Source organism: Excalfactoria chinensis, chromosome 1 (assembly GCF_039878825.1).
Source record: "Excalfactoria chinensis isolate bCotChi1 chromosome 1, bCotChi1.hap2, whole genome shotgun sequence".
NCBI lineage: Eukaryota > Metazoa > Chordata > Aves > Galliformes > Phasianidae > Excalfactoria > Excalfactoria chinensis.
Window position 1 is genome coordinate 154,884,256 of NC_092825.1, and position 72,089 is coordinate 154,956,344.

Below are 72,089 nucleotides of genomic sequence, written 5' to 3' on the forward strand. Positions count from 1 at the left end.
TTGCTGATACTTGAGTCTAATTTAAACTTGAAATATTGGGTGTAAGATGAAGCTGTCATACCAAATTTTTTCACTCACTAGCAAATATGGAAATGGGAAGACTCTGAAAGGGAGATTATCTTTCCAACTCAATTGACCAAATACAGGTGGGCTACTTAAATTCTCAGAGGTTTGTCAGAAACAACTAAATCATTTCCAAGTGCTTACATAGAGAATACCCTTATAAAACAACTTAGTTGCTTACTCTAGGGTTGCTTTACAAGTAGCTTGAAATTTAAGCTGATGTTAAATACATTAGAATGATTAGGCCTTACTTTATCTTTTTTATCCATAAATTGTGTTTTACTTTTACTTTAAGTAAAGCGTAGTCCAAAGTTATTTCTGCAGAAGTCAAAATTGAGTTTCTATTCATATTATTACTGAATAGACATCAGTATCTATTCAGTAAAAATGATTATGTAGCCAACCACAAATATTGTTGGTGCTGAATTTTCAGTCTTCCTTTTACAGTGTTAAGAGTCATAGAGAATGAAGTGTCATATTCTTCTTATAGCTGAATTCACACTGTGCTCGTTATGTAAGTCGTCTGCTCGCACATCAGAAATAGAGCTATCCTGAAAATGTAGGTGAATAATAGATTTGATAAAATATGTTGTTTTCGTGTGATAGAAAGTATGTAAATTTGATTTTCATCTATCTGACATTTCATATAAAAAAAAAAACAGGAAGGAAATTTTCCAAATGGCACAACATTTCATTTCAACATTTTCAAAAGGAATCTTGTCTGCATTTTTTATTTTAAAATGACTTTTTCATATCAAAATTGACCTCATTTAAAAATAAAGGGATTCAACCGTACATGGAACATGTGCTTTTAGTTGACTACACATTTTAGTTAGTTATGTCAGTGTGGAACAAAGTGTATCATTTTTGGGTCCCTGCATCTCCTCTACCTCCATCCCCAGCCCCTCCACTATACAGGAGGAAAGACACTCCGGTGTGATGTTAGTTGAGCTAGATGTTTTTCCCCATTGTTTTTTGGCTCAACCCTCAAACTGTAAATTCTGTAGATTATTCTTTTCTCATCAGGAACAAATCATTGAGTTTGATTCATTTCATCCAGCTTACTTAAGTCACTCTGAATGCAAGAGTGAATATCAGGCACTTACAAGATATGCAAGTTGCAAGGTGTCTACACATGAAATGGGCTTGCAAGAAGCCAACTGAATACAGCCAATGGAGCCTAGAGAGGTAAAGAGGACAACCTGGAGATAACACACACATCTGAACAGCTGAGGAAATCTTGAGTTTCACTGACCACAATGACTGAGGACCATACATTCAGGGATTCTCTTGCTCAGCTGGGGCTGTTTGAAACACTCTAGAAGAGATGCATAATGGTACAAGGGTTAGAGAAAACTTCACTGGACCAAGTAGAGGCAAAGGAGAATATCCTAAAGTAGGTCACATGGTCCTAAAAATATTCTGATGGGCAACAGAATCAACCTCTAGGCTTTTATTCTAATCTACTTACCTGGGCACAATAATCAGTGGTGTTATCCAGCCTGCTTATTATTTCTTATTTTCCTTAAGGAGTAAATGGATTTACAGTCATACACTCTCCAAATCTAGTGCCCATAGCTTAGACTTAATACATTCTCTAGACTGATAAAGTTGCACTAAAAAAAATTATGTTCCATCTAATTAACGTGGATTTACAGTACACTAGCAAATGTGAGTTCTGAATATTCACATCAAACTCAACACACTGTGAGAACCATGAATAAAACACAACCAGTCACATCAAGTACTTCATGAGCTTTTTTCCCTAACATTTCCCTAAAAAAAGAAAAGTGAGTTTGGTTCTGGAATTAAATTGCTCATGCCAAATTAATTGCTGTGTTAAAACAAAACTATCCATTACAGCACTTAGTTTCACTCCTGGAAGCCTAGGCGGTACACTGACTGGCACCTGGGAGGCTGATATTGCCATGTTTAGGCTGCCCAATGTAGTGTCTGAATGAGGAGGTCGATTTCCCCAGGATCTCTGAATAAATCACAGGGAAAGAACAGAAGGAACCAACTCCTTCCAACCCTTCAGATGTTTTGAATTATTAATAAATTTGTTCACTCACTCTTATGGAGAAATTAGGACCACGTGAGATGCCCTCAATTATCGTGGCTTTCAGATAGGGAACCCTCACCCATCTGTAACTGCTGTAGGACAAGGTCCTACTCTTACACATCTCAGACATCTCTGGACCTAATCAACATTACAGTCTAAGTGACATCCTCCTTCAGCACAAATTTCCCAGATCTTTAATTACCCATGCACACTGAAAAGGAACTCTGTTTTGAATCTAAGCATTTATTGCCCACTCAACACTCTATTGCCATCCAGGATTAGGCAGACAGGTGACGTTCAGGATACTAAGTCTCTTGGAAAAGCTCATTTTTTTTTCTTGTCCAGCAGAAATTCCATGGGAAGAAAATGTCCCTCTTACTGAAAAGGCTTTTCGATGGAAGCAGAAAAAGGTGATGTACTGATTTAACGGTTATATTTGAGATTCACTTCACTGTGCTGGGTCTTGTTCCCCCCACAGTTGCCTCCCCCTTGTCTGGACTGAACAATCCCCCTGATGTGACTGCGGAGGTCCTTGAGATGTGCACCATATTTGGGACAAAATAATGCTATTATCATACAAATGATGCTGAAGAGCTGCCTCTGTTGTGCAGGCTACACTACAAAATGAATGAAAAAAAAGATTAGATTCTGTGAGATCCTTCCTTGCAGGAACAATGTATTGTAAAGCAGATTTGCTTCATTTCCTTCAAAATCCCTCAGATAATGCAGGACAACGCTTTTCAATGGTTCCCACTATATGCACTGCGTGTCTAAGTAAATGGGAACATGGTACACTTCAGAAATCATTGTAAAGAATTACTGTTTATCTGGATAAGGAAGGGTAGGCTTGAGACCTGATTATGCCTACTGATCCAAATGCATTGAAAACTCTGTTCTCATTTTCACATTCCTCAAGTAGCAAAACTTGACATCTGTGCAAAAACTGTCCCGCCGAACAAAAAATATGGCTGCTGGTGCAACTGAAAGGGCCGGAGTTTGTTGCTAATGAAACTTTCCCCACATTTTTTATCTGTCTTTCAGAAGAGTTTGAGGTTATTGTTTTTTTAAAGTTCCCACAGGAAATCTTGGTGGTTTTATCTGCACTTTGAAGGTCATGTAAAAGGTTGGGGCGTGTTTGAATGCCCGAAGAAATTATTCAGAATGCAGATTTGTAAACGAGAGCGATTATTTACTCAGAACAATTGAGCCTGGGCATAAAAGCCAGGAAGCACATATGCAGCAAGAGGGCTAGATGCCAGCTCTATGTGCTCGCTGCCTATCAGCGTGTCTGGGCAGCTGTATCTCTCGGCCAGTGACACTGAGGGCTGATGATTTTCAGTAACACCCAGGGTTGTTTGCATCCTGAGGTCTGTGTGATTCTCATAGTCCATGTAAATATGGCAGCAGGGATATGTGCACCTGAACCTCTGCTCCTGCCTGAAATGTGTGGTACTAGTTCTGATTGCTCTTATATCTCTTTAACACTAGAGCTGCCACAGCCACAGTTATCTTATATGACTTGATGGTATCCTGGCAACAACCTTTGTTAAAGGACAGCAACACTGAATTTTCCTAAACAGCCTTTCCATCCCATACAACCTCACATGCATGCACAGAACGTACCTGCTAACTCTCTGGAATTATTGTATCTGTTTCATGTAGAGAAATGCTGAAGTAAATTATTTGGTCATTTGTGTAGTGAAATCTGTTGTCAACTATAGTAGTATGCAGTAGCCTGCAAATCATGCTGATATTATTATGCACAGAGTACAGGTATTGAAATAATAGAGCATTCAGCTCTGCCTCCAAGAGATACCCCACTGCACAGAGTAGTGTCATATAATTGTTTAGAATGGAGGGGTACATTTTCAGAGTGCTTTGCACAGCAGTTTATTCTCCTGACTCTGATTAAAGTTAATGGGAGTCGTGCAGCTGAAACCCCATGGATTGCACATGGTTTGATGACACAATACAACCGCAAACGAAGGCAGGATTGTGAAGAGTCAGGTACAAAGTGGCAATTTTTGCTCCATTTAACCATCATCTCTTTTCCAGCTCTCAGCACATTAACCACTTTTCTGCTGATCATGCCTGCAATGTCTAAAATCAAGCAGCATTCTTTGGAGCAACCTGTTTCCACAGTCAGTGCAGTTACTAGTGCATATAGTAATGCTTATCTTGTATTTTATTCCCTCAAATAGGAGGTTTAACAATGTGCACTAGTGCAGGAAGGGTTTCATTTTGTTGTAGACTACTCACAACAAGAAGCATGAAGTATCAGGTTGGATATTAGGAAACATTTCTTCTCAGAAAGAATTGTAATGCATTGGAACAGGTTGCCCAGAGAGGTCATGGAGCCTCCATTCCTGGAGGTGAACCATGTAGGTGTGGCACTGAGGGACATGGTTACTGGGCACAGGGGAGATGGGCTGACACTTGGACTACATGATCCTAGTGCTCCAACCTTAATGATTCTACAATTATAAGCACAATTGGCTTGGAGGGGAATGTTTGATTTAGGGGTATACAACACTTCTTGCCAAAAGTACTTCACAAACTTATTTTACAGGCTGTAAATGCACACTAGTTATTTAAAGGAAAAAAAGTGTTAAAAGCTTACTTAATAAAGTATTTAAGTGCCAGAGAACTTTGGTTGAGCATTATTTCTCTTGAAGACCAAGTCCAGAAACCCTGCAGTCTGCCCACATCCTAGTTATTTGTTCAGTCCCAAATGTTTTGAAAGTCAAACCATTCAAGAGCTTCTTTTTGATTTGTAACATCCCTATATTTACACTTTCGGGTTTTTTGGTGTTATTATCACTTTTCAGACTATCTTGGACACACAGTTTAGGACATCCTGCCCAATACCCAACCATAGGCTGTCAGTGGAAAAAAATTCTACCTCATATTTTCCAGATTCATTTCACATATCACATGGTTTCCCAGGCTATGAAAAGGTATGTCCATAACATGCTTCTGAGTCAGAAATTCCAGTGCTGGAAGCTGAAGCTGAGCACTAAAAGACCTATAATACTAAATATCAAAGGATATGGAACCAAGATGGACTTCTGACCAGCTACACAGTGCTTTCTTCCTCCCTTGCTCTGCTCTGAACCTCTCTATGAGTATTTCTTCACTACATAGGTATGAAAGAGATGAAGAAGGTCTAACCAATGCAGACCAGTGTCAGTTTGTGCCATTTGAGTTCAGCTCAATTTCCTTTCCAATCTAGTTAAAGCTAGGTTGTTTTTGGAGGGTGGCAAAAATGCATTTCTGTAATCTGCTTATGAATACACATTTCCATCCCCAGGAGGTGAATATGTGCACTTAAAAAGCCATTGATTTACAAATCTAACTATATTAAAATGCTCATAGGAAAGCTGCTTTGCAACAGAAAGAAATTCTCTGCTCATACTTCTCCATGTGGAAAAAGGAAGAGGTAACAATGGATAAAACTAAAAAGCAACAGAAGATCCCTTTTTTTATCACCAGGTTCTTTTGCTGTGAACATTGTCCCACATTCTGGACACTGGGCTAGAAGATCAGAACAAACAAAAAAATAATTGCCATCCTTCCAGAGCTTGATTCAGTGCCTGCAGAGGCACCTCTGAATCTCCCTGGGCCTCTTCTCTTACTGGAATTACAAAGGAAAAAGCAGAAATTAGTATGAGCTAAGGGAAAGAGAAAATACTTCCTATCTCCCACAGAGAACAGACACACAGTTAAAGCCCTGAGGCCCTTGATAAGAAGACATGAAAGAATCACTTCCAAAACATAATCCAGTTCCCAAAGATTTGCACTAAGAAATCCCTGCAGGAGCTGACGGTGCCAGAAGCACTACCAATTCCCATTCCAGTTCCTATTCTGTGTGATAGGGCACAGTGCGAAGCTACACAGAATGCACCCCAAAGTTTCTAAGGGAGTCATGTTGCTTGAAGGGAAAAGACCCCAGTAGATTTCTCAAGGAAGGGGGAGATGTAAAAGGAAACTTTGTAGATAAAAAGATCTTTCACAACTTCCAGCTAACTTTCTCTTCTTCCCCATTTATAAAGGCAAGGGATCTATCATGAATATGAGGAAAGCTATTTCATTTTCCCCTTCTATACAGTGAGACTTCAATGCTAAATTACTGTTAGTGAAAGACTCCGAGGTCCACAGATAAAAGGCGCTATATATGAAGAGCTAATCATTATTATTTCCATTTAAAAGAGACAAAAAAATCTCTCCCCCCTTAAAAACTAACCTAAAAGGGAAGCGCAGGAAATGTTAAAACAAGGTGCATTTGATCTCTCCAAACTTTCCTGAGTTCCAAAGAGTCAGCGTCTTTAACATCACTGTTTCTTGGGGGTATTTTTCATCACAATAAAACGATTCAGCAGAGAATGTTTCCATTCAAAACATTTCAAATTGCTTTCCTGTCAAATGTATAAAATGTCCTGCATTATGCATTAGAAGGATTTGTACCTCAGCTTTGCTAACATAAACAGTATTTCCAGCACAGGCAACTAATAGAATAGGTTAATGCTTTGGGGTCTGTTCATAATACAGATGGTAATGATTTGTGCTGCTTGTGTATGTGCTTCCCACATAAACATGAAGATCTGAGTTCTATTATGTCAATCTTTCTAATGCTGATCTTCCCTCACACAGGCAATTACGCCACCTCTGTCTTTCCAGAGTTTTCTTTGGCCCTTCCTGGTTACATATCAGGGGATAAATCTTTGAGTCATACGGATGCATGTAGAATCAGCCAGGAACCCTGCAGGTTATCAAGGCTATGGCCCACTGGGTAGAGCCACGAAAGGTATTCTCATCTCTGTTTGCAAAGTGGCCAGCACAGAGGAAAGTCTCAGGAAGTAAACAGTCACATTAACATAGCCTGCTGTCCAAGTTCTCATTTTAGCAGCATGCTAAAAGTGCTATCCAGTTTTTTACCTTCAAAAAGCTATCTATTCTGCCAAATGAAAGTGAGCAGAGAGATCTCTGCCTTTGGTCAAGAGGCACTGGTATCTTCACATCTTCTCTACTTAGGGCCATTACTGAAGTGCCATTATAAGGAGCTGTGCCACAAGGCACAGACACAGCCTTGATTTCTCATGGAATACAGGAAGACCTGAGCTTCTAAAAGGAAGATGAAGAACAACTGTTGTGCTGAGACAGCCAGAAAGAAATGCCAAAGGCTGAAAACTCCTAGTCAGTTGTGGCCACAGCCAAATCCTGTACAAATCCACATAGCCCCCCACTCTGACAGCAGTACCAGTAAGGAATAACACAGGAGCTAGATGCAAGGCTTGGCTGCAAATTCTCCACCTCTCCCCCAAAAACTGTATAACTATACAGGCTGGGATGCAATATCTCTGGGGCCTAAAAGAGAATGGCCAGCTACTTCTCTCCTTTTTGTTTCTCCATTTCTTGATTCCTTAGAGCTCAAAGATCTTTTAGGTATATATTTTTTTTCCACCTAAGCCATTCTATTATTTTGTTATTCTGTGATCTAGAAATAAGAAGACATTGTCCACATGTGAAAAGCATTTTCTTATAAGTAAATGGTTCTTAAGCAGAGAAGAGTTAAGTGTGCCTTTGAATCCATTGCAGACAGACCAAAAAAGCATTTCCAAGGTCCAGGTTAATAAAGTCATGTATAAAGATTGTCACTGCATCTTTGTCCTGCTCCAACACACAGGATGCTGAGGCAGCTGAGCCTACGGTATGAAGATGCAGTCATGCATATCTTTAAAATCTGCTTGATTTGCAGCAGATAAGATTTATGAAAGATTTCCTAGTTTTGAGGGTAGTTAAGTGCTCAAATAGGCCACCTAGGGAGACTGTCACATCTCCAGCATCCAAGGTCTTAAAGAACAGATTACACAGCTGTCAGGGGCAGCTCAGACGAATGTGATGCTGCCTTCAAACAGAACGGTGGACAAAGATATCTCCAGGGATCTCTGTCTAGGATTCTTCCACTCTTCTGCACAGCTCCAGCCAAATGTTTTGTACTTGGATTCTTGTCAAAGAGACACCTCCTGCCATCAGTGGATCCAATAGCCACATAGTAGCATTGTCCTTCTCCTTCCTTCCCTAGCATAGTGTATCTACTGAAGTCAGAGATGTCTGTGGGATATGACTGGGTCCTGCTGTTCCCTGGGAATCACATGCAGCAGTCAGAAGATAAAGAAGTCTGGGAACTGCTGTGCTGCTGACCACTTTCCAACCTCACTGTTGAGGAAGAGCGATGATTTAAAGCCAGCTTTGCCCTCACCCGTGGCACAATGCCAAGTACAGTCCAACTGGCCTGTAGAATGTAGGCCAGTGGCAGGAGCCATTCCCTGAAGACTCACAAGAACAGTTGTCCATACAGCTTTGCTTCCCTGTATGTGGTTAACAGCTTGCAAACTGGCAGCAACCCAGCAAACAGAGGGGGAAGGCAGGATTCCTGCTAGACATACACATTTGGCCTCACACGTGCTCACTTCTACCAAATGTAATGTTGTGATTCTTTAGTTCTGATCTCCTCAAGCCCTGCTTGACTACAAACCAGCACTTTGTCCTACAAGAAGCAGAAGTTCTGGTCCCTCAGCATCACAAGTTGCTTGGGAGTACTAAAAAGATCATGGCTGCAGGCTCAGAGCACTTGTGCTGTTGGTCTTCAGCTCTCAGGGAGCAACTATCATGCAGATTCAAAAATGTAAAGACGGAAAGAGAGTAATCTAATATTTACCGGAGAAAAAGTGATCCTATCCCACAATATACAAATTTAGGGAAGCTTTGTAGCCATATTATCTGCAGATAGCTACTGAAAAACTGTTTCCAGCAGAATGTTTACACAATTGTCAGCAAGCATATTGTTTGCCTACTTTCCAAAGCCAATTTATATGCAGCACACGTAGCAGCATGCATGAAAATTCAGACAAAAACACAGATGCATGCAACAATCCCTGGCCAGATATTGCTGCTGTTTATTGCTTGTTGCTCAGAAGTGCCTAGGAGAGAGAAGTAAGGTAGCAGCCCATTGTGTTTGGCACTGTACCACCTCATGTTAAAATACAGGTATTTTCCTCAAGGAACATACAATCTCTACTTAAGACAAGATATGAATATAACAGAAAGTGAGGGAGTGACATACGGGAATGAATAATCAAAGAGTTTGTATGTGCCAAATTTACACTCCCATGTGCCAGCTAATTGAATACATGATGCAAATAAATACTAGTCTCCTACTGAAGGCAACAAGTTAGCTATAATTAGCTGGCAGTTTATCAGGAGCTTCACAGAAGTCGACCTTGGTGAGAGATTTAGGGGAGCTCAGGCAAGGTGCTAGGTAGATCTGTTTGGAAAGGGCACTATAGAGGAAAGAGTCAATGTGGGAGAAAGGGAAGAATGTGTGGCTAGAGAGCAGATGAATGAAGGAGACTGTCAACATACAGGCAGCAAAGCAGGAAGCACTTAGGTAACAAGGTGACTAGGAGGAAAAGATGTGAAAATTCTAGAATAAAGGAAAAGGAGTTTGCATTTAACCTGCTTGAAAGTAGGGAAAAGTGAGGGACAAGGACTGCAAAAGGTAAAGAGAATGAATTTATCGTTACCTTTGAACAGACTGGAGGGGAATGAGGTCAGTGTCAGGAAAGCCTAGGTGAAAAGGATCAGAGCAAAATTTCTGTCACTACAGTCAAAAGCCACATCTACAAAATGGTATAGAGTCACCAGAGTAGTAACATGCCAAAGAAGGAAGGAGGGGAGGAAACACCTCCCAGACAAAGCAGGAGTAACACTATCTACAAGAGAAGTGGCAATGGGCATAAATGGTGGAGCCTGCCCAGGGTTATGCGTAAAGGCCAGTTCAAGATCGTGCTTCAATTTTAGCAGTATCGAACCACATTCACCCAGGGCCCAAAAGTACAAGTCAAAGGGAAGCACTGAAAAGATGTATTACTCCCTCTTCTTGAAGTGCTCTGAATGGTTTTCAGAAGGCAGTGCTCTCCCTCTGTGTGTTCGCTTGTTGCGCAGACCGCAGCTTTGTCCCCTGACTTAGGGGCTGAGTCAGGTGGCATGAAAACCAGTAATCAACAGAATTACACCGGAGTCCCTGTGCTATAGTTCACCGTGACACCATACAGACAGATGTCCTCTCTTCCAGGCTCTCTGGTAGGTAATATTTACGTTCAATATTGTTTATATTCCCCAAAACCTCCACAGGGAGATGCCAAATCAATAGGCCAAGAGCTGGAATACAGTCATTCCGTGCCTTTATTTTTCTGTTTTTAAAATGACAGTGGTATTTTTACAATTCTGTAAAGCCTTTTAAAATGTCGAGAGGAGCTCTGCTGCCTGCCAGGGCCATGAGGCTACTGATGGGTCTGGCTGTCCCTGCCCAGACCTAGGGCTGCCCATGCCCTGCCCAGGACCATCTCCCATGTCAGCACCACAGCCATATATCCTTGCTCCAGTGAAGCTGTAGCAGGGTCAGGCTCCAGCTCCCACAGCCTTACCAAGCCTGGCCATAGCCCTGTCCAAGCAAGCCCACACACAGACCCTTGCCCTGAGCAGCTATAGGGAGGTACCTTACTGCTGGCTGGGGCTGTGGGATGGGTTCTGACCAGTAGGCTCTGCCCTAATGTCCCTATGAGGAGTCCCCATAGTGCCCAGCCCCAGGGAGGTCCTGCCACATCTTGGCACCAACTGCCTGAGAAGAACTGGGACAGGACAAAATCCCAGCCTGAGGTTTACTTCCTCATCCTGAGCCAGCCCCTCCATGCTATACACTTAAAGGTTTTCTAAATGCAGAGATGTTTCTCTTTTCCCCCTAGTCCTGAGCTACCAGCAACTCGTCTGATCACGTCTTGTCTCATCTTCTCTGCAGTGATGTTGTGTTGTACACAGGAGACAGCTGTCACCGTCCTGCCACCTCTGGGCCACATCACCCAAACTCCAGCTGGAGCCCAGTGCCAGGTCACACTGGGTCTTGGTCACACCACAACAGAGCATGACAGGCATCTATCACATCCCCACTCCGTTATCACCATGGAAGCATCTGGTCCAGACATGCTTGCTCTTTCCAAAGCGGAAAATGCCAGACCACAAGAGCCAACCCACGAAGGATTGCATGAATGGCAGTTCATTACCAGAATCAGTCACATTCATGCTAACTCACTCCATATAAGCAGTGAGCTGAGGAACCTCAAGGTTTGTGCCTCCAGTGTTTCCCTGTCCTGTGTTAAATGCTGCTCAACTTCCATGACACACAGAGATATAGAGGGATTTTTTTATTTTATTTATTTATTTATTTATTTATTTATTTATTGTATTTTCTCACTTCTTTATAGCCAAACGCCTTACTGGAGCTTCTATGGATTATTCACACAGCAGCCTTTCCAGTGCTGACTGTTCAGATTACTGCATCAACGCCTCCATGGCTTTCAAATTCATTTCACAGGTTTGCAAGAAACAGATGCTGATACCTGATAAGTAGCAGCACCTGGCTTGAAAGCTTGTCATCAGTTCATCAGCTTCCAACATCTCCAGTAGCATCTCAGCTTGCTGAAGAAATGCTACCCTATCCATCTAACATATTTCAGTGTGGGGAAATAAAATTCCTCTCATGAACTTGTTGACATACCGATTCACACCTTGGTGTTGTTGCTGGAGCTATGTAAGCACGCTAAGCCCAAGTGTGTGCAGTGATACTCATTTGGTGAGCCTGGCTTCCTGTTGCATCCTCTAAGTTGTCTACTTGTCACAAGGAGTTTCACATGACTACAACACAGCTGAGATTCTTTGAAATATTTTTAATTAAAACAAAACTAGTTATTTGCATATGTATTGCTTTTGATTATCAGAAGACACAAACGTTTGCAAAGGTAGCGGAAGTAAATGAATGACATGAACTGCTTTCTTCATCATAGACTTTTGAGTTTCGGTATTTCAGCTTGTTTTCTGACATGATGAAGGTAAGACATTGATACAGTACACACATTCAAAAACCATTACACACCAGCCATTTAAAAAACTAACACATATCCAACTAGTTTGACCAGACTTCTGTTCTCCACAAGACCAGCTTGCCTTGCTGTAAGACAGAATTACACAGGGAATGAATTGGACCCTACAGTAACCAGGCTCTCAGAAATCCAATTGCAGAATGGCAAAACTGCTGAATAGAGGCACATTAAATAACACTCCTGTCATTCCATGGCAATGCATGATATATATATAATTGGGCTGTGGCCAATAAAGTCAACGGGAGGATTTGAAACAGCTTACAAGGGCATAAAGGAAAGGAAAAGTGTGTTTCTTGCACTGCCAGGAAAATGGAGCTACAGTAACCACAAAACATGGCTAGACTGCAGTAAGACCATCCCTAAGGCCAGGCTTCTGTACAAGGAGTTGCTAAGGGCGACAGATGGGAAATAGAGGACAGCAAAAGCAGTGCTGCAGTTTTGGCCCCACAGTCACTCCAGGAAGCCTACTTGGTGCTATGTCAGCCTGGGAGGAGGCTGAGGTGCTGGGAGGCAGCCACAGGCATGGCAGCTGCCTCACTGCATCAGCTCTGGCAAGGACAGTGAGCTCTGCATTGTCTCAGTCCCTGTGCCTAGTTTTCCTTACCCACAGTATGTCTTTGAACAGCAAAATGCATTTCTAGTCCCAATCCTGAAGTCTTGAGCCCAGCTTCTTCTGCATCCACCTGAGAAATGGGTGGCTGTCTTCAGATCAAGTCCTGTTTCCTACTCTATTTTAAAGCTTGTATTAATTTGCTGAGGCCTCACTACACTCTGACAAAGTTCAGTGGAAATTCTTTCTTGGTTCCTGAGTGCCATGTCTGTGTTACGTGTCAGTGGTTAATTAGCTTCTCAGTCAGCAAATACCCTATGCCCACTAATTTCCGCAAGCAAAATGTACTAAATCTACACTCTAAATCTGCCCTCAGAGGCAAGACAATTGTTAAGCACCAAGCACCAAAAAAACACCAATCAAAACCTGAAGAACCCAGTACTGCCAAGCACGATGCCATTAATACAGCAGATCAGGGTGGTCAGTTCTTTAAACAAGAGTAATGGAAGCAATATATGTAACACCCAGAAACACAGTACCTCAGACTAGACAAACCCTGCAGTGTTGATAGCATTGTCTAAAGGCATATCAGATCTCTTATTTCTGCTGCTGCCACTTCCACAGAATGCTTGTGTCAGTGAGATACTAAAGCTGGAAGGTCACATCGTATCTTAGGAGGTAACCATCATTGTAAACATATAGTCTCTGATCTGTTGGGTTATAAGCAAGACTCTGGATTGTGTCTAACTTTTTATCCATGATGACACTAACACGACCTTCTTCGCCAGTACTTGTGTCGTACATGTAGAAGATTTCCTCTTTCCTAGTGCTCAGTGTCCTTGTGGCATACAGAATGCCACATAACATGAAAGCATTGGAAACAGATGGCTTGTACTGTCTTGTCTGCCAAGTATTTAGCACATCAAGTGAGGTCTCATTGAGTTTGCTAATCACAATGTTGCCCATGCTATTTTCTGTTGAATAGATTACCCACAACCCACTTTCATCCACAGCAAAATCTACATCTTCCCATGATACACCTGCATATGAGAAACGGTTATTAACAGCAGCAGAGGGAAGGGCCTTACGCACAACCACATTGTTTGTATTTATGTCATACTTGGCTATATCTGATGAAGCATAAACATGATAGTAGAAAAAATTATTGTAAAGAGCAGCACCACTTCCTTCCCCATACCTTAGTCTTCTTTCATACTGTGGTTTAAACAGAAGTAAATCATCAAAGGAACCATAAATTCTAAAATATTCAAAATATCTCCCAGAGGTTTCCAGTGGTGCAACCCAATAGATTTCTTTCTCAGGGTTGGAGGGAGAATAATCTCTACCCCAGGAGCCATATTTATAGGAAAATCCTTTCCAGTTCAGCTTTACAACATAGGGCTGGCTAACATTCAGCAGTCCACGGTGAATGCAGCTACCTGCAATGGAAGAGAAAAAACAGGTTTTCCATCATTAAGAGGGAGGTTTTGCATAACATAGTCTCTACAGCATGCTTACTGAGGATTATCTCTGTGGCAAAGCACAGTTAAAAATACATGATTTCACATGTAAAAGAGCTCCATTTGGACCAAGGAGTGTTTCAAGCTGACTTAGAAAGTTGATTGAAAATAATAATAATTATTATTTTTTTTTAAATGGAGTATACATAATTACAGCGAATATTGTGAGGAGGAAAAATAAATACATAAAAGACAGGGTACATTCATCCTCAACCAGGATTGATTTGCAGAAATTAAGTGCTTACTGCACCATTCCAGACAAGGGACAGATTTGATGTGTGGTGCACTTGGAAATCCCCCGGTAAATACAATTTCAGAAGCATTTTAGGCTATTTTCTACCTCAGTAAATGGAGACTGTGTGAAATGGGAAAGAGAAGCATCTGATTTCTGTGTATTTTATTGAGGAGGGGTAGGAAGGTGAAGTAGCAATAGTAATTACAGGGCACCATTTCAGATTAGCATTCTACTGTCAGAATCACAGTTATGAAACAGTGCATCACAGTCACATGGTGCCTTTCACCTCAGGCCCTCAAACAAATCCGTATACAGTATCAATTACAGCCTACGAAATAGAGATAGACATCAACCTGAGTTTTCAGATGAAGCAACTCTAAAGAGAGTCTAACTTCAAGATAAGATTCTATGATTCTATGTACCAGAACAGTTTTATTTCCCATACGTCAACAATGAAGCCATCCCCAGGAACATGGAAATATATTTTTTTTCATTTTGCTATCCAAAATATTCTACTTTCTTTGCACCTAAGGAACACGCGTGCTTTTGGGATGAATAGAATTTATTCCACATTTACTAGGAGCAAACCATAAACTGGAATATTCTGTTTTCCTTATAAACACTCAGCATCATCAGCCACTGGTGAAAAAATTTCTCCACTCAGAAATGTTTATGCACCTTTGCTAAGTCCAAAGCTGCTACTGGCAAAGCCTGCAGACTTTTTTCAAGTATAAATATTAGCATTCTATACAGCTGCAACAAAAGGGTCCCACACTTTTCTTTATAAAGGTATTCCACCTGTGGGAGTGGAAGTAGAAATGTCAAGTGACAAACGTGAAGCTCTCTGGCTTAATGGTACTCAGAGACATTCAAGAAATATTTAGATGTTGTACCAAGGGGCACGATTTAGAGGGGAAATATCAGCAGGAGGTGGACAGTTGGACTTAATGATCTTGAAGGACTTTTCCAACCATAGTAATTCTCTGCTTCTATGATTCTATGAGGTTTCCCAATTCAGTGAGGTGCTCACTCCTGAAAGATGGAATATCTACCACTAGAACAGACTTGAGCTTTGTGTTTCAGTTAACCAACAATTAATGGCACAACTGTTTGTTCCATCACAGGAACTTCATGTACCACCAACTGCGGTGTCAATAATTGAAATCAAACTTATCTTTTGTTTTTTAAGAATTTCTCTGGGTACCAGGCCATGATTGCTTACCACCTGAATGAAAAGAGCTGCTGGTTATGAACTCAGTCTTATGAGGGAATATCTAGCACACAATAACCTATGTCTCAGAGGAAGAAAAAAAAGACAGAGAAGTAACAGAGCAAAATGTATCCTTTGTCATCAAAGCTGACCATTCCTGACAAGGGGTGGAGTACAATTATGAAAATAAATTGAAAATTTCCAGGAAGGCCTACATGGTATCTTGTACTCAAAGACATTCTAGTCTTACTCCACAAATAGAAATGTGGAGAGATTCCAGCCTAAGATACAGTCCTTCAGAAAATACCTGGAAACAAGATATTTTGTCAGAAGTGAACCATTGCAAATGCCAAAAGATCTTTTTGAGAGGTAGGAGAAGGCACCCTTCCTCTGGAACAAGGAAATCTGTGGTCTGATTGTCAAGGCAAGTGCATAACAGTTGTACCAGTGTGAAAAGTCTGTTTGGGCAGTGAAGCTCTCCATGTCTCCTCCTTTCTCAAAATGTAGTATTCACCTCTTTGCAGCTCATAACACCTTCACCCCTCACAGTCATGTGCTCACTTGTACTCACGACTTGGGTGGACATGTGATTCATGTTCAACATTCTCTCAGTCTGCCAGGAAGGTGGGAAGCAGCTTTATATTAAAAATAAATCACTGTGTAGAGATAATGCCCCACGCCACATTGGCATCTCCCTTGGGGTCAGCACTGAACCCTGGAGTAAGTCTGCATGACTGAGCGCCCAGCCTATGGCAGAGAGGGTGACACATGTTGCAAACAAAGTCATGTCATATCCCAGACCATTTTAAGTCCTGAGATTCTCTCAGCTGAAACATGTGATGGTCTTGGTTGAACACTCCTTCCCTCTTTCCAGTCACTTGAGATTTCTACTCTACAGGCTGAGAGAGCAGGGCTTGTTCAGCCTGGAGAAGGCTGTGGGGTGACCTTCCAGTACCTAAGGGAAGCCTATAAGCAGGAGGGGAGTCAACTGTTTGAAAGGGTAGATAATAGCAGGACAAGAGGAAATGGTTTTAAGTTGAAGGAGGAAAGATTTAGGTTGGGTGCCAGTAGGAAGTTTGTTACTGTGAGAATTGTGAGGTGCTGGAACAGTCTGCCCAGAGAGGCTGTGGATGCCCTGTTCCTGGGGGTGTTCAAGGCCAGGTTGGATGGGACCCTGGGCAGCCTGGTCTGGTATTAAATGTGGAGGTTGGTGGGCCTGCCTGCAGCGGGGAGTTGGAACTTCATGATCCTTGAGGTCCCTCCCAGCCCAAGCCATTCTATGATTCTATGATTCCATGCAATGAAGAATAACAGCAAACCAACATTCCTGGCTCTGAGAAGATGAGTATTTAAACATGCACTTAAGTGCTTTACAAAGGATGAGCCCCTGGAGCAGAAAGCTCTTTTCCAAATATAGAACACCAGGAAAGCACTGCTGTGTGGCCAGCCAGGCTGCATCTCTGGAAATGGCACATAGAATGGCTAGCAACACTGCCTCAGCACTTGGCACAAACACTCATGTTTGGAGGTGCTTACACCTCAGCTCATACAACGGGAGAAAGCTAAGCAGAGAGTGCAAAATGGCTTGCAGCCTGCCAGCTCCACGAATCAATTTGAACTGTTTTTCTTACACGTCTATTATGTATTGTTACCTCTGGCATGAGGGCTTCTTTAAGCTAGTGACATATTGAATATATTACCGCGATTAAATCACAATAAACGTATCTCAGAATTAAATGGTTATTAAATGCTCCAAATCTCTTGATTTGTTTAGAAAAACAGAGCACCAAAGCTTGCAGGTAGTGGAGCACTTCTAAGCTCATCTATATGCGACCTCAAATAATTTTTCATGTCATTAAGCAGAACACAATTCCAGATTTATTTTAATAATTCATACATTGTTTCATAAATAAAAAACAAACGTGTGTTCAGCGGAGAGACCTTTTTTTTACAAAAGAAATAATAAATTATTATTTCTTCCCTTAAAGAGATCTCTCTGCTGAACACTTGTTTGGTTTTTATTTATGAAACGATGAATTATTAAAATAAAGTTAGAAGCATGTTCTGTTTTAATGACATCAAAAATTGTCTGCGGTTTCTGTACAGAATGTGCTTGATTTTGATTTCCTTGAAAACTCTCCCAGATTTTTTTTTTTTATTTTTAACCAGAAAACTCAGTGGTAGTCAGGGGGTGATTTGTCTTCTGTATGGGTTCAGAGGAGCTCACTGCTGTTTATTCAGTCCAACCCTGCCTCCCTGTCTGGATCTTGTGGGGAAAAATGTGCACAAAGGGAACAAAGTGTCATGTAATTTTGTAAATATTAGAAGGCACTTGAAATAAATTCATATGCATTATGCAGACTTTCATGTCTTTAACTCCTTTTTGGACTGTTTTAGTCTATTGATAAATTAAGTCCTGTTATTTTCTCCTTCCCTTGTTTTATGCCCGTGTAGCAAACAGAGGAGAGAAGGGCTAACACAGGTACATACACACAGGCATCTTCTGCTTGCTGCATAAAGAACCAGTACCTCAGCTCAACTGCTTACTAATCCTTCTGATTCATTAGAAAAGAAGCTGTTATTCAGAAGTCACAACTGAAAAGAATCTGACTTCCCTGGATGATGGGCTGCAGAACTGACCATGCACAAAACATGCTTTTAGGTCTCGTTTCTCCAAGCAAGTAGCTGCATGCAATTGCAGAAGGGAAGGGACCATAAATATGGAACCCACATTTATAGGAAGTCCCATGAAGGGCACAGAAATCATCAGCAAGCTGGTGCTCCACTCTCATATGTGCTCCCATGCACCAGATGTGCATCCTCCTCTCCCAGCAGATGACCCACTGTATCCAGATGTGTGAGCTGTTACCCGATGTTACTATGGCTTGAGACACAGGAGGCAAAGCTTCACAGGAAAATTCTTAACTTTGCTATTTATTTCTCAGTAACATGAAATCCCACAGGCACCTCAGTCTTCACCAGTACCACTGGGAATGGACTCAGACTAAGGGAACTGCAATCAGAGCAGGCACAAGTTTGCATCTAAAATGGGATGGACTGAGGTTATGTAGGATGTAAAATTTAAAGTAAAAGTGAATTTGTTCTAAAACTCCAATATGAATGCCTGAGTTTCAGGATTAGTCTAAATCAAGTCTTCCTCCTGCTGAGAACTATTCACCAGTAACTTGAAATTCTTAATTTCTTAATATACAAAAGCTGAGGGAAAAGCTTTACACTTTTTTTTCCTTTTCTTTTTCCTTTTTCCTTTTTTTTTTTTTTTTTTTTTTTTTTTCCTTTGAGTTTTGTTTGACTCATTTCTCCCTGTTGTCTCTCTCAGATCATTTCAGTGAGATGTGACAAAAAGAATCTGCTGCAGAATCCTCAAAGAACCATCATGGGGTCCTTTCCTTTCTATATTTGTCCTGACACAGCCAGATTAAATCAGCACAAAGGAAAAACAAATGGATAAATATTTTTTCCCACCGGACTAGTGAAGAGAGAGAAGTTGGGCCCTACTGCAGACAAGAAAGATAGTGATAATGATAAGGATGAGTAAGTATGTATTTACTGATCCAATTTCAGATTCCCACACCTCCAGTTGGAAGATGGGGCAAATGAAGACCAGAGACTTCCCTCAGATACATTGTTTGAGAAAGAGAGACTGCTCACTCTGGAAATAAGGCAGCAAAAGCCTTAGGGGACAGAGTCAGAGGGGCTGTGTAGTACAGCACTGAGAAGCAAGAAGCTTTAATTAAACTTGCCTTTAGACTCATAGTCTTAGACAGCTTGGGGATTATCCAAACTCTCTCTGGTTCATATTGCCTACCCAAAATATGCAGGAGAAACGAAGAAGGAGGAAAGAAAATGCAGTCTGAAAACAGGACAAAGAGTCAGTTTAATACAAACATTATAAATATAATATGAACTAAAAGCAGGGCAAGGCCAAGTGGTTTGGCAGGAATTCAAGGCATTCAGGCTTGCGGAGAAAACGTATGGAAATTTTGTTCAAATGCTCAAATGGGTGCTGGAGAGCTTTAAAGCACTAGGTGTGAGCATCCATGCAAAGCCTTCAAAGTGACCATCCAGAAAACGCAGCTCTCTCACATACTTACTCCATCTCCTCAAGCAATAATGTTGTTCTACCACCACTTGTTTCCAGATACAGTCTGCAGTACATATAATTGTTCTGCAAAGTCTCTGCCCAGAGAATATTTGCTCCCCATTAGGCAGACAGTGTCACTATATTCCAGTCCTGCATGGATTAGCAGTGGTCTGATTCTATACAACACTCATGTTATCTGTACAGCTGACACCTCCAGTGGTTAGAAAACTTGCCGGCCCTCCTCAGTTTGTCCTGCTAGTACATTCTTCATTCTCCCAGCCTTGGAATCATAGAATGGCTTAGGTTGGTAAATATCACTGAGCTCCAACCACCTTTCTGTGAGCAGGGTTGCCCACCAGATCAGGCTGCCCAGGACTCCATCTAAATGGGCCTTGAACTTCTCCACGGATCAGCTCAGAGACCACCCTCAGCCCAGAGGTGACAATACACCCACACACATCTTCCAAGCATTCTGAATTTCCTTTTGCTAGAGGCACGAGAAGAACTCACAAATGACACCAAAGGACATCCTTAGATGATGCCAGTGGTGATCATTCACAATAAGTCACCACAGCTATTGAAGTTCTAGTGACAAGACAAGAGGTAATGGCCTTAAACTGCACCAAGAGAGGTTCACTTTGGATAGTAGGAAAAGTTTTTTCTCAGAAAGAACGTTGAGGTCTGGAACAGGCTGACAAGAAAGGTGGTGGAGTCACCATCCCTGGTGTTCTTCAAGAAATATGGAGATGTGGAACCAAGTGGGAATGGTAGTGATGAGCTGACAGTTGGACTAGACAGCCTTAGAAGTCTCTGATGATGATGACTTAATGATTCTATGATTCATACCACCTGCGGTTTGAACCATCTAGATAATTTTGTTCTCTGTGGCTCCCACACAGTGCAGTAGCATGCAAAGGTACCTGCAACAGCTGGCATGCCAGTCAGGAATAAGAAAATGCTAAAGTAATACCAATTTGGTCCCAGATGAACTCTATCCATCTCATCACCTTGAGAACATCTCATTGCCTTGAGAAGCAATACTAATTAATTCTACGATAGTCATAGAATTGAAGAATCACTAAAGACCTCCGAGATCATCCAGTCTAACCATCAGTCTACCACCGCCATGCTCACTAAGCCTAGTTTCTAAGTGCGGTCACTCTATACAGTTATATTTATTCCACCCCAGAGCTACTAACCTGTTCTGCACATAACCTGCCTACCCGTGCACAGAGCTGCACTGTGAAGCACAGACCTCTCTCTTCCACTCTGTGAAAGCTCCACAGACGCTCACGTCAGCCACCCAGGCATAAAAGCAGCTCCTGCCTCTATCATTCATGGAAGGACACAGCATTCTTGTTCCAGAGCTCGCTACTTTCCCACCAAAACAAAGGTTTGCTGTAGGCTTGAAGATAAAGAAGCAGTTTCTTTCCACACACCGTCACTCACAATAAATCAATGAGACGTCCTTCAAATACTTTTAAAACATTGCTTGCTTTTTTTTTTTTCTTTTTCTTTTTCTTTTTCTTTGCTTTTTTTTTTTTTTTTTTTTCCATTGTAGCATTTTAAGCCTTTGCTGAGCAGCAGAGGGGCCTTGAAATTTTGCTGTGCAGATTTTTAGTTCAGCTTTTTCTCCTGCCTGATCCCCAGACAAGGTGCTGCCCGTGTATCATGCCAGGGAAGCACAGCAGCTGCCTGTACCACCATAAAGCCCTGAGGAGATCACAGCAGGAATGCTGCTAACCCATGGAAAGCTTATATTTCTACTAGTCCCAGACTCTCACCTTTTCAACAAGACACATGAACTTGCTGACCCAAATGTGATGAGAGGTAAATGCTGGTGGGTGCAAATCAGTGCACACCTCATTTTTGTATGATGTCCTTTTGCATTTAATCTCCCTGATTGCTAGCCAGCTTATGTGAAAAAGCAGGATTCTTTCCCCAGATACTGTGTGTAATAGAGTGCTTACTCTTTTACAATACTCTGTCAAAAGGAACCCCTTGCATACAAAATAGTCAGGGGATCAATGCAGTCTGGTAAATCCTACCATCTGTTAGCAAGTGGAAAGCTTGACCCAGCACACCTCAGCTCATGCGTCCCAAGCAGTTTGCTTAGTGTTCCTCAGACTGCAGTTCACTTGCACTGTGATTTTTCAAACTGAGCACAGGCCAAGACAAAAACTACTCTGGTTGTAAGATAATTACCACATGCCCTATGACAGCTGACACTTTCTAAGGTGAGAGGGAATGGCCTCAAGTTACACCAGGAAAGGTTCAGGTTAGGTATTAGAAAAAAACTCATTGTCAGAAAGAGTGATAATGCATTGGCTGCCCAGTGAGGTGGCGGAGTCAACATTCCTGGAGGTGGCACTGAGGGACATGATTAGTGGGCATTGGTTAATGGTTGAACTGGGTGATCTTAGTGGTCTTTTCCAACCATAATGTTTCTATGATTCTATTATGAACTATGCTTTTGGAACCACAGATACAAGCTCCAGAACACAATATCTCCTATTTTTAAAAAGTCCTACTTCCAATGAAGTCAATAAGAAAACCCCCACTTGTTTCCCTGAAACCAGAATTCCTCCCTCAAGGTTCTTGACCTTTTTATTTAGAAGAGACCGTTGCCTGTGAAGCGAAAGTAATCATGCAAAGCTACCTTTCCGAGTTTGCATACAAACAGCTTTAGCACATCGGTTGTTGCTCATAAATTCTCAAGCAGCTTTCAAGCAAAATTACCATGACATAAGTCACTTTTACAGGAACCATTAAAAATCAAAGCTGGTCTAAAAAAAAACCACAGCTCCCCTTATTATTATTAATAATAATAATAATAAATTGGGAAAAAATAAAATAAAAGATATGGGAAGAGACTTGCTTTCCACACATCAGGTGAGAGGAAGTTTACAGCTTTTTCCAGCTGAAACCAATTAATGTGTCTGCAAGAATTTGTTTCCTGCTCTCTCTTTCCTTTTGAGACTGTTGATGAAAGATTAGTAGCTGTCCGCTCAGTTTGTCAAGACTGGGTAGTATCATTTCAATTGTTTCTAATACCTGTGTATTGTATTGCTCCTCACCTGATAAACAAGACAAATGCTTACCTGGTGGGAAATAAGGGGGTGCTGTAGTTTTGTTTTTGCTCTCTTCACACTCTCTCAATTGATTCTGAAGAGACACAATTTGTCGACGTATTGCAAGGATATTGTTTTTGTCCATTGATTCTAGTTGGTTTACCAATATAGTTAGATTTGTGATCTAAGGGGAAAAAACAAAGAAAAAGAAGAAAAATTTATACATCTGTCAACTTTATTTTATAGATATTTGCAGTCAGGTTTCATCACAGAAGATGCTGCAAATCAGTTTTTAAGGAATACACTCTATTCTGCTGGCTTTACATTTACAACAGTGCAATGTGATCTGCCTTGTCTGCTTTGACACTCACCTCCACACCATAATGCAAAATAGTGTTATTTTATACATAGTGTAAAAATATCCAGTAGGCCCTAGACAAGCACACTCTATTGTATGTGAGAAAGTACTTACTCCTGCCTTGAAAAGTACCTTGAAATTTTATTTGCAAAGTAATGTTCTCAATCACCTACCTGATGATCTAGAGGACAGCGGAGAAACTAACGATATTTCATTTTCATAAGAAGCAATTATTCTCTCTAGGTGAGTGATTAATTACAATTTTGAAGATGTGATTTATAGTCCGCTGGGAAGGTGATAGTCTTTCCCATTTCTTGATTTCATATTGATTGGGTCACTGCCCCAGCAACCAGAAGCTAATTTTTTAATTATCTTAGTTAAAGCACAGAGGCTTTCAAGCATGGGTGTCAATAAATTCATATTTATTATAATAATTTAATAAGTTCATGTGCTTAATGCTGTGCAAAAAAAAACCAAATCTCTTCCAGGAAGAGAGCTGGCAAAAGTAAAGAGGACCCCATTTGTTTGGATGGGGTTTTTGCTTTTCTGTACTCTACATCAAGGAAAAAGGCATTAATAAATGTAAGGTCAAGCATTCCATTAATTTGTTCTGATGAAATACTGAAGTAATACCACTGGCTGCAATAGAGATAGGCTTCGTTTCTCCAACCTAAACATTAAGAGAGAATAGACATTCTGTATATTGATGCCCTGTTGGCTAATTGAGATTCTAGCAGTACCTCCAAATATATTTGATCGATGATGACATTGCTCCCAACAACACTGGATTTCAGCTGAGTGACCAGAGTTTCTAGGTCATTGATTTCCACTTTCAATAACTGGAAGTCCAGTTCTGTGTAAGATATGCTGCTCTGTTCCATATGCTCCACTCTGAGGGTTATATTAAGAATTTGCTGTTGATATAGTTCAATCCTTTTTGAATACTCTTTAACCTTAAAGAAAGGGGGGGAAAAAAGGAAGAAAAAAGAAAAAAAAAAAAAAAAAAAAAAAAAAGGTACATATTCAGGTTAGCAAATACAACAAATAAAACAAGCCCATTTGACATATTTATCATATTTCTGAGTAGCCCATATATAACATACGCATACTTGATATACTTACTCTTCACATAAACTACGTAAACAAAATTCTCATCACATACATAAAAAATGTAAAACTTAACCCTCATTTATTGTTGGCAGTTCCACATAGTCCCCTCAGGAATGCCTGGGGATAACTGAAGGCAGAATTCTACTTGGAATCTTCCATATTTTTTTTTAATTCTTTGCCAATATTGTCTCTGTGAGCTAATTTTATCCCCAGTACACCAACAACCTACACTGGCAATTCTTTTATTAGGGAAGCTGAAAGGCATTATCTCACGAAAGCAACCCAAAGAGGCTGAGAAATGCAATAAAGGATTTCCACATTTTTCAGATTTACTTCTTATTAATTTAAAATCCAAGTAGGATTTTAACCTGTGTTACGTTCGAATTGTGTCAGAAGTTTCTAGAATTGGTTTTTGTTTCATTTTCGAGGGGGGGTGGGGTGGAATATTTAAACGCAGTGTTAAAAATCAAATTGCATTTGAACGAAAGTGGAAATTTTATTGCAGTCTTTAGCTAAATTAATTTACATAGCTGCTTCTTCAGCCCTTGAACCATTAAACAGTTGTCCAGATGAATATGTTTTCACATATGTTTCTTCTGAGGTAAAGGTCACAGCACATGCATTCTGATGCAGAATTAATACTGTAAGAATATTATATAGACTTGCAGTGTTCCTTTGAAAATCTAAGTTCCTTTAATGTAAACACTTTAAGAGATTTCTCTTTCTTATGCTTCATATAGATCACTTCTTTTTTTTTTTTTTTTTTTTTTTTTTTTACCTTTAAGCCAGTATAATCATATCCCAAGAGTTAAGTAGGAGTAAATATTATTAGTTCATTGTACCAAGAACTCCGTATTTATGCCTCAACTGGTATTTGTAGCATAAGCTTCTTTTCAATTTCTGTAACTATTACTTCTTCAATTGAAATACTTTTAGTTCCCATCCTGTCAATCATTCTTGCATTATCTTAATGTTTTTCCCCACCGCCTCTGAAATAGCCTTCAAAATCCTGTCAGGATGTAAAGACCACAGATTCGCTGTTTCTCTCAGCCTCTGAGACTGGAAGGCCAGCAAATACACATCAAATAAGTGAGTCCATGTAATTTTTTGCTGGATCTCTTGTGGTCTGAAGAATATGTATGGGAGTTCATGAAGGACAGAAAGAATCTTTTAAGATCAGAAGATATCCCCATAATTGGTTTAAGGAGAACTTTAAATGTCAAGGATCCCTTTTAAAAAGTATAATTTTCAGTATCAACGTAACTACACTATAAATCTGAAATAAACAAGCATGCCACCATAAGCTGCAGCAGAAGCACCCTGACTCATGACACTGGATGCTCTGGATCTCCCAGGCTAGGCCTGCGGAAATAATAACTTAGCTATTTGCTATAGTTAAGGATCAAAACTGACAGCATATAAAGACTTAGCTCCACATATCTGGTGGGAAAAAAAAGGGAAGGGGGGGGGGGGGGGGGGGGGGGGCATCTATCTAGTTCCATCTAGTTCCTATTGGTCTGTTAGGACAATTAGTCTCTTATAACTGGTCTACTTTTAGTTTAATAATTAGTGTATTATTACGCTAATAGTTCATCTAATAGTCCAAAGGGTTATCAGCTCATCCCATAATTTGTTACTATTAATGTTAACAACATTATTACTATTATTAGTATTTTTATGATTGTTCTGTGCAGACCAAGTCTGCAAACAGCTGAAATAGATTCTTGGAATTAATTAAGGCTACTTATTAGTGAGAAATCTGTGAGTTTGGAGCTTCCTCCAGGGTCCTGAGTTTCTGAACAAAGCACTGAGGGTTGAACCAAGGCATGCATCCTCATTTCAGCCCTGATTGCAGAGTGCTGCAGGACACAGACTGGAAGTTCTCCTTCCACATCAGACTGTCATCATCCAGACAACTATCCAGGGCTTTCAAGGACACCCACACTATACTGCACAGCTGAGATCTGTCCATGTATGCTGAGTCTAGGTTTGGAACTCTGCAGTGCTCTGTACAGCCACATCGGCATCTCAGTGGATTTAAGCTCACAGGAGCCCTGACTAACCATTAGACAAATGCAGTTTTCTCAGCACTGGTGTTTTAACAGATCTATACTGTTTCTGCAGACAAAAGCAGAACATACACAGAGCACTGCTGTGCAGAGTGGACGTTCCAGCTTGACCAGATCTGGCTCAGGGGTTTCTGTAGCTGAGAAATATCAGTTGAAAGGGGGGAAAAAAAGGGAACATGGTGTTTCTCTGTTGCTTGGCAGACAGATTGAAGCAGCTTGTAATTCCTGCTCTCCTACAGTATCTGTGTGCTGGCGACTGGCAGTTGTCTCTTGATGGACTGGCACAGAAATTCTGTGCATGGCCCACGTTTAGGGACACAGACCAACAACTGGTACTGGCTGCTGTCACATTAGTCATAAAAGCCATAAGTAGGGCATAATGAGTGCACAGAGCTTGAAACAGTCCTTCATAGGAAGAGAATGGAGAAATGTGAGGTAAATGTAAAGGGAAAAAAAAAAAAAAAAAAAGGAAAGAAAGACAAAAAAAAGAACTAGTCTCATTTGTTCTTCCACCCTCATGGAATGAAAAGGGCAGGAAAAATCTTCAATGCTCATATACTGTGTCAGTTACCTGCAATTGGTATTTATCAAAACAGGTTTTGCAGCATGCAAACAGACACTTCTCCAGCATACATTTGAAGACCACAGAAGGGGAACTGAAGTACAAGATGAAGATGCAAACAAAGAAAAGAAAATAAACATGGGTAGCTGAGAAAGAAGTGACAAACCAGCAGTCCTATAAAGCCACTTGGCCTGGGGCTTCAGGCATCTGTGACCTCCACAAACCCATAAGGAGCACAGCTGGCAAGCAGTCTGCAAGCTGACCCTAAGAAAAATTCCACTCCAGGTTCATCTATTTTGAAAACAGTTCTTCCTGGTGGAGGGTAGGAATGCTTTTTTCTCCTGTCTTTGTTAAGTGAGGATGTCGTGACCATTGTGAGTTAAGTTCTGAAAGATACTCCCTTTCCTTGGGATAAAGTGCTGATCCATGCCTGTTACTGAGGTGTCCTCTCCTCTTTCTTATTGAGAGGAGCAGACAATTCCCACTTTGATTTGAAAGGTTAATTTTCTTCTGTAATCATAATTATGCTGGCAAAGGTTGATGTGACAGAGGAAAAATTAGTCTGGTATTTTCAGCCTACAGTTTGCACTCATTTGGCACATGAGAGCATCTCTTTATCTGCAAGTTTCCCTGCCTGCTGATTCTATAAAAGGACCCCCTTGCTTTTTTGAATTAGTGTACAATCAGGCAAAAGGTTAACGATTCAATCAGCCTGTTTATCTGGGACTTGTAGCACATGGAAAGCATCCTTAAGAGGGCTCAGTCCTGAAGCTCTTACCCAGGAAAAGCTCCCACGAGTTTCAAAGGGTGTTTTAGAAGACTGAATAAAGCATGGGTTCTCAGTGTCCAAAAAGCAAGCACTCAGTAGAAATCCCCACCACTGTGGTGAGACTAGGTTGAGCTATATGGACAGACTGGGGTCTGAATTGCCAGCAGAACTGCAGATGGCAGAATGATTCCCCAGAATTTTGTTCAGGATATTTTTTAACAACTATTAACAGTGAGAACGAGGCTTTCACTTCACTGTTCCATTATTTACTTCTTTCTGTGAGTATTATTACAACCAAGGTAGTATATGGGAATTCACAAGAAAGAAGGTTAAATATCTGTGTACAGAGACTCATGCATCACAAGATCTTAGATTAAGTTCAGGTATCAACAGGGCAGTGCTTGAGAGACTTCTCCTTTCAGCAGAAAAACAACAACATAACCGAGATAATTTGCACACGTACGGTTACACCAAAATACAATGTTTTTATTTCTGACCAGAAGTGTCTCTTTGCCTGTATCACACTGCAGTGTATGTCACACTTCATCTAAATAGATGCATTGTAACACTGCTTGGCTGATTGGTCTCGACAGGATGAAATCCAGTGAAGCCTGAGTGAGGTCAAGAATTGTCACTGTCTGCAGCTAGAACTGAAAGCCAAGGTCAGCATCTACACTACAGTACACTGCTGGGCACCTATAGACAATACAGTTATACTAGTTTATACCAGCCTGCAGCCTGGACATTAAAGTTCACAGCAAGGGTTCAGCTTGCTCTCACTTTAAAGGTGAGTTTCAGATACATACTTAGACATCTAATTTCAGGTATCTATAGTAACCTGTGTCTTCCTATGAGCAAGATGCCTGAACTCCCTGTAGAGTCAATGGACATCTGAGGTTGTCCACACAGAAAAGTCAAGCAGCACTTGAGATGCACTGCAGATCTGTAAGGCTGGCAGACTCGCCACTTGTCCTAAATGGAACATGCACTGCTCTGAGAAGAGTACCAATAAGAGGCCAATTCCACCATAGCAAGCAACTGGGAAAAGTGATACACAAACACCTTGAAGAATCACACCAAGTTTCTGTTTGGAAATTGTGGCCTTGCTTTTTTCCTGGTGCAATTAGTTTAAAATGCTGGCCGTGACCATGATGGGAACAGCACGAAGATCTGAAATCTCAGTGACTGTCATGGATCATTAACTGAGCAACACCTCCTTCCTGCAAGAGGACAAGTAACTCCTGTGCTTATGAACAGTGGGGCTTCTGTCAGCTTGCCCTCCACATCCCCACTGACAGCTGAACGTGATTCATCATCAGCTTCAGATCTCTCAAATCAAGTAATTTCAACTGATCTTTCCATAGGATCCTCTGCCTGTTGTTGTGATGTTTTATGCTTAATTTCTTATCTGTTCTTGATTATACCAGAGGAGGTTTATGAATATTTATGGTTAGAATTTATAATTTAATGCTGTGCCTTTTCTGCTGATTAATTCAAGGACACTTCATTCCTTAAGATGCCCGGTTCCTGAAGAAAATGCTTCCTGCTGGACACCTCAATCTGAGTCCTTAATATTTACCCACCATCAAAAGTCAAAGGCAAATTTCTGCCCTCACAGGCAGCTTCCCCCATTGCAATGTAGCATGTGTAGGTCTGTCTGAGTTCCTCAGAAATGGATCTGAATTTGTACAAAAAGCAGCCAAAGTAGCAGAAGAAATGTTTGCCTTTAAAAATAATACATAATTCAGCACTCTCCCTGCCACAGCCTCAGATGTTGACATAGAACTTTGTTTGCTGGATTGATTTTTAATCCATGAAAACAAAACAAAACAAACAAAAAAAGTAAGGGGACAAATATTCACCTACTTCCTCAGTCTGAGATGGGTTGACCTCACTCCTCTTTCCCTTCATTTCCCTCTTGCAGTCTGTCTGGCTTGGTACCAATGATAACACATGAAAGAGCAGGAGGATTGGCTTCCTCCAGCTCTGCATAGCAATCACAGACCAATAAAAATGAGCCAAAAGAGGAAAAATACAACCCTCCTTCCTAAAATGCCATGTGCCTCTAGCTGCAAGGGCCTAGAAAAGAAACTAAAGATACTCAAGTGTATGGCATGCTGCAGTGTCAGAGATTTGAGATTTAATCACCCTTCTTCATGTCCTCTTTCCTGCTGTTTGAAAGACAGGTCACTGGAAAGTGCTGACTGCTGTACTGCTTCACAGGAAACCGTTTTTCAGCCAAGATACAATTGTTCTATTTGTGAGAAAAGAACACCTTACTTGAGAAAGCTCTGCCTCAAATTTCTGCAAGAGCGTCGTGGCTATCACTTGTAATTCCTCAGCCTTCTGCACAGGAAAGGTGGTATCCGGCAAGTACACAGAACACTGACAACTTCCATGGTCATCCAGAGAGCCAGTCACGTTGGCAAAGAGCTGCAAAAACAAGGTAATAATGAAAGAAAAATGTTAATATTCTTCTCTAGAACAAATAGATAATGCCTGACCATAATCTGACAATCATAGTAGGATCAACAACTTTGCCATTTATATATTTTTCACCTTACTTTCCCAGCCTACAACAGGTTACCCAGAGAAGCTGTGGCTGCATCATTCCCAGAGGTGCTCAAGGCCAGGTTAGGTGGGGACCTGAGCAGCCTGAGCTGGTGGATGGCAGCCCTGCCCATGTCAGAAGGTTGGGGCTGGATGATCTTTGAAGTCCCCATTCTCTCAGAGAGTGGCCAGGCACTGAAATGGCTGCCCAGGGAGGTGGTGGAGTCGCCATTCCTGGCAGTGTTCAAGAAGCATCTGGATAGGGAGCTAGGAGATATGGTTTAGGGGTTTTCTGTATGTATGGTAAAGGGAGGACAGTTGGACTAGATAATCTTATAGGTCTTTTCCAACCTTGTGATTCTATGGTTCCTTTCTAACACAAGCCATACCATGATTCTACGATTCTATGAATACTGTGAACATTTATCCTATGATAATGAAAATCTTGCCAGGAGTTGAGAAACCACAAAACAGCAAGAAAATAATAACTTAGTCCCTTATGTCCTACATTTACTTCTCTGTTAATCCAAATTGAATTAATCAGATCATCTAGTTATTTCCATCCATAGAGCTGAAATCAGCAAAATAGAAAATAGTGACTGGGAAAGTTTTGAAAAGAAACATGCTTTGTTTGAAATTTCTCAGCCAGACCCAGCAAACAGGCATGAATTTAATTATCTGCTATTGAAAAGTGAAGAACTAAATATTTAGGCTTGACCTAATGTAGGGATACCTCTTTTCCTACAGTGTTGAGCATCACACCTACAGGTCACAGCCCACCCATCCTCAGCCATAGATAGCTTGCAAAACTGTGACCTATGCCATTGGTATGAATTGCGTTGTCCTGGCTATCTGCATATTCATAGCATCTCCACCAGAGCCAGGGATATGGTGTTTGGAAAGGTCAGGGCTGGCAACTCAAGGTCGTGCCATAATTTACAGCCAAATCCCATAATTTCCTATAATCACCAGGCTGAATTCAGAGCATGTTTGGGGCAGTGAAATATTTGGCTTCTGTTTGTACACAAAGCATTTGCCAGTTCATAAACCTATGACAAATTTATTAATAGATTTATTTATTGTTACTTTAAAATATTCTGGCACATACTTCAGTGCAGCTGCATATTTTAAAGCTAGAAACTTGCTCTTCAAATAGACTTCTTTCTATAGTCTCTCCTCTTGCCTTGCATAAATCCCAGTGTTATTCATCTATTTTCTTATTCTCTCTCCCTCTTAAAAATAAAAAGAAGCAAACAACAAAACTATTAACCAAAAGGCAAAATTTCAGCACTTCTTCTCTCACTTTTTCACAGTGGTTTCAATTAACTTCCTCACCACCCGAACAGCCCAGAGCATGCAGTGATGGCCAGCAGCAAAGCCCAAGAATAGAGCAGCAGCAAGAAGGAATGATCCAAGTTCACACTTCTGGCACCTCTTTCTGCAGCCAATACAAACAGCATGTGCCTCATTTTGAAAGAAATCATGAAAAGACTTTTTATCTGTGTTATTCAAGCACCATGGTCCTTAAAACTTCACTCCAGGCCAGACTACTAAGGACATTTAACATGAAAAGAAGAAAAGAAGTATCTCATAGCATGCAAGAGTGTCCCAGCACATCATTTCTATTGATTTCTCAGCCAGATAGGTTACGAAAGCACTTCTGAATAACACACTAAAAACATACTGCAAACTAATTCCGAGTACCTTTAAAGATACATCTAACAGAATGCAAACTATGAGTCTATGATTTTAGCATGAAAAAATAAGTCCCTAAGTCCTTAGGTCTTAAGAATGGGTCACTTGGGAGCTTTTGCATCTCTGATTCCTCTATATGGGCATGATAAGGATGGTACATTGCTCAGCAATAACAGGAAAATAAACAGGTAGGGGAAAAAGAACAAAGGAAAAAATAAATGTGGCTTATTATATCTGTAGGACTGTCGTGTGCACTGGCATACTAACTGTTGGGTGGAAGGTGTTGTATTCCATCCCTTCCGTATATAACACAGATATAATATATATGTGTACATATTTAATATATATGCATGCATATGCTAGGAGAGAGTATACTACACACAGAACAGCATAGTATGCACTATGCATATGTATGTGTTTCTATATATATAAATGTGTGAAATATATGTTTTACATTTCGCTAAACTACAGTCCTAACTATACAGAGCCATCCATCTTTTTTTTTTTTTTTCTAGAGGTACAATGCTTATGGTAAATAAACTCTTCATAAGTTTACTCCAATGATCACCCAAAATGATCCTGCAGAACAACCACCAACTTGGGCATTCAAATTCCCTATGATAAACAATCATTCTATTTTAATATTTGTGTTGAAAGAGAGCCTAGAGTTGAAGACAGAGCTTCACTGCACTCAGTGCTATTTATATGCATGCCAAGAGACAGTTTCCCCAATGGAGAAGACAGCCTGGGCAGGGAAAACTTCTTCTTCTCTTCCACTGACGTTGCTAACTTCAGGATCGTGATATTGATGAGAAAAAGAAAAAGCTCCTCTTGGGTCAGCAAGTGTTTCAGTCAAGATATAACATCAAACAATGACCACATAGCAAAAACATCTTTCCTTATCCTATGGAAAAAATGCACAGGACAGGCTGTTACTTTTGATGGAGTTGTATGTTTTTTTAAAAGTTTAATAATTTACACTGAATCTTTAAATGAGAGCAAACGGTCCTAGCCTACAGCAAGGACTTGACAGCAGCATTTCACTGTAAAATTAAGCTGTTACATATATGTATTTGAAGCTATGAGAAATGTGCCTTTCCCACATCCCTTCAATTTGAGAAAGATACCAAGAGCCAACAGGTACCTGATCTGCTGAAAACCAGAAAATGTATTCAGTTGCCTAAACTGTGAATTAGAGTTACATCCTCAAAACAGCCTACCCTTTTCAGTGCTTAATTTCCAGCTACATTGCATCCCAGTGGCATTCACGATTCTAAATTAGCTTCTCACTCTTTCTAAGACAGAATGTGATCCACAGAAACCATATGGCAAGGACAGGAACCATCTCAGCTGTACAAGGAGATGGATGAGTTTGGGGTCCCACTCCTAACTCCATTTAACTTTTTAAGCTCTCAACTGGAGGTGGAGATTTAACACGCTCTTACAAGAGGTTCTTCCATACATCCCACACTGGGCTAGCCTGGGTGATGAAAACCTGCTGTCAAGCTGCCTACTGTCTTTGACTTGAGCTGGAGCTGAGCTCTGGGTAAACATTGTTATTGTTGCTTAGGTTTCAGGACCACTCAGAGCAGTCATAGCCTGTAGAATCATCTCCAAAACAAATGTTTTACTAATAGAGGGAGACAAAGAGACCAAATTCTGAAATCCACAGACCTTGGATTTGAGCACTGTAATGGAATTCTCAAAAATCAGGTTCAAGTCCCTCTACCAGCAAATAGTTGAGTAAAATCTGAATGAAGTAGAACAGGGAGAATCAAGATTTTCCCTCTCATCAACCTCTAGAGGACTCTTTTTAGAGGTGACAGAATATTATTTCAAGGCTCTACTCTCATTTGCATGAGGAGGACAGAACTGAACAGAAGTCTTCCCCTTCCTCCAGGGAGGTCGTCACCAACAAACTGTTTGAAAATTTGTCATCAGATCCCTGTGGCCCAAACTGTTTCATGTCTAGGATGCAATTCAGTAGTCATAAGGGCTGTATTAAATCATTGGATGTGACCAAAGCACAGAATTGACATGGCAACAACACTGACAATTTTGGGAATTCATCTCTTCATAGATCCTAGATCACAGAATTGTAGGGGTTGGAAGGAACCTCCAGAGATCACTGCATCCAATCCCCTTGCCAAAACAGGCTCTCTACATCAGGATGCACAGGTAGGCATTCAAGGGATCTTGAATATCTCCAGAGAAGGAGAATCACAGACTCTGGGCAGCCTGTTCCAGTCTTCCTTCACCCTCACTGTGCAGAAGTTGTTTTGTATATTCCTATGCTCCATTTTATGTCCATTTCCCCTTGTCCTGTCCCCACAGACCACTGGAAAGATGTTGGCCATGTCCCTTTGTCTCTCACACTTAAGATATTTATAAACATGAACAAGACCACCTCTGAGTTTTCTTTTCTTGAGGCTGAACAGACCCAGTTTGTTCAGCCTTTCCTCACAGGGGGAGATGCTACAGGACTTTTATTATCTTTGTGGCTCTCTGCTGGTCTCTTTCCAGGAGATCCTTGTCTTTTTTACATGGGTAGCCCAGAACTAGAAACAGCACTCAATATGAGGCCTGACCAGAGCAGAGTAGAGGGGAAGGATCGCCTCCCTTGATTTGCTGGCCACGTTCCTTTTAATGCACCCCAGGATGCCATTGGCCTTTTTGGCCACCAGGGCACACTGCTGGCTCATGGCCAATCTGCCATCCGCCAGGACCTGCAGTTCCTTCTCCGCAGAGTTTCTCTCCAGCAGGTCATCCCCCAACTTCAACTGACACGTGCAGTTATTCCTTCCCAGGTACACGACTCTACATTTACTTTTGTTAAACCACGTCTGATTTCCTACTGCAACATCTGGGTGGACTGACTTACCTGCATCAGGGTTAAAACTCCAAGTGACTATGTTGCATTTAAAAAATGCATGGCAACTTCATAGCTATACTGTTTTCTGGACTTTATTGAACAGTTAGCAATGGTCATACCTTTGGGGAGGTGAGCTGGCTGGTAGTCTCATTAAGCTGAGTAGTCAGATATTGAAGTGTGCTGACAGGCGGAGTCTAAAATGGAAAGGAAAGCCTCATTCAGTGCAAATTCCTGCATTTGGAACCTTCCCTTTTCCACCAGATAGCCACCATCTTACAGCTACAGAGCACTTTGATTTTACTATGGGAGCCATCCCCAGAAACTATAAAATTGATTGGCTTCTCTTGACAACCAGTATTTCCCCAAGCACAGTGTCACTTCGCAGACACCTCGTTCCAAAGATAGGCTACATGTGGCCAGAGGAAGGCAGGGGATGCTCAGCCTGATCAGAGGTGTGAGCTGGGGCTCTGACAGACTGATCTGGCAGATCTATGTGGCAGTCGAAAACGACAGCACTGTGTCCCCCTGCCCTAAATTCACAGACTGCTGTTCTTCCAGAACTGGCATCTGCTCCCGGCTGCCCAGCTTGCATGTCAGTCTCTCAGAGCAGGACTTGCTGACCTTTCAATGTAAGCCATCAGGCTGCAAGCTGTGACAACTGGGACACGTGTTCCACTCTGCTCACTGCAAAGGGGACAGCACCGTGCCATGGGGAGGAAGCATGAGGTGATCTGCCATGCTTCTCAGCTGGGGAGCTGATCCACCTGGGAGTCTTTTATGTAATAAGACAACATATATCCCTTTTAATGTTGAAATGTGAACATATGTGCCTCCCTGTCACAGAAAGCAGAGCAGCTGTCACCCTGGCATTGTGCATCCCTGGAGGTCTGCCACAACTACACAGAGTGTGCTGAGGATGGCGTACCACAGTGATACAACATACTGTTGTCCACAGGAGAGCCTCACCAAAACCTGACAAGGTGTGAACTGCAGCAGCACACCCTCAGTGTCAAATGGTGTGACAGACGAAGCACCAAATGGGCTTCCCCACAGGAGGACACATATTTCTCAGTCTTGCTGCATTTCCCAAATCCCAGCCCCCATTCCTGAGCCAGGGGATGATGGGGAACTCCAAGTGGGCAGCAAAGGGGACAGCATGGACAAACTTTTGTGGGACAGTTTGTCACAGCAATCCATTTGAACAACCATATGTGTGTTTAGGCATGGTGTAAGAGTAGGTAGTAGCAATTAAATTACACAAACACAGAGCCAGCTTTAAGCTAAGCGAAATGAGGAGAAATATCTCCTATTTAAATTTCCTCCCCTCTGTTTATCAACATATATCTAAATCTCCTTCTTGACTTTTGCAGCTTTCTGTTCATTACCCAGGTAAATGCACATTCCAGGAGGTGCTGCATCCACTGCCTGTGTCCACAGCTCTCCTAAATGTCAAAAAATCTAACTAGGTATTCCAGGTTGGTGAGTAAACCAGACAGATTGGAGTCACTGAGAGACAAAGTGGAAGTCTTCCTAATGTTAACTATAGAAATACTAAAAGGCAGCCTCTTGGGTCAAGCTAAGACAAAAGGTTTTCTTTCAGTTGGGAATGCTTGAAAGCTATTTTGAAAACTTTTTCTAATAACAATATAAGCTTAGTTTTAAGTTAATTTAAAAAAAAAAAAAAAAACATAGAAAATCAAAACAAATATTTCACTAATGCCATTTTTTTACATATTTTCTAAGTTTTTTTCCCCTCTTCCCTGTTACTTTTTCTCCCCGATTGATGTCTTTGATTTGAACTTGTCTCGTGCACAACCAGATATAGATTTAGGGGGAGGAAAGGGAACACTCCATGCAAAACACCCAGCATGGCTTTCATGTGCCTGGACAGTGATTATGACAGCAATCAAGCAGCTGAGAAAGCCCCCGCCTCCCAACTCCTTCCACATCAAAGATGTGTATCCTTTCCTGTTATAAGCCCTTGCTAATTAATTAGAAGCTACACAGAGCATTTAATATCCACTGAGATCCTCACTGGGAGTTGCACTCATCTAACCAAAGGCAGAATTTGACTCTGATTTTAAACCCATGCCTCATTTTCACATTTATTACCCAGTCCCTGTACATTAGTCAAGGGGAGGATGGAGAAGTACTTTAAACTTTCTCCATGCAAAGATCTCAGCATTTGTCTAATAACAAAGGCAAAAAGCTTGGATGACAAGATCCCTCCTTACCACTTCTGTCGCTGCAATCGTGGTTGCCTGTGCGATCGCGCCCTGCACAAGGAGCAGCAGAGCCACCTGTGTGTGCTTCATTTCTGCCAGCAGATGTGACAGCCAGGGGAATGGGAGCTCTTTTTATTGTTGGGGCTGGGGATTTCCCCAGCCAAATCTTAAGGAACTTGCCTGATATTTTATGGGGTTTTTTTTGAGAAATGATGTAATAAAATCATATGAAGGTGTTGCGTTACTAACACACAAAGACAAGTTACTTACTGTCAGAAATTGTCATCCAATTTCCTGAAAAGAAAGCATTCCCACACGGTGTGTTATCTAATCTTAATCATGGTTCTGTAGGATAACAGGTGCTTATTTGCTACAGCAGGTTGTAAGAACTTCCTCTTAATATTAACTCAACCACAAAAATTCTCATAGATCCATCCTAATATATGCAGACAATACAGGTCTGGGTGGTCTTTATTCCTCTTAATAGCAACAGAATAATAGATCCAATGAGACTTATGCAACAGGAATACCCTCCATATACTTGAAAGCCCACCAGACCTTTTACAGTAAGTTAAATGTGGAGTCTCAGTTCTCACACCTCACAGGTGGGAAAAAATTTCCTCCTATTGATATCTTGTACATTGTCAGCATGTACCCATTAGTACTTACTCATACATCAACACTGTGCACCTGCTTAAGCAATTGCTTTCTTTTATGGAGTTTCATGCCAGCTGGCCACAATAACTCACTGCTCTGTCTTTGAAGCTCTGATCCAGAGGGATAAAAAAGGCTGTAGATAGTGCATAGTGTGGTTTCTCACACTCCTACTGCAACTACAGTTATGATATGACTGGTAGTGTTTTGTTTGCTATCCCCAAGGCATCCAAACCTCCATGTGAGATCCACACTTCCACCAAGCAACTAGCTACCATTTCTGTGGAGTCAACAGCGAGTCCTCAACCAGCAAATGGGGATTAAAATTACTCTACAGACTCTGTGGATGACAAAAAATTAACTTGGGAGAAATGCTCCAACTGGGACAGAGAAGATCATCCAGTCCAACAGTTCACCTATTACCAATAGCTCTGACTAATGGTAATAGGTGAACAGTTGGACTGGATGATCTTTTAGGTCTTTTCCAACCTTGGTGATTCTATGATTCTATGATGTCTGTGCACTTGCAAAAGAAGTCAAGAAGCCTCTAGACCAAAATGTGTTATCTTCTGTCCCTTCCTGTCTCAGTGCCTGTACCATCAATGCAGCATTTACTTTTTCCTTATTCATTCCCTCAGACATTTCTTCTCCTGGGTCAGTGGCAAATGGCCGCAATAGAGTGTAAGTGGAGAAAGTGGTTAGGAGACCTTTATTTTCTGCCAGCATTGGAATGCAGTGGTAAAAGCAGGAGCAGCAGTACTACCTCATAAAAAACACGTCTCAAACATCTTTCTTGTTACCATCATAGCATTATCAGCTTCTATTTATAAACGGAAAAGGTGAGGCTTGTAGTAGATCCACACTAGAAAAGTCTTCGGAGCAATAAAGTCAACTAAGGATGATGTTTTTAACCTCAGCTTTGCATAAGGATAAATCCCCAGTTAGATTCATGAAGCTAGCAATAGCATCTTTCTTGAGTAGCTTATTTTGTAGGTCAGGGACATAATCTGCTCTTGCAAAACACTTATGTATATATATATGTGTGTGTTATTTTATTTTTAATAGCAGAAATAGCATTTCCACTGCAGGATTTCATGGTATAACTAGTAACTTAGTGTAAGGTAGACAAGACCTGGGAGGCATGCGATAGTGCCTAAGCTCAAAGAACCAGAGCTATGGTGGTAAAGGAAGAAACAGAATCCTGGTCTTTTTCTTCCAGGTTATAAGCAGTCCACTTTCCTGGGGTGAATTACAGTCCTCTGATGGGAATGCAGAGGTCTATGCTGTAATCGGCATCTTTGAAAGGGCTCAGACCCTGAGCCTCCATCCATGAGGAGCAAAATGGCTCACATCAGAGTGATTATAGGCTACTAACCATCTTCCGACAATACAAGAAAAACACTTTGCCCCCATCCAGAGCAAACCAGAACATACATAATTCAGACAATGGGTAAGTGGTCAGCTGATATTGCATAATCACCACTTCTTTCTCAGCCTGTCTCTTGGTGTGATTAACTAACCTTCTCCAAATAAAACTGAGGGATATCCTGGAAGCGAATCACACCCAAAAGGTGACACTGATGGGGTTTAATTCCTTAGTAATCCCAGTGGGTTTTAACCAGCCCTCCAATGCTGCCCCATTAGGTCTTCCTTTGAAAAACACCTCCCTTCCTTCTTCAGAAAATACTCCTGTGGTGGGCTGCAACCCAAGTCTCAGTATATTTTCCCATTCTAGAGCCAAAGGGCCCAGAAAAAAATTAGCATTGTAGAATCAGAGACTGTTTTAGGTCAGAAGGGACCTTAAAGATCCCAGGGGATCTCATCCAATAGTTTCTCAGATAATCTGAATCACACTTTCCTTAAGTTCAGGGTCCTGACTCCACTCTTTGCCAGCCCTGTACTCCTCAAGATCACAAAATCGAACATGACATGGTTGCTATAGCCCATGATGCCTCCAATTTTAACCTCTTCAATTATTTTCTGCATATTGGTGACCATCAGGTTCACCAACACTTTACCTCTGAAGGGTCTGTCCAAGTTATTCTCAACAAACTCCAGGAGTCTCCTGGATTGCTTGCAGATTGCTGTGATGTTTTCCCAGCAGATAACTGAGTGATTGAAAACCCACATCAGGATGAGTGCCTGCAAACACAACACCTCTTGCAGCTAAAGCAAGAAGGCATCATCAACAGGATCCCCTTGATCTTGTGGCCTGTGGTAGACCCCGACCACCAGATGTCCATTCCTTAATTTTAACCCACAGGCTCTTAGTCTATTCATGACTGTTTCTCAGAGACAGTTTTTCACTGTCTGTCCACATCTTAACATAGAGGACAATTTCTCTACCCATCCTACTTGCCTATCCCTTCTAAAATGTTTTTAGCCCTCAATCATAATAATAATGCCTTGCAATTCATCCCACCATGTTTCCATGATAGGAATAAGATGGCAGTTTTCCAATTGCACCACAGTTTCTAGTTCCTTCTGCTTATTTCCCATGCTGAATGCATTGCCTCAGGGGCAATTCAGCTGAGCTATCAGTGGCATTACCTTCTCAGAGAATCCCTCTCCACATTCTTCTGGGACAAATCTGAGGTTTCTCCCCACTGCTTCCTAAAGTGACAATGTTCTGTCACTCAGACAGAAGAGCCAAGTACATCTCCTTGTCCATCCAAGTCTAGACTAAAGCTCTGGTGATGAATACAGTCAGCTTGTTGCCCAGGATATTCTTGCCTCTCCTGGTCTGTTGCACCCCATCCAAAGTCAACATGCCCAGTCTACCAAAGGAGTGTTCTTGATCATAAAACTGAAAGTCCTGAGCATGACACCATCCATGAAGCCATTCATTCAACTGCTCCATTCTCCTCTTTCTGCCCAGATCATAGTCTGCAACTGGGAGGACTAAGAACACTACCTGTGCTCCTGATTACTTCAGCAGATTCCCAAGTGACATAAGTTTCTTTCTGATATTTAGAAATTTCCAGGTTACAGCCTCCTGTGAATCAGCTTGAAAGGGCAAGATCAGAGGGTGTTCCTCTGGCTCTGTCATTCCAGGTAGTCTCTTCCTGATGTCCCAGATGTAGGCCCCTCACTGGCAACAAACCTCTCTATAGAGATTTGGCTCTCTGGAAGAGACCCAAAAGAGCAGGTGTTTCATCATGTGCATGTGAAGGAATCAAGCAAGCTGCTATAAAGGAACCAGCTCTGAGTGGGGTGCAAACAGAACACCCTGCACTACCTTTCCTAGAACCAGCTACATGCCCAAGCGCAGATGCTTTTAGCAGGATAGATGTAGCCTCAAGGAACAATCCAAAACAGCGAAATAGGGAAAACAGCCTCAAGCTACAGACACGCATGTACAGATAAAAACACTAAATGAGCAGCATGATCCATTCCCAACCCATGCAGCAATCCCAAGGCAGCCTGGAAGGAAGGTTAGCCATGACATACAAGAGTCCACTGGCCTTGCTGCTGCATCTGGAGCCCTGTTGGCTACAAAGAGGACATCCTGGAAGCACAGACACTTGCAGGCTGCAGTGTGTAGCAAACGAACACAGATTTAAAGTCAGCCTTGGGCAGACAGCATAGACACAGCTTGTAAGTGTGGAATCTGGATCTGTAATCAGGAGAAAAACCTGTTTTCTGAAAGTAACAATGAGCCTCTGTTTCTGCAGAGACTGGTACAGCAAATCAACAGCAAATTACACCTAACAGCTTCTCAACAGTTTTTCTTTCATCTATGATAGCCACTTCCGATCAAAGGAAGCAAATATTAGCTAAGTAATGATAGTTAATCATTTGCTTTAGTAGTTTGCCTTGTATTTCTGTTTGTACATGGTCTCACATAGAAAACAGGGACCATTTTCTTCCTAGTCAAGGCAGAATTACTACTAAATATGAATATCTCATTTAGCTCTGTGTAGCATCCTTCATCTGAAAATAAGTCTATCTTTCTGTCTGCATTTTGGAGGAGAGAAACTTCGCTTGCAAGTCTTAAAGAAAGAGTGCGCTTATTATTAGGAATTTCCACTTAGAAAAACAGATGAATGTGGAGATTTTCTCTTTGTCAAGTTGCATGCACCATTACTTCCCTGTTGTGCAACAGACCAAATGGTCAATCCGGGTTGAAGTTTTGTGCACAAAACTTCTCTCTGACTTCAGAGGGAGTCAGATATTAAAAAAAAAAAAAATACAAACAATCATTATTTTTACTCTCTCAGAGGCCTATTCAGCAGAGCCAGACTAACTTAGGCATTATGTTTATTACAGCAGGGATTACTGTGATTATTATTCAGCAGAGAGAAAGATGATTCACACCAGCTGCTGTCCAAAGCTATTGGCTTGATCTGAAGTCACTGGAGTCAAACACTACCTGCCATGCTTGGAGGTGTGAATATAACCCACCTACACATAAAAAAGAGACTATTTACTTGCCATGGGGGCATGATTTGAGATTAGATGCATTAATAAGAATAAGAGACACCTGGCTACTACAGGAAGAGGGATCACATTATACACGTGGAACTAAAGGCCCAAAGATACACTTCCTCTCTGTTAGCTTAGCAGGCCAATGACAGGGTGAAGAATTGAATGTATCTGTCAAATAGTCATCCACTAATACATTCATTCAAACTTATGTGACAATGTCGAATTGTTTCTGAACTGTTCAGGATATGCCCAGCACAGACTTATGATACACTTCATTATGAAAGAAGTAAAAAACAAAAAGTTGCAGAACTGGCTGTAGTGTCTGATTCTACTAACCTGACAACAGAATGGCTCAGAGACTACTGCACTGCACCTTACACTTTGCAAGTCTAATGTAAAAACGTTTCCACTCTTTGCCCGCAGACGCGATAAGACACCGAGTCTCATGGAATCAGCATTCCAGTGCCTGTCGTCCAGTACCTCATATGCTATGGATTTAGCAAAGCTTGCCTAAAGCTTGTAAAATTCATTCTCCCCCCAACGTATGCATTTCTGAAGTAAAGCCAAAAAGACAGAAAAAAAATATTAATTCAAATTCATCCTGTGACACAAGAACATAACAGTTAATATTCCTTCCTTTTTTCTTTTCTTTTTTAGGTGATTGCAAAATGGTTCTTCCTGAAGCTAACCAGTTTGGGCTTCTACAGTTATTATCACACAGTGAAACAAGGAGGTCAGGGTGAGCAACATTCTTTGGTAAGACACCAAGACTTCTATGCTGGTCTTTTTACATATTATTCGATCTTTTTCCCCTCCAAGTGATTCACACACTTATGTAATGTATTTTGGTGTCAGCTATCAAAAAGATCATCTTTATGGAAGCCATCATGCAAATACCTTCATTTAATCCCTTTATCAGTAGCATGTCAGGTTAGTGTTTTAAAAGCAATCTCTCTGTGCTACATCCAATGAGAGGAAGTGTATGAGAAACGTTATCACTTTAAAAAGTGATTTAAAAAACAGCATTAGTGAGGATGAACCTCAGTTTGCCAAGGCTGTAGCAAAGAAGCATCTCTCTGTATCAGACTGAAACACAGAGTACTATTTGCAGAGAGGGCCAAATATGCCATAGAACTTTACAAATGCTGCTAACAGAGGCTGAGCAGATTGAACTGACAAAACTGATGGGGAAAAAAAAAAAAAAAAAAAAGAAAAAAAAAAACAACAACAAAAAACACATAGATTACCTGTAATATAAGCTTCACTAGAAAAGACATAAGAGGAAGAAGACAGCAGGTGAGATATATGCCAGACAGAAAGATGAGGAATGATTAGCCAAAAGGAATTAGGGAAATGCAGTCCTGGTCTCTAAGAATGACCGGCAAAATAGAAGATGACAAAAAGGAGAGAACAAGGACAAAAAAAATAGCATGTTTTGTTAGAGACCATCAAAATGCATGAAAAGCAAAATCTAGAGGAGACAAACACATGTATATGAAACAAGTTCAGCAGTAACAAAATATGCTGTCATGAGCAGTAAGAATGAAATCCTGCTGGAGGACATTTAAGGAAAATCAATCACTGTTTCATTAAGACAAAGAGTAAAATGAAGTGTAAGGTAAATTCATACAGCATGATAAAGAAAGGCAAAAGAAAACATCTGGGATGACGAGGATCAGAGGATGAGTAAAGTAGGAAAAAGGTGTATCTTTACGCTTAGATTAATATATATTTGCATGAAGGGCTATCCACACGTGTGAAGGCAAGAGGAATCAGTATACATATCCTTTCAAAGAAGAAATAATAATTGTTTAACAACAACCTGGGGCAATGACAAAGCAGGGGGCTTGTTATGGCTAACAACAGATAACCGCTTCATCAAAAGACATCCTGGAAACAGAGCCAGCATGAAGTAGAAATGAATGATTCATTTCGCTATTACATTGAACATAAGTCAATTTTCAGAAGGAAAACTCAATGCACAGCTTTAGAAGACTCCAGCCTTCCCATCTGAACTGCTATTTTTTTTAGCACTTAAATACACTGCAGTTGAAACTCTGAATCTTGTGTTTAATCCCTGGCTCTTTTCCTTGAAATCCACATCCAGTGATGAGAAGAATCACTGTACCTTCAGAAAGGTTTAACATTCATATTTATATCCCCTCTCTGGTCATGGTTTGAGCCACTGACTTCAATCCCAACACTTACGGAAAGCTACATAATAAAGACTTAATACAGAAAGGTTCTTGAAACATCTGTTCCACATACCACCATATTGCAGATCCCCAAACATTTCATCCCCTTGAACCTTTATTAAAGAAACAAAAGCCAATTCTCCTAATGCCTGCATATGCCTCTGGCTGGTGAATATAAACACAGACATTTGGCCAAAGGGAAGGTTCCCAGCTGGTTTTATGACTCTGCACGTTCCAGGCAAACCACTACCTCTGTCAGCTTGAAGAGCAGCACTAGACTCATACATCAAGGGCCCCAGTGCTCCATGAATGAGAAATGGGGCTGACCTAGGCAGGGAGTTGTTGGTGAGTATTTCATGACCACAGGACTCAACATGCACATACCCTGATGTGCAGAGTTCATAGCAAAGGAAAAATGTTCCTCCCCACTACAGTATAAGCCACATCTGAATGATGTAGTTAGAAAATCAGAAAATTACAGAATAGCCTGAGTCGAAAGGGATCTTAAGGATCACTTTGTTCTAACCTTCATGCCATGGGCACTAGACTGGGTTGTCCAAAGCCCTATCCAGGGATGGGAAACCCATAGCTTCTTTGAACAACCCATTCCAGTGCATCACCAGAATTCTAGTGAAGAATTTCTTCCTAAATTATAAACTGAATCTCTCCTCTCTTAGTATAAAACTATTACCCCTAGACCTATTATTATCAGACCATATGAAAAGTCAGTCTTTATCTTGTTTATCAGCTCCTCTGAAGTACTGGAAGGGTAAAATGAGGTTCCCCCTGAACCTTCTCAAGACTGAGCAAGCCCATCTCCCACAACCTTTCTTCATGGGATAGGTGCTCCAACCCTCTGATCATCCTTGTAGCTTTCTTATAGGCAACCAGCTCTAAAAGTTCCACATTTTTCTTGTGCTGGTAAGCTCAAACCTGGTTGCAGCACTCCAAAAGGGTTCTCATGAGGGCAAAGCAGAGGCTGATAATCACCTCCCTTACCCTGCTATCTTGTATCTCTTGATGTAGCCCAGCATAGAGTTGGCCCTCTGGACTCACACTGTTGGCTCTCATTGAATTCTTCATCAGCAAGGACTCCCAAGTCCTTCTCTTCTGCCCTTAATCCATTCTGCACTAAACCTATAGTCATCCTTGGGATTGCCCTGAACAAGGTGGAGGACCTTGCACTTGGCCTTGCTGAACTTTGCAAGATTCATGTGCACTCAGCTCTCAAGCCTGTCCTCATCCTTCTGGATAGCTTCTCCTCCTTCTACCATATCAGTTGTACCACTCACACTAGCACATCCCCCATTTATTATTCCCACTCATTTTGAACCTCAGTACAGGGTTGTCTTGGCCATCCTGAGGTGATAAATGTTTTTGCAGAACAACTCTACCAGTACTTTCCTTTTCACAGATACAAAAACAATCTCTTCTCATTTACATAAGCAATGTAAAGTGCAATATGTCTAAGCCCACTAAAAATATTTATGTCCACTTGCTTTTAAAAGACAAAATCCTCTGAGCTTGGCATAGAAGCAGTAAATCCTCCTTTACATCTTCATCTTCAGCCAGACAACACAATGAAGACAACATGGAAAATAAATAGATCTGAAATAAATTGAGGAAACTTACTTATAGGTTATTGGTTAGATATAGGTGCTACTTCATTTAGCCATTAGCTTCATGAATATTTTCACATTAATATTAGATTACCCTGAGGAGGCCCATAACATGTATTTCAAAGACCTCACTGACTCCCAGCAAGGGGGAATATTCTCATGCCTTTCCTGTAGCATTTGCACAGATTTAAACTTATCCTACATCTACTTAGCTGCTTGGAGCACTATATCACCAGAGCATTAAAATATCCAGAATCAAGGTGTGTCCATTGCATCTTCAAAAAGACTGATATTGTGCAACGCAGATACGATGCATTCATACATGAGATGGACTACACAGGGACTTGAGTACGATCCAACAGAATAGATGAGCAGATATTTGCATGAGTAATTCCTTCTTCTCAGCTATTTTAATCACATAGGAGTGAAAGAGCCTACACCCAGATAACTGTAGAATCATAGAATCATTAAGGTTGGAAAAGACCATTAAGATCATCTAGCCCAACAGCTGACCCATCCCCACCATGTTCATTAAACCATGTCCTTCAGCACAACTACGTGGTTCTTGAACACCCCTCTGGCAGCCTGTTCCAGAACAACACCACTCTTTCTGGGTAGAAATTCTTCTAATATCCAATATCTAACCTGAACCTCCCCTGGTGCAACTCACAGCCATTAACCCTCATCCTATCATTGTTACATGGGAGAAGATGCTTATCCTCATCTCACCACAGCCTCCCCTCAGGTACCTGTAGAGAGAGATAAGGTTTCTCATCTTGTTTAGACTGAACAATCCCAGTTCCCTCAGCCACTCCCTATAAGACTTGTGCTCCAGAGCCTTCACATCTTCATTGCTCTTCTCTGCACACACTCCAGGACCACAGTGTCTTTATTGTATTGAGGGGTCCAAAACTGAACACAGTACTTGAGGTTTCTCCTCACCAGGGCTGAATGAGGCTATGCCTTGAGTACTATGTTCATAATGCTTAACTCTAGAAAATAAAGTCCTCATTTGGTTTTGTAAATTATTTGTATACTTTATTTTCCTGTACCTGTAAACACAGATATGCATGCTTTGGGTTTTGCAATGGATGCGGTAATTCATTCAGGTTTACAGTTTGCATAATGGCAACTGCAAGCAATTCCACAGCAGCCTTGCTGCCCTAGAAATAAAGAGATGGACCACAGGAGAATGGGCATTCTGGACGGTGTGGAGGAGGAACAAATCATAGGGTAGGTTCTGCATCACCTGCAGTTACTATTATGCAACTCAGTCTGCTTCTGAAAATGAATTAAGATACCTGCTTTCAAATTTTGAGACATCCAAAGCAAGAGAGTCTGAAGAGCCTAGCCTGGCCCAAGTAGCCCACTCTCTCCATACCCTGGGGAACCGTGAACAAGAAAAGGTTGCATACAATGCTGCCTGCACTATAGTATGCATGCTGATTGTTTTCCTTACTGTTAAGGCTACTTTGGGCTTTCTACAAGTTCCAGAGTTTATTAGTCCAATCCATCCTCTGTTGCAGGGAGCTTAATCCAGTCGTGCAGAGAGCATAGGTAATGACCCCTGTATTAAAGCATTTACAAGGGCAAATGCCTCATTTTCAGCCTTTGGTAATAAAGCTAAATTTCAAGTGTCTGAGCTCAGTGTTTGCCTTAATGTCTTTTTAAGACTCAGGAGGACCAGAACAATTTTTCCATTGCTATTGCTTTGAGAATGAGGTTAAAGGAGAACAGACAGTTCTCCTCAATGCTGTTTTTCTGGCAGAGCTGTGAAAAGCCTCTCTGGCTTTCAGAAGGAGCTCAGCACTCAGACAAACCTAGTGCAGAAGCTGAAAAATATTTCTTGCTGAGCTCAAGGGAAAAACAATCCAATTTTTCCAAGATATGAACTTACATTTTACATAAAATTATCAAATACATAATACAAGGTCATTCATTGAAATGTGGGGGAAGACTTTAACACACTTACCCAACAGTGAGTTGCTGAGCCATGTTACCTCTCAGGTGTCTTCCAACAAGTCTATGGGCCTGGTTAATCTCTCTGCACCATCACAAGATGATGCAGCATCCACCTGCCCTCCTGCAGAGTTCAGTGCCCCCAGACTGGTCTAAGGAACACAACATGTGCCCCCACCCCAGGTCACCTCTCAGTTTAATGTGTGAGTGAAGCCAGGCTTGTGCTAAGATGGTGCCCCGTGAATTCAAGTGGTAAGACCCTAATGAGCACATGCCTCTGTCTGCTATCTGCCACCCCAGTAGGATTTTCTAACAGAATCCCTGCAATAAACAACAGAGAAGGATTGAGAAGTGATAACATCTTGAATCACTATAGGTTGAATTGCACAGGAATGTGAGTTGGAGGACTCACAGAGGCTTGCAAATGTAATTCAGAACATATGGCATGTTCCTGAGGGCTTGTTTACACAACAATGTGTATTTAGTCTGAGACAGTGTCAACTTAAAGGAAAATAAGACTCAATCATTTTTTGCATGGGCTTTCATTTCAAAATGTGACTAACTCTGAAATTGATTAGCCCACTCCGATTTAAACTAGGCAAATTCACAAAAGAAACCCTATCTACAGAATTAGAGCACCTACCTAGAGAATGAATAGGTAATAGCACAACTGAAGTTGACAGGATCTCTGGGTCCCTCTGTTCCAGCCCTTGATGGGTCACAACAGGAACACCCAGATCAGGGTGCCCAGAGCCACATCCAGGCAGATCTGGGAGATCCCCAAGGTGGAGAACCCACAGCCTCTGGGCAGACCATGCCAGTGCTCCATCACTGCAAAGCACTGTAGGGCTCCTGGCGTTCAGAGGGAACCTCCTTTGCTCCAGTTTGTGCCCATGGCCTCTGGTTCTGGCACCGAGCACCACTGACAGGCCTGGCTGCAGTCTCTTGACATCCTCCCTTCAGGTACTTATGGGTATTGATAACATCTCCCTGATCCTCCACTTCTCCAGCTGAGCAGCCCTGGCTTTCTCAGCCTCTCCTCATAAGAGGGATGATCCAGTTCCCAAATAATCTTTGTAGTCCTGCACTGGATTTTATCCAGTAGTTCTACATCTCTCTTGTACTGAGGGATCCAGAACTGGTTACAGTAATATATCTCTTTGTGGCTAAGTTTGGAGCAAATTCTCAAAACACATATCAAAAATAGGTATGAATGTACCACCAGAGGAAATGATGGTCAAAAAGAAAGATGAGCAGTGATAAAAATCCATGTTTTTGTGTAGTTGTTTTTAAAGAACCATAATGTTCATCTATTTAGCCATCAACAGTTGTAAACTCATTTCTTCACATGCCTTTCTGAACAGACAAATCCATAACTGCAGAAGATGTGTTTTTTCACAGATCTTGGCTGTGGAACTTGTTTTTATTTTACAGTTTGGATTTCAGCTTTTCCCTGAAGGGTAATGATTGTCATTCCACGAGCTTGACAAAGACCCATCTGCACCTCCACATACTAAAACCTCAATCCTCTTCCTGTAAGACATACTCCCAATCACTGCTTTAGCAGCTAATTTCCAATGGCCTGTGGAAGCTTGCCATTGGATTTGGAGATTGCTGCCAGGCTGGTTTCTGCCAGCTTGTGACAGTATTTGCACTGCTTTATCATCATGATCTTACTAGGATTCTGAAGCAATGGTAAAATGGTATTTACACAGCAATAAACCTTGTTCCCACACAAATACATTATTTGACATCAGTGTAGTTCATTTTTGTCTACAATAAGATGATTCTCCACCATCATGAACAATTCTGTTCATTCCTCTATAATTACCATAAAGTAATCTACTACATTTTCTGTTTCAACTGAAGTTTTAAATAACAGCATTAACATCCTAGTCCAACAGGACTTCATTTACAAATCTGATCTATTCAGTTGTTTACTTGAAAAATGTATTTTCACCTCTTCTTTTTTTTAAGCTCCATATGAAGGTAGAAAGTCTCTACCTCCTTTAAAATGCTATTAAAGTTTCTCGACTCATCAGTTTTGATTTTAATGGAGTTAACACTGCTCCATGCATTGCTTAAAAATAGTGGTGAAACACTCATCTCCATACACCCCTTGCTCAGTATCTGCACACCTGTTCTCATTATCAGTGGTATTTCAAAGAGATGTCAACAGTTTCATCAGTGCAAATCTAAGGAGGGGATTATTCTTACCATCCACAGATAATGAGAGAACCCAAAATCTCTGACAGATGAGTCCTGGCAGCTCGTGGCACAACATGCACAGAGGTTTGTGCCTCTATCCAAAATCTCTGACAGATGAGTCCTGGCAGCTCGTGGCACAACATGCACAGAGGTTTGTGCCTCTATCTGACCACTGCATTACCCTGCTGAAAGTGCCACTTGTTAACATTGCATGACGTATGATACTCCCCAGGCCTTTTGCTCACTTCTTAGCATCTCTGCTGACATAACTGGAGGAGGCAGCCTTTTTGCATCCAAGATTTTTCCTCTTTGGCTGCCTGGATAAGTAGAACATGGGGCAGGATCGGCAGTAGAGAGTGGCAGAGTTGTGATGCCTCCTCCATGGGTGCCACTGGTTTCACCTTAACTCAGACACAATATCCAAGCCAGGGCAAAGGCACCACATCAAGGCCAACATTACAAGCCCCTGGTAGAACACAATGCAGATGTCAGACTGGAGGAAGGGAAAAGCACAGAAGAGAGATACTTCTTATTTCTTTTCTACATTCACACCAAATGCAGTATAGGTCTTGCACAAAGACACTGATTTCTATTGGATTTTCTTGCACCTGTGATAATTTAATTAGGAGAAAATTGGACTTCTCTTGCTCACATTATAAACATAGGCAACATAAATGTATAAATCCTTCTCTTGCATTCCTTTTTCTTCCATTTGAAATGCCAGAAGTCTGGCCTGTGAACCCAGTGTGTAATTCTCTTTTGCATAGCATGATGAATAATGGATCAAGGTTATATCTACCACAGATGAAAATCACGCTGTTCTGAAATCCATTCACTGCCTCATGGACCCCAAATCCTCTAGGTGCTATATATTTCAGCTGTCATAAATCCATGTAATGTTCCTCTGTATGACACTATTCATTTAGATCACCAATTTAGTTAAAATGACAGATGTGAAAAAAACACATGTAACCAAACAACTCCCCAGCGATCGCACAGCTGCTGATGCTGAAGGGACTGTATGCTTTATTCTGCAACAGTCAGGCATTTACCACCTGCTGCCAGTGTAATATCAGGTGGAGCTAAGCAGAATTCCTTCAGCTTACTTGTATTCAAGCTGTTCATTCTCTTCCAGTTTCTTGCAGGAAAATGAAGCGCAGTAGGTGGGATCCTGCCTCACCGTCCCCATAGTTTGCAGGAGTCTCTCCATTGTCAGATCAGGGCCCAGAGACATGCTCTTGACAGATGAGGAAACCTAGCAGTACATGATTTCATCTTTCTTTGCACAAAACCCTGGTGCACAACAGGGAGAAATCAATATAAAAACGGTAAGGGAAAAAAAAAAAAAAAAAAGAAAAAAAAAAAAAAGAGAGAGAAGAAAGAGAAGAAAGAGAAGAAAGAGAAAAAAGAGAAGAAAGGGAGAAAGAGAGAAAGAAAGAGAGAAAGAGAGAAAGAAAAGAAAGAAAAGAGAGAAAGAGAGAAAGAGAGAAAGAGAGAAAGAGAGAAAGAGAGAAAGAGAGAAAGAGAGAGAGAGAGAGAGAGAGAGAGAAGAGAGAGAAAGAAAGAAAGGAAGAAAGGAAGAAAGGAAGAAAGGAAGAAAGGAAGAAAGGAAGAAAGGAAGGAAGAAAGGAAGAAAGGAAGAAAGGAAGAAAGAAAGGAAGAAAGGAAGAAAGGAAGAAAGGAAGGAAGAAAGGAAGAAAGAAAGGAAGAAAGAAAGGAAGAAAGAAAGGAAGAAAGAAAGGAAGAAAGAAAGGAAGAAAGAAAGGAAGAAAGAAAGGAAGAAAGAAAGAAAGAAAGAAAGAAAGAAAGAAAGAAGAAAGAAAGAAAGAAAGAAAGAAAGAAAGAAAGAAAGAAAGAAAGAAAGAAAGAAAGAAAGAAAGAAAGAAAGAAAGAAAGAAAGAAAGAAAGAAAGAAAGAAAGAAAGAAAGAAAGAAAGAAAGAAAGAAAGAAAGAAAGAAAGAAAGAAAGAAAGAAAGAAAGAAAGAAAGAAAGAAAGAAAGAAAGAAGGCAACAACATGAACAAATGGTATCTATTTCCCCTATCTTTAAAGCCAAGGTCCTGCCATCCACAATCTACTACCCCTACCTTTAAAGCCAAGATCCTGCCATTCACACTACAGATCAATAGTCCTTATTCTGTAAGTAATCTAGGGTCTCCTCAAAGTGGTTTAGGGAACTTCTGAAACTCTGCTAGGTAAGGTACAGCAAATCAGGCTATTAGGCTCCTACTGAGCAGTGCCCTTAAGCAAGAGCTTATGACCCACTAATGAAAATAGCCAAGCGCTTTGATGAATTGGGTCTTTAAACAACAAGGAAGCCATATTTCAAAGTGGCACCATGTATCTCTAAAATGAGCATATGGCTCTTAATGTTCTCTGAAAGGCTTTTATTTTACAATATGCATCAATTTATTCTGCACTATCCAGTTTTCCTCCATTTTTAACATAATGAAAATTACCAGGAAAAACTAAGTTTGCTTTCCTGATTGAACAAACAAAATGCCTCCAGATTATATCTCTTTTTGCTATATAATAAAGAACAGTCACAAGATGTGCTTTCTTCACATAGAATTCATCATTATCTTGAATGGGAGAAATGCACACTTTTCTGTTCAAATCATTATAAATCAGTGTTCATGGCAAAATTTGTGCATAAAATTAGCCAGCCAGATCATCTAAAAAATGAAATGAATCAATGCAACATTGTTTTTATGTGGCATATTGTCATCATTCATTATCAATTTAATTTTGCATGTGTTCTGTGGTTCGATAGGCAAGTTGTGCAAAGGAAAAAAAAATCTTAAAGACTTTGGCACCTACAGCTAGGCTGTTAAATTCATATTAATGCATCAAAACAAGTAATCAGCAACTCCGAAAATCAGGTCATTCATTTTTGTGTCTAAAGATAGATCTAGATGACTAAGTTTAGGCATTCGGAGTTGAAAAATGTTCATCCAAACATGTCATCAGGGAGAGCTGAATAGTCTTCCAGAAGAAACACTCGAGACAAAATTTCTAAACGATAACAATTTGGATGATAAATAGTATTATAATTTATTATTCATATCATTCTATTGGTGTGCCTGGCATTCTAAAGGGAAGAGAAGAAATGCAATAAATATGCAGTTCTAAATATACATTAAAGCCTAGAACAGAGGCTATAGAGATTTAGTACACAGTTTACTTGTGTACAGCTGATTGTAGTATTTTTCTGGAGAAAGGATATATTCAGAGATTTTTCTCCTAAAAAGGTAAGATGACACTTCTGAAACACAATCGAGAAAAATTCTTCAACTTAGGCTTAGACCCATAAAGCTATTTAGGTGTGTAATTTCTACATCAACATCCAACTTCTCACAGGCATCAAAAACAAGGGGCAGTAGGGGGGGACTTCAGCTATGAACTCTATGGAGAGAAAGGTAATTCCAGAGAGCAACTTACATTACTCTAAGGGCAATGTCTTAGAAGGATTCTAGATAGGAGTATATTTTGGTTAATTAGAGTGGAAAATAGACAATCAGCTTCAACTACACATCTGACTTTTAATGGCGAAATAAATCCCTTTGCTGGTGCCTACATCAAAGTTGTGTTCCTATATTTCATTCAGACTGAAGAACTGAAAGGTAGATGTTGACATCTAGGTATATTTAGCACTCAACAAGCTCATGAATTTATAAGAAAATGCATGGCACCTCTAACCAGCTTTTGCAAAAGGAACAGTCACACTCCCGATGAAGTGAAAAGCAAGTGTATTTGAACCAAGGAGAACATCACAGATAAGGTAGTCTGTTTTTTTTAAGAATCATTATGCAATCCATATAGTCCCGGTAAATCTCACTCTTGTCAGGCTGTGTAGTAAGCAGTGACCATCTGAATTTCGTTTTCTGCCAGTTTCTGTGTCTGGTCTCCCAGCCAGACTGTATAACTTATTGCCCTTCCTAAGAGCGTTAATGAAGAGCTACTGATCAAATTTAGATGCAAAAGAAAATGCATTATGGCTGGGACATTCACACAAATAACTTACTAATAACTGCCCATTTTGCAAAGAGTAAGGCTGATGTTGTTTAACAGGGTCATGTTTCCATAAAACACACATTTCTATCCTTGTAGAGGAATGTGTCATCCTACATTACAGAGAAACCATTCTTTTTGTGTCTAGGGAGAGCACAAATGCAGTGTAAAATTTTCACATGAAGACAGCAATGAGACCAGAATCTAGAAAGCATTTTAGATGTGCAATCCTGCATTACCTCTAAGGAAGAAATGATTACAGATGAAAGTTCAGCTGTGTGTCTACTTGCTAACATGAAAATAGCAGTGAAGCATCTCTGAGTCCATCTTCAAAAGTAACACTACATTTTGGTGGAGTTTTTCAAGATCAGATGGCAAATCTTTTCAGTCTAACCCACACAGATGTCAAAACTGAGTCTCAGGCTCTGGTGGCTACAAATGATGTAGCCATCAAATTCTTTCATAAAGAGCAGAAGTGTTAGATAGTCCAGAGAGGGTGAGGCTCAACAATATAAAATAGAAAGGATGGATTACTTCTCTCTTTCTTTCTCTCCATCAATCTAGAAACCAGTTGTTTAGCTAGCTTAATCCAGGCACCTAACTTGTAGACAGTTACATTCAGGTACAATCAGTGCAGGGAATAGTCTACAGAAGGGAATAGCCTGGAAGCACCAGGGTCAAAAAGATGTTCTGAAAAGGTAAATGAAGTTAGCTGTGTGGAGGTAGTTCAGCTCCTTGCTGCCTCCTCTGTAACATTCTCTGCCTGCTTCTGTTTCAGTAAGTCTTTCACTTTTAGTCCACCAAAATAGGGCAGGTTCTTCATATTGTCAGCCAGGAATAGCTGTAATTTTCACCTGAATCTGAGGGCCAGCCAGAGTGAAAATGACATCTTTAAGTTTAAAAGAAGAATTTTGCTGAAACAGAAGTAATTCTTACAATCTGCTTACTGAAACAAGAAGAGTAATAAAAAAAAACATGCAAACTTCAGCAGTAGCAAAGCAAACCAATATAAATGAGAAGCAGACATTTAACTGGCTTCACCACCGCAAAGCAGCGTGTAGAGGCCTGCTACCCTCACAGCATGGCTAAACAAGCCCTGCATCAGCTGGCTACCAAATCTGAAAAGCACAGGCTGTCAGTGCTTTCCTGACATCTCTAAACTCTTACAGGACTCCTACCATGCCAGTGGTGCCTCCGTCTTTGTACACTGCATTTCCCACCAGCGGGTCAGGCAGCAGTACGGTTGCAGGGGTGCGGTGGATACAATACCAGCTCCCGATCACCCCTGTCATCAACAAAATTGACTACCTTGCCACTGCTCCAGAGCAGTCCCTGATGAAGGACTCCTACTGGGAGGTGTCATTTTGATAGAAGGCATCAATGACCTGATTTTTAGCTCTGACACCTCTGGCATAGGTCCCACTCTTCTTTCTATTGTCTCAGCACATCTTTAACAAGAAATATTAAATTCTCACGTTGTCAGAGTCCTCTCCATTCCAGCCCTCCTTGTAGCAGGGTGAAATAGCAATAATGAGACCGAATAAATCTGCAATGCAGTGAATATTGCTTTCCCGAGGGTTGCTCAAGAGAAAGCACAAAAACTGTTTTGCATCCTGCTGCCTCCATCACCCTCATGACTTGGGTTCAGCTAATCTAAGCCCAGAACAAACATCATGTATCAAATTTGGCAGACCACCCCCTCTCCGTGAACGAATCAATAGAGCAAACAACTTCACAAACAGAAAACATTGTTTAAATGCTGTAATGATATGTCTCCAGTAAGTCTATTATAGAAGAGGGTAGAGAAGTCATATTGAATTATAAGTTTTACACAATTTTTACTAACTTTTTTTTATATTATGGACTGGACAATTTTTGACAACTTACCAAGGCTAATAGTCTTCCTTAACCTGCTCATTGATGACTGGGAAACAGAATAAAGAGGATGTTTACATTTTATGGGTACATCTGTGGTTGCTGCAGCTCATGAGCCAAATTCATATCATTTAATTGAGTGCCATCTTCCACCAGTCAGATACAATTCCCACAGTTCCCATGTTAAACAGCTTGAAATTGGACCTATTTGAATCAGGGTTTCAAATTTAGCCCTTCTTGTCTTTCCAGACATCTGAAAAGAAAACTGTAATTTATAGCCATGTGTTATTCTGCGACTAAAGCAGCTAGATGAAAAGGAAGAAGTCTTCATATTCATAGGGCCTTCACACAGTTACAGTGTGTAACCTTGGTGACTTCCAACATCAAATGAGAAAAGAAAATGCTTGGACTTTTAGCTTTTTGCTTTAGGCACTTTTGATATACAATGAAATCAGTTCTGAGCATCTGGTCTTTTTAACCCCTTACATTCAAAAATCACTTGATTTTTCAGCAAAGATCTGTTGATACTAGAAATATAATTTCAGACGTATTAAGAGAGGAAAACAGCTTGTGATATGAGAAGTTGGCTACGGTGGGGTTAGATGCTCTTCTGTTCCTTCCTGTTATTTAGAATTTTACTGAACTGCTAAAAATAAAAACTGAAATTAAGTCTGACCATTACATGACATCTCTTAGAGGAAACATGCATTACAGTGCATGACAGAATTAGCAATTTGCAAGTAGCTCAAGGTGTCCTTTGTCCTTCCTTCAGGCTTTTATCTTGTGGTTTGACTTTGGTTTGCCTGGTTCTATTTGAGCCACTACTATTTTTCTAACTCAGTCAGGTTCTGGCACTCAGGGCAGCAGGTCCCTGCTGTCACCAAAGTCAAAAACAGATACCTAAGATGTTCATTGTGGTCCTTTTCGACCCAGGACATTCTATGATTGGCTGAGAAAATGTTGTAACTCTTTACATTTTTATAATAATATCCTGTGCAGAGATGAACCCACATCTCAGAATCTCAATGCAAAACTTACTTCCAAACTTCAACCCATACCGCTTATACTAGGTACAGTGCATCTGTCTGCATCTCTTTGCCAGTGAGTGGCAAAGTCCTGTTTTCTGTCCCAGCTTCTTCAAAAACGGAGGTTTCCAAAACAAAGTCTGTGGGTCTTAGTGTCTAAAATTTCTTTTTTGCATGTGTTCAGTTCCCCAATAGTCTGAAAGCTTTTTTTTGACCGTTGTCACCTTGAACATCCACACAATGTCAACATTCACCCAATGTCAACATCCACCCAGTCTGCTCGGAATCGAACTGTTACTGCAGTTTCTATTACAAAGCTGGTAACTATAAAATATCCACCACACTTGCAGGTACTAAGGCTTTGTTTAATTAATTCAGTTTGACTACCAGGCACACAACTTGAAGCACATGAATTCAGTACATTATTCAGAAAGCTGAGAAAGAGGTGGGAACGAAAGAACTAATTTCACCTAATTTGAGACAACTCACTGGGGCACTAAATAGGGAATTTAGTCATCTTAAATGTTTTTATACTATGGAAAAAAAAAAAAAAAAAAAAAAAAAAAAAAAAAAAAAAAGCAAAGGAGATATCTCCAGAGAGCAATTCATGTTAAATCACCCTTAACTGGCGTTGTCACACACCCCCAGCCCAGTGCTTCAGTGGAGGATTCATAAATAATACCAGAAGGGAGTCATCCTTCCTAACTGCTTCTTGATTACCATTCACACCAGAATTAGCATATCAAGGTAGGAAGAAACACATGAATATTTATTACCTCCATTCCTACATGGATGCTTAAATGAAGAATTTGCAAGAACGTGACCTACAGGTATTATTTATACACTTAAGTAAAATCTCTGAGATAAAATTCTGATGGCAAAGTTCTGACTTTGAAGAAGCAAGAAAGCCACATCTCCGAGCATGTTATTTATGAGAGATATCTCTGAAATAATAGCAACAATCGCCCTAATTGGCTGTACTGACAATGAGTGCAATCCACAGAGCCCTTGAAAACAGGCAGCTAGGAAACTGGGGGGAGAACGCAGCTGAAGCTGGCTGTGCAGCAGCAGCACATAAGCCAGCCAACAAGCACTGCTTGAAGAAAAATTAGCACACACTAACTCCCAAGACTTCCTTCTTTTCATCCTGAATATTTTCCAAGTGGCAAAATGGCCATGCTCTGTCCCATCACCAAGCCCTCCTTCCCCGCAGTCAGTGAGCTAAGGGACTGCAGGGCAGGAGCTGCTGGTGGGTATCACGCCATCCTCAGGCATTATGCTTTCCCACAGAAAGGCATAGGGTGGAAGTCAACCTGTCCCAGTCGTTCTGCATCTCAGCTAGCCATGTGTAACCACACACACTGCCTCAGCATCACGCAGCCCTTCCCAGGATCTCCTATATCACATAAACAACTCAGAAATCTGTGACATTCCATTCGTTTTCTTGAATGAAGAGAGGAACAAATATACCCTTGAAAGGTCCACCTTTCTTCACTGATTAAAGAAAAGAAGCAAAGTGGGAGGACAGTACAATCAGCAAGACTAGGGACGGTATCTCCCCTCTGTACTCAGCTCTGATGAGGTTGCACCTCGAGTGCTGTGTTCAGTTTTGGGCCCCTCACTACAAGAAAGACATTGAGGTCCTGGAGCATGTCCAGAGAAGGGCAAATAAGCTGTGAAGGTTCTGGAGCACAAGTCTTATGGAGAGTGGCTGAAGGAACTGGGATTGTACTATCTGGAGAAGCGAATGGTCAGGGGAGACCTTATCTCTTCCTACAACTACCTGAAAGGAGGTTGTGGTGATATGGAGTCGGCATCTTCTTCCAGGTAACAGCGATGAGAGGGAATAGCCGTAAGTTGCTTCAAGGGAGGTTCAGGTTGGATATAATAGGAAGAATTTCTTTTCAGAAAGAGCGGTGATGCACTGGCACAGGCTACCCAGGGAGCTGGTGGAGTCACCGTCCCTGAGGCTGTTCAAGAACTGTGTAGATATGGCACTGAGGGAAGTGGTAGTAGGCATGGTGGGTCTGGGTTGACAGTTGGACTAGATGATCTTTTCCAACTTTAATGATTCTATGATCCTATGATTCTGTATGTACCATAATCATGCCAGATCTCACCTCCAAATGTTTTGCAGGAATGTATAATTATGCTTTATTACATCATTTATGATTGTCCCACTATGGAACATCCCCAGGCGATGGCCCACTAACCTATGAATGTGATAAAAGTACTGCTCTGTATTCATCACATCAAATCACGCATCACCAGTTTGGGCTCCAGCAGAGTCAGGTACAGGGAGTATGAGTAAAGGGAGTTTTCTGAGAAGGAGAAAAGGTAGGGTAGGGAGGAGAGAGAGCATGGACGGACAAAACAGAACAAGGAGGGGGAGACGTGAAAGAACATCACTGAAAGCAACTTTCACTGCAGCTTAAGATTAATGATTACTCATCCACAAGCACTCCACAATCTGAGGTAAGTGGAAAAAGCTAGAGATGCTGCTCAGTAGCAAGTGTAGACCCTTGCAGACATAAAAAGCAGTACGCTGATGTTCCCACTCAGACATATAAAACCAATGTGATGTATGTAGCTTTTAAGTGTTGGTGCGGTATAAAAGTTTTATTGCTGCTTTGGCTTCAAGAAAGCTACAAACCTCGGTTTAGGAATTGCAAGCCCCTGTAAAAATGGTTATGAAAGGCATTTTTCCTAATCATGTTAGCAAACCCTTCTCTCCATTTTCCCTCTCATTAAAAAGCTTAAATATTTTACAGCTATAGCGTGCGGGCTTATGTCCAGATTACCCTTCATTAAATGACTTTTACAGTAGCTGGATACAAGCCTTGTCTATTATTACACACCAGCTAATTATGTCTCCTTTGTTTTCATTTCATCATTTTAAACAAAGCTTTTAGGGACCCAGCCACTCAGTGAGAGGTGTTGCCAAGCTGAACACATTTTCAGCAAATCCCAGCTGGGCTGCATTCATTTCATCTGATGATCTTTGCAACATGAAGTAGGTCTTCACAAAAATAAAAAGGGAATGGGGGGGGAGCAGTGAAGAGAAGAAAAATAACAACAGTGTCCAACCTGTAGTGCTCTTCCTGTGGTTTAAAGCGAAGATGACTTCTCACTGGGAAAAAATCCAGCAGGATGTCAGTGAAGACTGAAATACTATGTACAGTCATTCTAGACATCGTAGCTAAGCTATGTGAATGACTAGTTCTATCAAGCGTTTTCTGATTTCTGACAGCATTGCTGTTTTCAAATTATCCCAGTAATGTTTCCACAATGTATTATTATACTCACGGCAAGAAGAAGGGTAGGAGGTCTGAAAATTACTTCCCTCCTGGCAATGAATTGTCATTTAGGTCCCATGTTGAGCCAGCTCTTTGCATTGCCTGAGAAGCCAAGGGAGCCAACAAAAAGATCTGATTTCCCCAGAGCTGGGGGCCAAGGGAAAAGATTGGGCATCTGAAATCTCCCCAGGGTGCAAAGAACAATACCAAAAAGCTTTGCTAAAAAGACCTATCTCTCAGTATCTGTTCAAATAGAATCTACATTTAAATATTATGTTAATTACTCACTCTCATGTAGGATACATCAAATAATCAAAATAATCATATCAGAAAAAATAGCAAGCATTGAAATGAGATTTTTCATGTGCAAGGTGGTGTTTTATTCTCTGAGAATGGTTTATAGAATGGCTGACCCTCACATCACAGAGCCAAAAGCCCATCTGTGACATGATGGAGAAGCTAAATGAGAGAGGGAGCAGTTTATAGGGACCTCAATTATCCTCTTTTCTCAATGGCATTTTGTAATTCTTTAACCCTATTGACTGTTCTTCTACTCTTGTATGCTTTCCTTGACCATGCAGCTTTCTAGCCTTCCTTGAGCATATGACACACACGTATCTCACTGAGATAAGTTCTGCATGTTCCTGCTATCCATGTTCTTCGAGCTTGCAAGTCCCACCCTTTACTTTCAAGCCTTAGAATATTTAGAGGGTATGAAACCCCAAAAGACAGTAAATTTGAAAAGCTTCTATTGTTAGCAGTCTAAGAGTTTACTGAGTTCTTAAGGGACTATGCTAAAAGTTTTGAGAAAACAATGTCACCGCTAAGTCAGTAGAAAACTCACTAAAAATATGACCATGTCTCTACTGAATATCATATGATGGTTCATCTTCTATTAATATCTGTCAAATAAAAGTCTTTCTGTGGCATCCTCTGCCATCACATACTCTTGCTACGTAGTGAAGGAGAAACAGTCCTTCTGTGCCCCCTAATCTCTTTCCCATGTAAACAGGGGAAGAAATTGGTTGACAAAGGCTCCAGACAGAGGCCTTTGTTCAGTTTTTATATCTCAGAAAGAAACACAGGCAGAAATCTTCCTTCTTTTCTGCCTCAGCTCCAGGCTGCTCTCCAGCTCTTCCCTCAGCTTCAGCTGGCTAAATGATTCATCACTTTTTTCATCCCAAATATGGAGCCCCCAACACAAGAAGGTCATGGAGCTGCTGGAGCAGGTCCAATGGAAGGCCATGAAGATTAACAGAGGTCTGGAGCATCTTCCCTGTGAGGATGGGCTGAGAGAGCTGGGACTGTTCAGCTTCAAGAAGAGAAGGGTCCAAGGAGACCTTATAGCGACCTTCCAGTACCTGAATGGGGCCCACAGGAAAGCTGAGGAGGAACTTTTTATAAGGACGAGTAGTGACAGGGTGGGGGAAATGGTTTTAAATTGGAAGAGTGCAGATTTAGATTACAGTTTAGGAAGAAATTCTTTACTGTGAGGGTGGTGAGACACTGTAACAGTTTGCCCACACTGGCTGTGGATGCCCCCTTCCTGGAAGCAATTAAAGCCAGGCTGGATGGGGCTGTGAGCAACCTCGTGTAGAAGGAGGTATCCCTGCCTATAGCAGGGGGTTGGAACTGCATGATCTTAAAGGTCCCTTCCAACCCAAACCATTCTATGATTCTATGATCACCTGAGCAATATGACCAATGCACTCTTTCCTTCTCCGTCCACTTCACCAGCTCTTTTTCAAACACCCAACTTGATGGTCTGTTTCAGATAGATCCATGAGGCAAGAAGGCACATTTATCCCCTGCTGGTACAGGGCAGAAAGCCACTTCCATCTTATTAGCCCACAAAGCACCATCATTTGCCTCATGCAACAACAGTGAAGAATCATATCGTCCCACCCCATATGTCAGATGTATGAAATATAATAGGAAAATGAAAAACAGTCTTGCAGAAATGTATCTCTGCAAGCTCCCAAACCAGGTTACATTTCCAAACAGTGCATCTTTTTCAGAGATATCTGTACATGGAAGAGGGTAATATGCAAAATGAATTCTCTTTCACACATGCAGATGTTGCTTTGATTTTTCTTCTAAATGAAACATTCCTTGCTTCTTCCAGGCTGAGGGGAGAGGGCCAATCACACAGTGGGAGCCCCAAATGCCAGTGAGTGTCCTTCTCCCATAGCACGGCTTTGGCAGCAGTACAGCAGGGGTCGCAGCAGCTGCTGTTTCCTCTGGTGTTTGCTACTATAGATGCAAGAGAAATACCAGAAAGGAAAACCTGTCAAGCAAACCATTTCCTATTATTTGGAAATTAGCTACCTTTATGCTGTTTCTAAAACAAATTGTTTCCATTATCAGAACATTGCAATGCTATATGCATCCACAAGAAATCACCACACAGATATGTTTCTGGCTTTAACAACAGTGGCTCTTTCTGTTTTCCATGAACAATTTGACTCCCTTTTTCCTAAGATTCTATTCAGGAGAAATATATCAAAAACTCAGGTACAAAAAACAGTGCAATTATTTTCTTGTGCCTTTTGGTACCGGGGGAACAATTTGTTTCTCTTAATTTCGAAAGAGAGAAACAATTAATTAAGCTAATGAGAATTAAAAACAACAACAACAACAAAAAGTACTTCAAAGGATTTCTGATCTATGGGAAAAAAAAACTCTTTCGGTTCTGATGCGAAAATAGAGTGTTTCTTTGCATAAATAATCTCATTGAAGCTGTCTCTATCTTTAAAATGTATTCCCAAGTTTGTGGCTTTGGCAAATATGGGCTTCAAACTGCAGTTATTTTGGTAGGCTAATTTTGATATGTGCATTTGCTTGTAAAATCCTTTGTTAAGGGAGAACATTTTCATCATGCTTAAAGCTGAGACGTAAGTCCAAGATGCTATCCAGTAGCAAACTGGGCAAACATTTGCATGCCTGGCAGAAGCACACAGGCATAGGCTTTTTGATTGTAGCTTTACTAATAAGAAGAAAAAAGTGAATTTGCTGGTCCAAATGTCTCCCTTTGCAGAGAAAAGCCTGCAGGGAAAAAAAAAAAAAAAAACCACATAAAAAATGCACTGAAGCAAAGTAATGCTCCTTGAAGCTGACTGTGCCCCTAAACTATGCTCCTGAGATTATATCCCAAGGCAGCAGGGGGCATGGTTAAGAGCAATTCTCTCCGGCTCTGAAAGAATGAAGGCAAGTGTCAGTACTGCCATAAAATCAGTTCATGGATGATTGCTTCCAGGATGACTCGAAACAGCACTGACATGAGTTTGGACACTGCGCTGGTGAGGAACCACCCCTAATGGCTTTTCTTCTGATCCCTGGCTGCAGGGTCAGTCGAGCCACCATACGAGGTCATGCATCCGATGCGTCAGAGTACAGCCAGCTTGTAGCAGTGACACTTGTTGCACTGTGCAGAGAAGGCTGCCAAACAGGCAAGTGGAGCTTAGGATACCACACAGATCTGGCAGGCTTCCTTGTACCCTGTTAATCCACTGTTTTTGTTCTTTCCACAGCCCTCCTGTGTGTTTTTCTGGTTTCAAGGTCTGAAATGCAGCTTGATCATCAGTCAGATCCTGTTAACATTGAACAACATAACACATATCACTATAACATAACAGGACTGGTAGTCATTTATTCTTTTTGGTATGTGCCAGCCTGGCCTAGAAAGCATAGACCTACACTGTGTATACTATATAAACTACACTAACGGTATCTCTCTCCTTACTGCTTTACTTGCACACAAAATTTGCACTGATACAAAAGTGGTTTTCAAATTAGTTCAGCACAGCTTCTCTGTACAGGGATACTTTCAGCAGCTTATTTCACGTTAGACCATCCAGCACGGGATTCAGTCATGTGAAGCATTCAAGATACCGCTGCTCACCAGCTGCCATCTGTCAGCTGAACCATGACAACACACTTTAAACGCCCTACCCCTAGTGTCCAATAAAATGTTTAAAAGACCACTCTCTTGCTTTTCTGACCAGCTCTTAAAGATCACACAGCACTCCAGGGTATGCCAAGAATAGCCAGGGCTTCTCAAGTCTGCTCTCCAAACTAACACAGCGGCTCCCCTTACTTTCTGCCACTACATTTAGCACCTTCAGCTCTTTTCCTCGTCACTGTGCTATGCAGCAGGGCTGGATGTCAAGACTTTGATGGATACCAGTGGCTATTAACACTGAATGAATGTTCTAATTGCAAGCAGGCACACTGCAAATGGGGTTAATTTCTTTACAGTCCCTGAAGGACAGAAGGAGGTGAAAGAAGGGAGACATACGCCCTGAAATCCCAAAATGACTAAACAATTTCCTTTCTGCATTGCATTCTCCCACTCCTCATGAAAGAAGTGATGAAAACTAGATGACCACTGGTGCAACCCATCGGTGCAGGTTGAAGCAGATCTCACATTTCAGGCACATCATGACAGTCGCTCTGCCCTGCAAAGAGGCCCAGCCTGGCCCCAGACATGCACCCATTGCTCAGCAACCTCCAAACCATCAGCATCTTATCAGTGTGGTCTGGGCTGAAACCAGGGCATGGGGAGGGAATAGTGCAGTGCTGGCTCAAGTTGTAGCGAATAATTTTATGCATGTTGCTACATTAGTTAAGCACATCCTGTGGACAGCAGAAAATATGCAGCCATGCTTTGAGGAGTTTGAGAAGAGTAAAATGGCATCAGAAATCTCTGGCAAACATCATGAAATCTCACTAAGAATTTCAGCTACTTCCACTGAACCATAATGATGCATTAGTTACATAAAACCAAGGTCAAATATCCCACTAGTGCTTTGTTTTTATTGCTCTCTCTTTTTTTCTCTTTTCTTTTTTTCTTTTTTTTAAGAAAAAGTATTAAAAATTAAAATAAGTTTTGTTATATATATGCATTAAGTTTATTATGTATTCTATGAGGGCTGCTCCAGAAGTAATGCCTCCTGTTTTATTATGTTGACCCACTACATTGGAAACAGATGTTGGTAATATGGCAGTAGAGGCTGAACCTTACTTCCAGTATTCTATTGTATTTTGTTGCTGTGTGACAGTTGGCAGCAGAGAGGAAGTCTGACAAAATGGCACCTGATATGAAAGAGTATACAAAGAAAGAGTTTGTCACTGAATTCCATCATGGGGAAAAAATGGCACCCACTGACATTCACTGATGCTTGCTGAACATGAGTGCATAGTGAGGCATTGGGTGGTGCATTTCAGCAGTGGCAACGGTGACAGTGGGTCACCTCCGCCAGTGCAGATTTTGATGAGCATGACATGAAAATTATTGTTCACCACCAATGAAAATACGTATCTAATGTTAGTGATTGTGTTGAAAAATAGCTTTGTAGCTGAGAATTTGCTTGATCAAGTACTGTTACTGTGGTCTTTGTATTGCTTGTAGTTTCCATGGAAATAAATAGGAGGTATTACTTTTAGTGCAACCTACATATATGCATCCCAAGACAATTTCTTTTCACTCAGTGTGGCCGAAGCAAACCAAAAGGTTGGACACCCATGTATTATACCAAAGAACAATCTATTCTTGCGATTTTAACATGGTACCAGTTAAAATTAACAGAGATGCTTATTCTGCACTAATGTCATGATTTTGTAATTTTTGCTATTGGTATTTCACATCATAACATCACATGGAACACAAAGAAGAACTACAAGTCCCAGAGGACCTTACGGTCAGAGAGGAAAATACATCACAGAACTGATGCTCACTCTCTCTCTCACTGCCTGGCAAAGGGTGTGAGTGTGCTTCCAAGCCATGGCACCTTCAATTTCAAAGTAGGCTTCTCGGTCTTTGGAAACCTCTCTCTCTTTCTTATTTTACTTATTTTACATTTATTAGCCTCAATTTCAATTAGATTGTATTATATTTTGTTATCTTGCATTTCAATATCATAGTAAAATAAGTTTTCCTTCTTAGATTTTTGCTGCTGCTCTGTTTGTTTTCTTGAGCCCAGCTCCCATCTCCCTATCCCTTCCCCTTTTCCCTTCCCATTTTTGGGGTCAGGGGGCCCATGGGCCTACTGCTCCCCTGTCACGGACATAGATTGATCTAGACAATTCCATGACAAATAAACAGCAGTGATCCAGCAAGCACTGAAGCATCCACTTGATTTTTACTCATGTGAGTCATTCTATGAAGTTGGAAGGTCGTAAATCAGCAAGCTTTCCTCTAATTTCTGCAGTGGAATTTTTATATGTAATTTTGAAGTAGCAGCACCAACATGCTGAGAAGAGAATTCATCCAAGTTAATGTTGAATGTCTAAAACCAAGGTGTCTAGTGTGAGCTAATTGCTCCAGGCTAGACTAGTCAGTGAGAAAAGTTAAGCACTTTCGGTTGGGTGAGTCGTCTCTCATGCAGTCGGTATCTAAGACATGCCCTTTGGCAGTCCCATCTTATTTCTGCTGACTGTAACAGGAGCCAAAGGTGACTAGCTCAGAAACAGACATCATTTAAACCAAGGACTTCCAGAGGCAGGTAAGATGAATTCTATCCCATATATCTAAACAATTGAACCTGAGTTCTTTGAAAATTGCCCCTGTAACATCAAGAAATCTGTCTGCTTTGACTTGTTCCAAAAGGACAATCTAATCATAATTCTAAGTTAGTTTTCTAAGGAATTAGAGCAGGGTGCTCAGCATTTTTTAAGTGGAAGAACTTTCCAGAACAGTTACATCTACTGCATGTCTCACCTCACTCCTATCCAAATGGCTTTTCCCAAATATCCCATAGGCACTATGCTGGCAAACAGGATGGCATACTATCAGCCCTGCTTGTGACAGTTAGGTGCCTCAGGCACATCCAAGACTGTACACACAGGTTCCAATCAATGCTTAGTTCTCATCCCACTGGTCCCACCTCTGACACACCATCCAGGCATAACACAAGTGCTGAATTAGAAATCACCACAGACATTCCCCACATGGACAGAGAAAAATAAGGATCTTTCTTCAAGAATGCTGGAGATCCTGCAATCAGCATTCACCTTACCGAATCTACATCTGAACATCTACATCTGACCTACTAAAACCATCAGTCACATCTGGGTGTCTTTCCCTTTCACAGACACATAACATCACCATACTGGGAGAGCTTTACCTCAACCACCTGTAGCTACCTAAGAATGAGGCACCTGAACCAATTGCTCCCTGGGCTTCCTCCCTCTGTGGTCAACAAAGACATTTTTTGGTGCTAATCCAAGGCTACTCACTCTGTTTCTCTTTCATGCATACGCCTGGGAAGAATGTACTGCACTTTGGAGAATTCCACTGCTTTTTATGGACTAAAAGGGATGACAAAATGGCTACCTTGTGCTATTTACCTTTGTCTTGTTTTATGTTTGTGTTGTTTTGGTCATTTTTTTGTTGTCGTTGTTGTTATTGTTGTTGTTTAACAGCTAAAGCTAGAAGAGATGAATCCCACCTGAAAACTGCAAAGCAATTCAGCAGGATTTACTAAAAGATCAAAAAACATATGCAATATTTATTATTCATCTCCACATTAAAAAGACAAACCAGTGTCCTCCCTTAGCTATAGACAGTGGAGACTTTAAATAGAAATCTATAATGTTACATAAATACTTTAGACCTCCTAATTTTCCGCTTGTTTTAATTAGCCATTTATCATAAGATGAAACATTCAAAAATTCTCTCTCTGTTCCCCAGTGTATGCCTGTCTTTGTCTTCATGGGCTTTCAGTAATGAAAAGAACTGGTAACTGCTGGGATTCTGGATTCATTTTATAAGACACAATCTACTGTATTTAAGATAATGTTTTCACTGTGTTTGAGGGTAAATTTTGATGCAAGCCCTTTTCAGGTTACAATCTAAAGATATACAAGAGAAAGAAGACGGGACAGGACAAGACACATCAGCTGATCTGAATATACATCACCGTCCTCACTCCATACAGACTCCATAAATCCAAGGTAGTTTGAATTGCTCGAAGTCTAAATGCAGAAGTTAGACCCCTGCAGTACGAGCAGGATGAATCAACCCACACTGAGCTCAGTGCTGCTGCAACTGAACTGCTCACACAAATCACACTGGCAGTTTCAAAGGCAAGGTAGGTCAAATCAGCTGTTTCAAAGGTAACTTAAGTATATCACAGCTACTTAGTAAATACCACCAAGTGATAAGAACACTGCTAGTGTTGCACTAGAATTGTTATTTCTCACAGTTACCTTTGCAGATGGAGCTCCCTAGACAGAATCCAGCTTCTGATTAATTAATTCAATTAATTCTTTAAATTCGTGGAATTACTTCTTGCTTTAGAAAGTTTGAGGACTTCCAAAGGACATCAATCGCCTGCTTTTCTTCTATTTTTAATTAGATTATATGTGATTTTTGTATTAAAATGAAAAGGAACAGATGTAGCTATGTGTGCTAATGCTGAATCACAAAGTAATCTTATAGTAAACAGTTAGGTTTCTTACCAACGTTGACTATTCAAATCAAATCACACTATGTGCATTTCTAAATTTCATTCCCTCTGTTATTTTCATTCTGACCTGAATACAAATATTGACCACAGATACTCTGATCACTTTACTTTTGGTATTTTGGCTGCTCTTAAAAAATCACTCAATGCCATTAGGAAAAAAAACCACCTTTTAATGCAATGAGTAATTTTCCTTATTAGTTTCACATCAGCTTTTCACATGGTGGTTCTAATAAGGTGTTTACACCTCAGCAATAGTTTCTATTCAGTTTTGGATCCAGTCCATTTCAAAAGTATTTAATTTGAAGCCAGATTCTCTCCCTAGCAGCTCGCTAGCAGTGCTAGAGTGTGGCAAGTTTTTGTGTGAAAAATAGACAAAAACATTTCAACCTTTCTGGGGATGCTTTTTGAGGCAACAGATATTTAAAGGCCAGTGGAACTGATAACACAATCTGCAGAAAGAAGTGTATTATTCTACTTTGCTTTCTGAAAGTAATAGGTTTGTAAACAATACCATAAATGTACTTTGAAAGTGACTTTGATCAAAAACTAGTTTAAAAAGAAATAAAAGAAGAAGCAAAAGGAATTGCATACATCCTATTAGGAGGAAGCTTTTCATTCAGAGGGTGGCGATGCACTGGAACAGGTTGCCCAAGGAGGCTGTGGATGCCCCATCCCTGGAGGCAATCAAGGCCCGGCTGGATGTGGCTCTGGGCAGCCTGGTCTGGTGGTTTGCAACCCTGCACATAGCAGGGGGGTTGATACTAGATGAGCACTGTGGTCCTTTTCAACCTAGGCCATTCTATGATTCTTTGATTCTAGGAATTGAGAGCAACTTCAGATTAGATCCAGAGCCTTTGTAAATCTCTTAACTACTAGTTAATAGATTTCCCTGTTTAGAGCTCTTAATAGACAAAATTTCCATTTCCAATTTCAAAGCATTCAAAAGCAAGCCTAAATATATAGGTTACTCTCAGCAAAGGATGTAAGCATATCTCTGACTTAAGTGAAGCAAGTAGCCCCACTATATTCAAAATCCATTCAAAAGCATTACTGAAAAACTTCAAGAGTGGCTTGTGTTTACACGCCTGACTGAATAAGGTTATCATTCCTAATTATGATCCTGATTACGTTCCTGAACTGAAGTCAGCAAGAATAAGAGCAAAGCGGCATGTCTCAGGAGGGTCACAGTGATACAAGAATTAAATCAATACTGTGCAGCTCCACTCAAACAAAATCACTGGAGTCAACACTAGCAGAGACTGGAAGAGTATAGTGGTAAATCAAACGTGGAGTCTGTTACGTGGTTTTGACACAACTTTCAGTTTTATCAGAAATCCAAATACAAAACTTAGCACTCCAGAACATCAGTGGGCTTCAGACACTCCCTGGAGGGCTTTGCGTACCGAAATCAATGAATGGTTTGCAATGAACTGACCTATAAGTGTAGTTTTTCAGCTGTGACAAATAAAATATTGATAACGGTCTTCATTTTGCTTAACTCTTTCCCACTTTTTCAAACCATCATGTGTAATAGACCACAGCAGAATGGAAATTACTTATAAAAATGTGAGATGGGTTGGCAGTGTTTCACAGAAAGCAACAATGAGTTTTATTTCCCAGAGAGACACGCCATATACCAAGAAATGCAGCAATATATACCACAAGAGGCTGCAACAGTGATTGGTCCAGCACAGGGATTACTGGATGAGCTGTATCAATTTACAACCATAACATATATAATTAGGTTCTTCATTTAGGGATTCATTATTGCCTTCTGAGTATATGAGCCTTGTCTAGCCATGGAATTATCCTACCTGAATGGTCCCCATTGACACTGTGGCTTTAGAAAAGGAGGCTCATGGAGCAATGCTGAGATTTTCAAAGGTATCTTGGGACCTACCAGGAATCCAAGTGCCACTGACTGATCATAAGCTTTGTCCCAACCCCTAAATAATCTAACCCTTAAGCTTTCAAAGTTTTCTCACAAACAGCTCCATGCATGTGTTAAATTGTCTTCTTCAGGCATGGGCTTCACTGCTAAGCAGTTTAATCGAGTTCTGTTGATTCCTGCCGCTGAGCATGACATCATAGCACCTTTGTGGACATCCTCCTTAAAGACCATTCCAAGTCCATTTGTGAGATAAAGAGTTAAAGCCTTTAGTACCATTACTATTTGACGTAGAACTTCATCTATGAGATGAAGGAAAACTGATCTTTCTTAGTCAAAAATAATAACAATTCCATGAAAAGGCATCACACAAAATCTTAGGAAGCACACTTTGGATTGTTTAGTCCACCTAAAACACAAGATGAATACAGAAACACATCAAGACACTGGGGCAAAACACAGAGAGAGGTCTCTAACCGTAGTTCCATAGGAATCAGATAGCAGGACCAGGACAATGCCATAGCACAGGTTCCTAAGGGAGGTGTCTGGAAGTTAACTAGATACATATAACATACCATAACAGAATCACAGAACCGCTTAGATTGGAAGGGAGCTCAAAGATCATCAAATTCTAAACCCCTGCCATGGGCAGGACTGCCACCGACCAGCACAGACTTCTCAGGGTCCCATCCAACCTGGTCATGAACACCTCCAGGTATGGAGCACCCACAGCTTCTCTGGGCAAACTGTCCCAGCGCCTCACCACCCTCTGAGTAAAAAAAAAAAAAAATTATTCCTAACATCTAACCTAAATTTCTCATATTTCATTCAACGCCATTCCACCTTGTACCATCCCTATTAGACTATATAGAAAGTCAGTCCCCCTCCCGCTTATAAGATCCCTTTAAGTACAGAATGGCTGCAATGAGGTCTCCCCAGAGTTTTCTCTTTGCCAAGCTGAACAAGCCCAACACCCTCAACCAGGTATCATAGGAAAGGTGCTCCAAACCTCGGATCATCTTTGTGGCCCTCCTCTGGACCCACATATTCAAATTAACAAAGTGGTGTCTCTCACTGTGAATAACTGGGCTTTCTGGCAATATTATTAAATAATTCACATCTTTTGTTTTTTCATATGAATTCAGTTAAGAAAGCAATTGGGAAATTAGGATGAAATAAATAAACGTGTTATAAAATACATCCTGATCATTTTTGAATGCATTCTTTTTGCCTCCCCTTAACACAGTATAATGAAGTTTCATTGCTGCCTCTCCACAATATAAAAGGAATCAACAGACACGAAGGAGCATATGTAAAGTGGACAATTACTGAAGAGCTGGCATGTTCTGAGCCACTATTCATTCATCTGCATGCATCTTTTTCTTTTCTCTCTCTTTTTTTCTGGAATTGGCTTTCAAAACGTTTCCATGGAAAATGGAGAGGAAG

General features: G+C 40.9%; 1 protein-coding gene across 1 annotated transcript; it reads right to left on the bottom strand.

Annotated features, from left to right (window-relative positions):
• Nucleotides 1-13,315: 13,315 nt before the first annotated feature.
• Nucleotides 13,316-37,108, bottom strand: OLFM4 (olfactomedin 4). Its single transcript, XM_072326417.1, has 6 exons — nt 37,028-37,108; nt 34,913-34,987; nt 29,957-30,109; nt 23,907-24,119; nt 22,839-22,992; nt 13,316-14,109 (listed from the first exon to the last, which is right to left on the bottom strand). The coding sequence occupies exons 1-6, from the start codon at nt 37,106-37,108 to the stop codon at nt 13,316-13,318; spliced, it is 1,470 nt and encodes a 489-aa protein (XP_072182518.1).
• Between the last annotated feature and the right edge of the window lie 34,981 nt (nt 37,109-72,089).

Coding starts and splice junctions, on each gene's coding strand:
- OLFM4 (XM_072326417.1), bottom strand. CDS start 37,108: ATGAAGCACACACAGGTGGCTCTGCTGCTCCTTGTGCAGGGCGCGATC. Junction 22,993..23,906: donor TCGATCAAATATATTTGGAG/GTACTGCTAGAA, acceptor TTTTCCCCTTAG/ATCACAAATCTAACTATATT. Junction 14,110..22,838: donor ACCCCCTTATTTCCCACCAG/GTAAGCATTTGT, acceptor CTTCCATTGCAG/GTAGCTGCATTCACCGTGGA.